Source organism: Pecten maximus, chromosome 12, assembly GCF_902652985.1.
Source record: "Pecten maximus chromosome 12, xPecMax1.1, whole genome shotgun sequence".
NCBI classification, from domain to species: domain Eukaryota; kingdom Metazoa; phylum Mollusca; class Bivalvia; order Pectinida; family Pectinidae; genus Pecten; species Pecten maximus.
The window spans coordinates 30250644-30316626 of record NC_047026.1 but is presented as its reverse complement, the minus strand read 5'-3'; the positions used below and the strand labels follow the sequence as shown (position 1 = coordinate 30316626).

At 35.8% G+C, this 65983-nt stretch overlaps 3 protein-coding genes across 6 annotated transcripts in view; 2 read left to right on the top strand and 1 right to left on the bottom strand.

Annotated features, from left to right (window-relative positions):
* The window catches only part of LOC117339509 (glycine receptor subunit alpha-2-like), a 19925-nt gene extending 4196 nt beyond the window's left edge, over nt 1-15729 (bottom strand). For 3 of the 4 annotated variants that reach the window (XM_033901152.1, XM_033901154.1, XM_033901153.1), the window contains exons 1-8: nt 15572-15729; nt 6446-6516; nt 4752-4813; nt 3445-3680; nt 3011-3093; nt 1179-1307; nt 236-603; nt 1-4 (exon numbers count right to left, since the gene is read on the bottom strand). The exon at nt 1-4 is cut by the window's left edge. In XM_033901152.1, coding sequence (XP_033757043.1) covers nt 1-4; nt 236-603; nt 1179-1307; nt 3011-3093; nt 3445-3680; nt 4752-4813; nt 6446-6516; nt 15572-15642 — 1024 coding nt within the window. In that variant the 5' untranslated portion in view covers nt 15643-15729. The remainder of the gene's footprint in view (nt 5-235; nt 604-1178; nt 1308-3010; nt 3094-3444; nt 3681-4751; nt 4814-6445; nt 6517-15571) is intronic. The other variant, XM_033901155.1, reaches the window with a different exon arrangement.
* Nucleotides 15730-50456: 34727 nt separating this feature from the next.
* Nucleotides 50457-57134, top strand: LOC117339606. Its single transcript, XM_033901295.1, has 2 exons — nt 50457-50536; nt 56399-57134. Exon 2 carries the CDS (start codon nt 56575-56577, stop codon nt 57031-57033), a length of 459 nt encoding a protein of 152 aa, XP_033757186.1. The 5' UTR covers nt 50457-50536; nt 56399-56574; the 3' UTR covers nt 57034-57134.
* Nucleotides 57135-61714: 4580 nt separating this feature from the next.
* Nucleotides 61715-65203, top strand: LOC117339605. Its single transcript, XM_033901293.1, has 2 exons — nt 61715-61845; nt 64721-65203. The coding sequence occupies exon 2, from the start codon at nt 64736-64738 to the stop codon at nt 65117-65119; it is 384 nt and encodes a 127-aa protein (XP_033757184.1). The 5' UTR covers nt 61715-61845; nt 64721-64735; the 3' UTR covers nt 65120-65203.
* Nucleotides 65204-65983: the final 780 nt, after the last annotated feature.

Below are 65983 nucleotides of genomic sequence, written 5' to 3'. Positions count from 1 at the left end.
CCACCTAAAACAAGTGATATTGCATAATTGTTACGAGTAAGGTATGACTTTGTGTCATCAATGATAATATAAAATAAGGAAATAGAAATCAAAACTTTAATTCAATAATATAGTTAAATTAAATATATTATATTTCCGTCTTTAGTTTGAAAATGATTTGTTATTTAGATGATAATAGTTATTGAAATTTGATACGTTAAACATGTATCGAAGGTAGTTATATTAACAAGAATACCTGATGATATCTTACATTCAGTTTAGCGACTTTCTGTGCTCGCCTCTGAATGACACTGTCTTGGTAATGTGCTACAATAAACGTCATTAGGGCCCAGACTGTGTACAAAAGACAGACCAGCATCCAGGCGTCCACCGCCAAAACGTCCCCGTTATCATCCGATACTACCATCAAACCAACGGTCTGCGTCATCAGCGAGAGCACACACACGACGCATAGCCCCGTACGTGCTGGCACCTGGCGGACATCTATCCAAAGACTTATCCAGGACAAAAACACAACAATGGCACTCGGCAGGTAGATGCGGATCAGGTATACATCAAAATTTTTCGCCAGGAACAAACTCAGCTCAATACAAGGCTGTTCATCTGAAATGTGGAATATCGTGTGCTTACTTCGCTCACATAACAGGTACAAGTCCGGTTTGGAGCTTTAGAGCATACTATCAACAATTTTAGCGAAAACCATAATAATTCCTTCTGAAAAGTTTAGGCATAATACATTCATTCTGCAAGCTATCTTTCAAAATTCATTAATCAAGACAATGCGAGTTATAAACGAATATAACGGCCACATAATACAGATTGGTTGAAAGTGTAACTGGATGTATAAATGAGAATGTTTGTCTCTATTCATGTATTTTGTATCTGTCATGTTTTGTTAATTAATTTGAAAATGAATAAAAAACAAAAACAAAAACAAGAACAAAACAATGCGAGTTAAAGGTGCATTTATGTAAGATTAACCTAGAGGGAAACGGGCAAAATTGACCAATCACGACAGTTTCCATTTAGACCGGAATATCCTTCTTGAAGTGAAAAGAACGATAACTGAAGATATACCATCAATGATAAATGTACCAGCTATTCCTTACAATATTACCCCCCTTGTATTAGCGTCCTTGTATAAATGCGTTACTAATTAACCGGGTAATTCAACATACCTAAAAACAAAGTGTGTGCACATGTGTCGATCGTAATCTCTTCTACCTTGACGTTCGATGAAAATTCTTCCAGCTTTGTGTAACCCTCATCTAGCCAGCTCAGAGATACTTCGTCCTTCGTGAAGGAATCTAAAACAAGACGTAGCTGTACATGAAAGATTTCTGTCTGTATAATTCAAATTTTACGAAGTTGTTCTCGTATATATTTTTGTTGCGCAGGAAATGCACTACAATGGCATTTTTCTTGCATTGGTCAAGACACCTGTAAGAAACGAATAGCTGTTATAAAACTGGTCAATTAACATTTTGATGTAACCCCAAGGAGTTTTTTTAAAGATGAAAGTTACAGTTTCAAAAATCGGGAGTTGTTGTTGGTTTCCCTAATTGAAACGTATATACGTACAGTATACGCTTTCTAGTAATCTCAGTGGATCCAGTAAATACTTTTGCATTTTAATTTAAAAGGTTAATTGATACAGACTTAATTGCTACATATATTAACATAAAATAAAATCAAGCCTGTGGAAATAAAATTATTTTCTTTATCCCAGATATCTAGTCACTTTGGAGCATTGATACCTCATTCTCGTTTTTAAGATCACATACATATGTTTTTGTTATATCATGACGTCTAGACCCGTATACAATGATTATAAAACAAATCGGTAACCATAACAACATTAAAAGATGCAAACAGTGTTTTAAAGCATTTTACCCGTATCAACGGTTATATGTTAACATTCTGGATTGCATTTGCCTATATGTCGTGGATTTTACAGTGATTTGAGCAGTGTAGGAATACAGCTCAAAGTGTTGTCTATTAAAACAATGGCCGTCAGTTACTTTCGGCCTAGATAGCTTTCGAATGCAAGCATTTATTTGCACCACAAAAAATAAAGCAACGTCCCAATTTAAGAGAGTAAAATTTTATAATAAAAAAGATGGACTCAACACAAAATTAATATAAGCGCTATTCTTGATCTATACGAAATTATCAAAGTGTCAATATCGTCACACTCATAGGTGCTCGTTTCCGAATTTTCAGAAATGCTAGACACGACGACGACATTGAAAAGCGTGAGTATCGACATGGTTTCCGGCTGCATATGTATACTGGATTTTAGTTTTTTGGTTATTCACTGATGTTAAAGGCCTACCTTACTTCAAAATCGAGCCCCTGTGAAGTTTAAGATCGTCTGCTAAGTTAGCGACACTGAAGTGACCGATTAGACTGGAATCTATTTCGAAGGAAATATCCTTGGAATCGCTTTCACCTACTGTCAACACGACTTTCATTTAGAATTTAAGAGCTGATATTCTTCTGAAAATAACGTAAATCTAGTCGATAAAAACATAAGTGTTTCCGAGGAGTCAAGTTTATCCAGTGATACCGGTACCCGTTCAACGTCGCATCACTTCCAAAAGATAACCGTATATCCTTGCGCAGAAATTATGCAATTGTGAACAATTTGTGAACATATGAAATACAAAATAAAGCCAAATTTATGCAAAAACCATTTTATGTGTTTGTTTTTAATAACGACATGAAGGACTATTATTCCTTCTGGAAATTTCGGCTGTTCCGGTATTTGAACTTGATGACGTCAGTGATAAGCAAATTTAAACGCGTCTGTAAAATTCTTGATGAACATTGATATAATGATTGAGCTGTTACCAGCTACAGTCGATATGAATACAGTTTGTGTGACAAATAAATATTTCACATTCTATTTATCTGTCACGAAGTGTGTATTCATATCGACTGTATACTACCCTTTGGTAACAGTTCAGTGCTTAAATGTACTACAAATCTGAACTAATTGATATCTTACAGCTTTTGAATCGTACATCACAGCGTTGGTTGCCATGTGGAAACTTGGAGTCAGACGTCGGACATTGAATCTGGACAGTTAATCTGAAAATATCATTCACAGTATGTCAGATAACAATGTCCATCCCATCACTGCCATGAACAGTATAAATATTGGGCTTAGAATCAAATGACCATCGTAAGCAGCATATCAGCGCTTGCTATCACAAGTTGCCATACATAAAAGCAGGTATTGGTTGAACATTATAAAAAAAAAAAAAAAGAGATTTGAAAATGTGTGATACTATTGATAATATACTGTCGTGCCGCCAGAAGACAGAAACAAGATTAAGATTATATACAAAAATGCACAAATCAATGGGGAGAACACGGGTCAGTTATTTCATCATATGTATCAGTATCACGATAACAAATTTCAAATAATACTTCAAGTACCTGTTACTTTTGAGAACCGTTCCGTTAGGTTGAATCCTCACAAAAACATTAGGTAGAACGATGTCATGCTGTGTTGACGACACAGCGCCCTCTGGATACACATCCGGGCTCCACAAAAATCCATGGTTTCGATAGGTCAAGGCTGCCGTGGCCTGTCCCGAGGGTAATGATGACTCATTAAAACACAACCGAGAGTCATCCCACATTTGTAGAAGGTGGATAGTTAACATAATATCCTGCAAATAATAAACGAAATCATCGCTTAATGTGAACACACATACTCTCATACATTCATACATAGGTAATAAGGTTTTTTTTAAGTACATGCAATAAATTATGTTGAGAAAAGTGTGGATGGGGATGTCAGTGTTGTTATAACCTTAGGAAAGGGGAGGGTCATAACTGTGATTCATGGGTAATATAATTACATGTAAGAGGGGGTTTTCAGTTCTGATTTACACTGAAGAAAGGAGGGGGGGGGGGGGGGGGGGGGGGGGGGGTGATGTACGGGTAATAAGAGTGGATTTCATACTGTACAGGTGTATTACAAAGGGGAATGGTGATTTTCAATACGCTGTCATACCTGTTTAGGCAAAGAAGTTTTCAGTTCTCGGTGAAAAGGGGAGGGGGTTCAATGTGGTAATACGCGGGTAATAAGAAGTGTTTTCATCAGTACTGTATAACGGTGGGTGGGTAATACGACGAGTTTTAATAGTGTGTGATACGTCTGAAATACGAGGGGTTTTAGTACCGTGTGATAGTCTGAAATACGAGGGGTTTTAGTACTGTGTGATACAGTACGTCCAAAATACGAGGGGTTTTAGTACCATGTGATACGTCTGAAATACGACGGGTTTTAGTACTGTGTGATACGTCTGAAATACGAGGGGGTTTTAGTACTGTGTGATACGTCCAAAATACGAGGGGTTTTAGTACTGTGTGATACGTCTGAAATACGACGGGGTTTAGTAATGTGTGATACGTCTGAAATACGAGGGTTTTTCGTACTGTGTGATACGTCTGAAATACGAGGGGTTTAGTACTGTGTGATACGTCTGAAATACGACGGGGTTTTAGTACTGCGTGATACGTCTGAAATACGAGGGGGTTTAGTACTATGTGATACGTCTGAAATACGACGGGTTTTAGTACTGTGTGATACGTCTGAAATACGAGGGGTTTTAGGACTGTGTGATACGTCTGAAATACGAGGGGTGTCCAGTTTTGCTTGTATACATATACACTTCAATGACTTCTGCAACTTGCGCTCTGACTGTGATGAGATATAAGTCATTAGGTTTACTCACGGACACACCTATACTTTTCACTTGTGAAATTCCGACTTTGAGACTGACATCTATGCTTTGGCCTGCAATGAAGAAAACAGAGAAACTGGCTTCATGTTAGTTCACATACATGTATACTAGCAGAAAAAAGATACTAAAGTTCGGTTTTTCTAATATAAGTTTGAGTTTTTTTCGAAGCAACTGTACAGGAAAATGCTGCGATTGGGTAGGGCGATATTGCTCTGATGATGCTGGGGCACTCGCAACGTCATAACACCAAGCAATATAGTGTACATAAGACATCAATATCCTATTGAGTTGGACGTCTCAGAACCACAAGACGATTGGGTGACCGCCCCAGTGACGCCCTCGCATTATGTCGCGAGATCAATATAGAGGCATATGTCTCTCGCCCTCCTGAACCGATTTCAGACCACGACTGAGAGCGCACGTTACGCTGTCGGCGGTCATTGCCAGCCAGTGTGTCCAAGGAATCGGTTGCGGGTGTTTCATTTAAGGCCATGATGTCCCTATATAGGTCCGTCACTTACGCAGAGGCGACGTCAACGTCAAATACAGTGGTTGCTTGCACATGCACCTAATTGGTTTCGTTTGACCCATTAGACACGCGTGTTGTTCACTGACGAGCCGCGCTTTACACTTTATATCGATGTCGTGATGAGCGATATTCTGACGATCAATTAACGGAAAGCGACAAATTTGGGAGGGGTGTGTGTGTCTGTTATGGCATGTGCAGGGATATCTCAAGGCGTGAAAACACTTCTCGTGGTTTTCAAAGGAAATCTTAGAGGTAAGATCAGGTCTTGCGACCACACGTTCTTCCCATCATTTATCAAGTAACCTTAAGATGAAACAGGACAACGTGATGTCCCATGTTTCTAGGGATTGTAGTGACTTTCTAGCTCAAAACAACGTTCCAGTTCTTGATTGGTCACCATTTAGTCTAGATATGTCCTCAGTCGAGCATTTGTGGTGGGGCGAGCTAGACAGGAGAGATTTGGGCGTGGAATATTATCATCAAAGGACAATAAACATCATAATGGGGTCACATTTAAGGAGAGTAAGAGCTTCGACTGATGCCAGGGGTGGCACACTTACTACTGATATCGATCAGGAAACAGCATAAGATACCCTTGTTTGAACGGTATACACGCAGACACCGTCTGTGATAGGACAACAAAAATCCTCAAAATGCATTAAGTAATGACGAAATAATCGAGAACGAACACCATGGACACATCATCATAGAATCTTGTAAAAACAGTTACTATCGAAAATAAACTTGTAGTAATAGTAAATAGAAATAGTAAATATGGATGTCATTTAATTGTACTCTTTTCTGTAGGTATATACATACACGATTTGACGTTACTGATCATGTTACTAATGTAATCAGACGAAAGACGCGTTGTAAAATGGGAAAAAAATCGAAAAAAAATTTTGATGATAAAACGGCTAATGGACTTTGGTGCAATCCATGTATGGTTTTATGAACAAAAGATAAACACATTCTGGCGTACTAAAGCCAGGTGAATAGAATGTACACCGTCAAACGATATATTGATCGAAAGTAGACTGTCAATTGTATAGAAACTTACATGAATTTTCCTGTAATGAAATGAACCCTAGACATTTTTATTTGTGCGAGCTTGGCGAGCTAAACATAAATCTTCGAGACGAGTTCTTGCGCTTACCTGTTGCAGACCATGGCGGGTTGTAGAAGCTGTACGACTGCTGGGCAATCCGCTCGTTCAGTGTGTCCCAACTAAAAAAATCAAACCAAACCAATCTTAGTAGGATGTGAAATTGTTTTATATTAAGCATGTTGTATCTAACATATCAACATGAAATATGTCACATGACTCTCACATGACAAAGTCTTTGATGATCTTTTGGACATGCACATTTGTTTGCTTCAATTCCGACGATAACCCCCGCAAAGCTGGGCATACGGCAAGTTGACCATAGTACATTATTATACCATCTGCATAGGTCAGTCCCAGGTTTGCGAGTGACATGGAAAAGACATGTAACATTTATGCTCGCACACTCACACCTTCAACCAATCAAAATTCATTCGCGATAAGGACAAATATACAACTATACCTAATTATCACCGTTTCCTGGAACCACATCACACCAAAGATATGACAGTGCAACAAGACTGCGGACACTGTACACGTACATATAGATATATAGACACGGGTCACTTAATACAACACTTACCCTACATGCGTATTCTATATGTAATATACACACAAGTACCACACACAGTGTTCATCATACGAAACAACTTGGTTATACATAACTTCTCAAATCTAATTATATCTACATGTATAATCACGGAATATATAAGGATGACGCTAAGATAATTATCAAATTAAAGTTTCTAATTAACATTTATCACATATTCTACGTACATGTAGAGAAACATGTATAGCTAATACGTATTAAAGCGAGATGTCGTTCCTATCGAAAACGAAAGTTGTAATCAATTAGATAACTCATCCAGCATCTCTTCAAACAATGTTTTGTCCCATGCGTTGGGGGCCGCGGTGGCCGAGTGGTTTAGGTGTCCTGACACATTATCACTTTCCCTGCACCTCTGGGTTGCGAGTAATAACACCGTAGGTCGGTGGTTTTTCTCTCGGTACTCCGGCTTTCCTCCACCACCAAAACCAGGCACGTCCTTAACATGACCCTGGCTGCTAATAGGACGTTCAACGAAATAAACCAAACGTTCAAAAGGCGTCTAAATTTTGGATCTTTTCTTTTCATTCTTAACAACTTTCTCTTCGTAATGGCTACTGATCCTAATGACAATGCCTCAATTTTGGCCTTTAGTTGAGCGTTCGCCCCTGTGAGGAAAGCATTGCGTTCCATCTTCTGACAGAGAAATGCCAGAGCCTACAATAATGGTAGCTGCTACTCTCAAAAGGTGTCCTGCTTAGTGTCTTCGGCAGTATGCTTCAGTGAGGTAGCACTATAAAGTCGGCTTCAGGTTCGCGCTATCACAAGGAGACACACATAAATACATGTAAACCAAAGCCCCTCAAAATACACACATGCATTAAACGCATGCATCTAACGTTCAGATGAGGCCATTCGTAAATGATTATAGGTGCTGAAAGGACATTAAACAAACAAAACTTGTTATCAATATTACCGGACTACAAACTGTGCATTTGAACTTTCACAAACGTTTCCTTTGTCAGGCAAAGAGAAATGATCGATATATTTTTGACGACCGTGAAGTTGTAGGGCGACATGACGATTGTTTATAGTGTCGAACGGTATCATTCAAACTGTTTATTTCACATTTATTGGTGTCTTTTTTCGAACCATATTCATATTAAACTGATAAATCACATGTTACGAGATTGTTTCACAAGTATAGACTTCACTCAATTACCCCATCAAACCACGTTTTTACAAAAATATATACTTTTCCTGTCTTCAGAGGGTCATCATAATTATAACAGTAGGTTATTTGTGAAAAAAAAAACAACTTTGAATCGCCTGTACTCCTTCTCCATACAAGTCGATGTCTGTTACACGACCTCGCACATGATATGAAAAGTAAATATTGAACTCTCCAACATTTACTTACTCCATAAAATCGACAGACTACCAGTAAGTGATCTAACACGTGTAACGTTTATTATTATTAAAGTCACAGGATGAAACATATATTTACATATGTATATATGTCTAGTTTTAAGGAAAACTATCAACAAGCTGAATAAATCATTTTGAAAATATTTTATCTTGTTTGTTTTCACTTTCATAATTCTACTTAAGGAGATATTAACGATTGCATTCCGTCAACAGTTTATCATTGTATCGATGTTAATAACCTATTGAATTTCAACATACAGATATACTGTATGTATGAAAATTGCATTTCTCGCGTAATATGCCAAGTAAAAGAAAGTTGTATAGTTATGAGATTATTACACATTATATCAATTAAAACCCGACTATTTGTTGTGAAGAAATATCGAATACGATTTATTCTTACACTGAACCTTCACATATGCATATGACTTTTATTGCCAAGAAAACATTTTTCTGTAACGGTTTGTCTCAACACTCGCCGGTGTGTACAGATCGTACCGCACACTGTGGATGCTATCTTCAGATGCTCCTTCTTCGTTAGAGATAATATCAGGAAATTGTACTCGCGGCAGAGGCTTAATTTTTTTGCAAACGTTTCAACTTGGAAACACTTTTACCTTGCAAATTTAATCGCCTGCCCAGCGGCTAACAATTGTCCGCCCATGGACGCACCTAACAACAAATTATATCTCTTATGAATAAATTATCAGCAAAACTACGCCAGCGTCGACATATCTATCTATAATGCTGTTGATATCTACATATTGTATCTTGGTTTATTGGGAAGGTAATACTTGTTACTCATTGTTCTATATGATATGTATGGTGGCATATTTCTGCCATCGAGTTGCCGAGTTACGACATAAAGATGTCGACATATTTCCGAGAAGATGTCGACATCATAAAGAAATATGTCGACATAAACCGAAAAATATGTCGACTTATTAGCTTAATTGCTGAGATAATAACGTCGTGATAATTATCTAGGAAGTCGAAAACTCGGCTTTATATCGCACGGTGGCATATTTCTGCCAGCCACTTCCTAGATAATTATCACGTCAATATTATCTCGGTAAGTACACTATTAAGTCGACATATTTTTCGGTTTATGTCGACATATTTCTTTATGATGTCGACATCTAGTCTGAAATATGTCGACATATTTAAGTCGTAACTCGGCAACTCGATGGTAGAAATATGCCACCATAGATATGCAGTAAAGTCCAGGATAACAGATACTATTCCTCCGCATCATATTCCGTCGTTATATGACATGCTTGACAACCCAACGTGTGCCCATCAATGTTATAGCTTTGATCTTTAAGTAGATTGATCATGATACACACATTGTCGCATGTTACAAATGTTTGCAATATTGATTTCCCAGTTAACAGCTTATTAGTAAATATGTCAGGGAGGATAATTGATTTGTTAACGGTTGTAACCTGCATGTACAATAAAGTGCAAGTACTCATATGGGAAAAGCATGTCAATTAGCTTCACAGAAATGGAAGCGAATAATTTGTATCTGGAGGCTTGACACGAAGTTTAAAGCAGTAGTGCCAATAACATGTCGACATCTCTATTTATCATTAATTAACACAGGACAATAACAACGTAAACCCATGGGTCTCGTTAACATAGATATATGAGTGGGAATTTGCTCTGTTAAATTTCTGTGAAATAGATAGTTTTCAATAAAAATGTATCCGTCTGAATCATACCTAGTTCAGTGCTTGGTAAACTAAGTGTTACATGTTTGGTAATCCGATGTTTAATGTTTTGAAATCTATTTTATTATGGGTCTTTCGCACATTCCTTTCCTGGTAATATAATATCAAAATGAATAAGATTTAAAGTAATGCAAAATACCAGCCACACCGTAACAACATGGAAGGAAAATATGTTCTCAAACGAAATCAGTGTTCTATCATATGGGATATGTTATTTGTTTGTCATTGTTTCACTTCACTGGAACGTGTTTGAACAATCGATTCACACCTCATGTCCAACAAACAAAATCGACATGGAACTAAATTTTCGAACAGTAAAGATCAAAAGGTCTGTGTGTAAACAGTCGATGAGTAAAGTTAATGTACCTTAAATTGACGTGTTACCAAGCACTGTCTCTTTCCGTATACACAATACTGTACGTGAAGATGGGAGTTAACAATGAACACAATTTCCCGAAATGTATTGCTAATAAGCGACACATATACAACGTGTATTAAATCACTTGAACTCTTAGGGTCTGCAGTCTCTTTTAACATTGGCCGTTTATTTCTATTATCACTTACAGCATGACAGGACACGAGGATTACGACCGAGTTGTACTAAATTGTATGACATTTCCCCTACCATTAATGTTCCTTTATCGATAGCTATCCCCCTGTCTCCTCTACCTGTTATATTTACATGACCCACGTGGTCGTGGCCCTATCCGGATATTACCTTTATGTGTATTGCTGATGTCGTTGTACGTTTCCAAGGGTCTCTATGTGAATCTTTACTTTTGTTTATTTTTTCCCCTCGTTTTATCGATTTTCAGTTGGAATTATGATAATAATTATGCAATCCTTTCTGTCCACTGCTGACTAGAAATTTTCAAGACACTTCACCAATTCCATAAATTAATTTCCATCTAAACCTAGAGGTGTCATGTGTATAATGTATATCGCTTCTACTATCATAACGGAAACACAGAGAATACCGACATAATAACGGGCCTGTAATTCTAACTCATAAAACGAGGGCACAATCCGAACAAAAATAGATAAATGAATAAGATTATTGCATTTTTGCCAGTGAAATATAGACATTGATCAAACTAATAAATTTTTTAGTGAAAATATAAGTCATTGTTTTTGACCAATCAGAGCGAACGTTTGTATTCGCCTTATTGAAACTTGCCGATTTTTCCAATCGAAACGAAGATAGATAAATAGGGTATTTTGCTGTATTTCTGAAATATTCAGATTCGATTTTGGCAAAATACTCACTTGCCGTTCGCTATTAATGCACAGATTCTATGATAACAGCAGAACACGCTTGAATTGCGTTGATAATTCCTTTCAAAATGGCGCCGTCAACTTGACGTGAAGTAACGTAATACGATGACGTCATGAATGATGTAACTGATTCCCACACTTTTTGACACTATTAATTTTTCGATGTTTTAATTTTGTTTTTAAGTATATGCAGATGATGAAGAATTCAATAAAAAGAAAATTGAATGGTTTCCAGTTTAACATATATTTCACTCGTATGACAGAATGTTTCGATCTTTTCCACTCGTGCTTCGCAAACCATTCAATATCCTCTGTATATAGATTATATCTTAGTTCGCGTATAAAACCATAATTAATTTTGTAGAATTTTTAGACAATGACACAAGCGTTCAATCAGAAATGCTTCGGTATAACGTCCACTTTTTTCTAATTTGTTTATCCATACATCTACGGCTTGTTGAACGCCTCCACCTAAATAGCATTCACATAGTTCACAGTTAATCGTTAGGGACAGTAATACAAGGTACGTCAGTCACACAATGTTTTCATCATGATTCGCATGTATTCATACCATGGGGTGGTAAGCACTTTAGTAGTGAGCCCATCATTTTGTGATATATCCATAGTGCTCCTGACAAAATATACCAAACAAAATGTTCTGGCAGACATAACTGACTGTAATGTCCATGTCTGATATATTCGTATAGGTTTTTCAACCTCACCTCTTTACATACGTGGTTTCTTACGCCATCTTACTCGACCTGATGCCTCTTCAGCGTCCCGACGACGTTTTCGGCAGTGCCCCTTAGATGTGCATAATGTAGGTTTCATTAAGGTCAATCTTACTATATTGTTACGTCCTGGTTTTCGTTTTAGGGTTATTGTATATATTTGTAACTCCCACTGAAACATTCTTACAATTGTCAACTCGCCTCTTCGTCAGAAAGGGCGTTGCTATGGTTATACATTTATATATATGTTATCTAGTAACGCATGTGCCCGTTTTCCTCCCGATCATACCACTAACTTAGCTGAGCCGCTAATAAATCGTATATGATGAAGGTGAAGGTAGTTGATATTTTGAATATTTAAGAAACCTATCGAACAGTTAGATATTAGTAATTGGTATATTTTATACGGACGTAAATCACCAGAAAGTATCTGAGATAAAATTCTACAGGTCACAGACAAGGTATTTAATTACTAATTCTAATCAACACATAACGATAATTGTGTAGGAGTAGCCGTCTCAGGGAAACGTTATCATTAATTCTATATCAGATGCTTTATCAACTATCCCGCTCGGATCAGGCCCGCATCTTGTGATTTTACCACACTTCTACAACACTTTCTACCATTCCATTCTAACATAAGTTTATTAAATTAGGCAGAAGGATGTACATGTGACTTATGCATGCATTGTTATGTCATTACGTAACGCAACAACGTACATTATGTACATGTAGACAGTTTTCTGCAAACGCAAGTGCTGGCAATTAACCCAGCTCGCCACTTTCATCTCTCCTACAGAATACCTCTGGGAGTGAATAATATCTCGCAGTTTTTTTTTATCTATTCTTATCCTTGGTCAATATGATACCTAGCCTCTGCTCCTCGATCCATCAGATATCATAATGATCGCTAGGTCATGTAAAGAAAAGCCGAACCCCCCCCCCCCCCCCCCCCTTTATATCCGAAAATGCAGACAATAATAGTCCCGAAATGCAGACAATAATAGTCCCTGGGCTTTCTTCGGTGTTTTTAGCGCGACAACGTGTCCTTCAATGAGGTTATGGAACCACAGTAATACCCAAACATGTCCGCATTTAAAATTTTAATTAAAAAATCAAGGAAAATCATCTGAAACTTTGAAAAGAATCATGAATTGTTTCTTTTTCTGCTTCAATTTTCATTTTTAAAACGCTGATGGTAATACTTATATATACTGTTTTTTTTAAACAGCAATACCCTTGTAATAAAATGTTTCAAAATGAAAGCTTTCCGATTCCCTTTAACTGAAATGTTCAGCCTCCACAAATAATGATAACAGAACGATTTCAATGGCATCAAACTAGCTCATTTACTTGATGAATCTAATTTAAGCCATCCTTGCAATGAGAGTTTGAAAGAGTGGCTTCAATGGCTTACTTAGACTCATTGTCAGCTATTGCAACTAGCATTCGGTTACCGAAAGTATTGATGGACGTTTTATGTTCTTTTGATGTTTTAGATATAGCATATCCACGGGCAGGCCTTTGAGCACTACCGAACATTTAAACCGTTCGATAACCCAATCAAGTTCAGTATTGTTTATAACTAGGAGGAGACTGAGTTTCTAAAAGGTTTCTGGGGTGGCCTTCCTAAACTGACATAGTACATGTACCTTTCTAATTCTATTATTTTATTGTATAAAACATTTATATTTCATGAAGCATATTGAACGAATTAATATACGAGATAAGTAATAATCTGACCAAATCTAAACTTGTGGTATTATCAATATCAACTGCAATATCAATTTACACTCGTCTGTATTCAGGTAGACAACACCAGACATAAATGTTCGCCGACCAAATTTGCAGAAATTTGAAAATAGTTACTGAAGTTTACGGATCTATTAAACATATAGATGCACGGGACTAACAGTGAGGTACATATATAAAACACAAGTTAAAACAGGGTAAATATTTTCTGTTTTATTCATAACACCACGGATACAGTCACAGTCAGATGCACGGAATTTCATATCTTGACGATCGTAACCATGTTATAATGTAAACACAAGTCATACTAATGAGACTAATTATCTAAAAAGTCAATCATGGGAAATCAATTATATATAACAATCAAGTAACGGTATTTCAATGGGAGCTTTGGAATTGGCAGTTTTTACCTACCACACGTTATCGGGTATGTCTATCAGCAGCCGACATATATCATAGAGAGGGGTAATCCAGGCAATGGCGTGTACATTAAACCAACTGTGACATGTAAACACGGTTTGTGGAAGAGGCAGATATTTACTCTGAAGGTTAAAGTTAATGACTTGGATAATGAAATCACTAGTTATTATTATCTGTCAAGCAAGATGCGATGTATACATTAGTCGGCATATACTGTTCCAATGATATGATTAATGTTTAACGGTGGCTTTCGGTTGTGTGTCTCTTGCTAAATCATGAGACGTCCTTGTTGTGTGTTTGACATGGTGTATAGCCTGCTTTTCAAACATGATACATAGCTGATGTATCTGACAATAAGAAGGATGGTTTGCATGGTCATTGTATCCTACACTAAGCTACATGCTGAAAAAAAGTGTCATCCAATATTTTAAGAGTAGTGTCTGTATCTTATGACAATGGATATGATAGTAACATTACAAAGTTTGAACAATCAAAACAGTAGTGACACTTCTGGGCATTATAAACAAGTAACAACCCTTACCCTAGCGTCCCATTGATGCCAGTAGTGATCAATCGACCTAGATGCTCCATATATACATTTGATATGAATATGTACATCCCTAAATACCTGTATATAATAACTCACAATCTAAATATCCTATTTTACTAGACATACTAGAAAATAAGTTGTATATAATAACTCGCAATCTAAATATCCTATTTTACTAGATATATTCGGAAATAAGCTATAAAGCATATGGACTTTATGGGCATCATCCTCAAGAAAATCAATTTATGTTTGTTATTGACGGTTTCATAGGGTTGAAGCATTATAAAAGCATGTAGACACGTATTTTAGTTTGAAATCCTCCAGAAAACTCTTGCGATCGATATGCACACATCTCCGCATATTATCCAAATCATATCGATACAGGTCTTAACAAGAGAATATATATAGCTTACAGTATATACGAAAACGTGTATATAGGAAAAAAGTAATAGATATAAATAGAAAGTGATATTATAATTTGAACCCGAAGTTAAAAAAGAGCAATAAGTCAGCAGGGTATTAAAAGATTGTAAACAACACGTGACGACTACAGCTGGTCCTGATATTTACACAAAATGATAGTTGAATTGGGTTTGAGTGCCAAACATAATTTTACAATTTAGGCATACTATATATATTCTTGTCCAGTGTGCCTGTCAGATATTTGTATTTTCTGATGGTAGGTGAATTATTAGGAACATCTGTGTATGTTTTACGAGCCTTGGTGCTGTGTAGACTTACCTGGTATTACAGACAGCTTGAGCTGTGTACGGGACTAGTAAAAGACACAGTAAAAGCCAGGAATCCACCATCCTAACGTAATCCGTGACGACGACTGTTCTAAAATAGCACCACTACTGTCGAGCATCCGGTAAAATCAGTGAACCTGACTCGCTCTGTCGCTAGCGTATTACGAATTTATTGTGTACATACAAATGTAGACAATCCATGACCGTTTATTTTCACATAGATATGTATGGAAGCATATTGCTGCAATTTACTTTAGGCATGTGTGTTGCATATATGTTCATTAAGCTTATCGTACATTGTATGTGTTGTATACTGGTCTGTTTATCGTAGTAATAGTAAGTTATCAATACCCGTTTTATTTTGTATATTTATAGATGCCTTAGAGGTTTCCATCCGTAGAAAAGTCTTTTCAAATGATTGTGTTTCTACTGCACTGTACTTCACTTTGATATTAACTCAAAGCTCATAAAACTTAAATAAAAATGACAAAATATTACATATTTTCACTGGGAACAAAGATTGAGTGAAAATACGTGATAACTCATCTCCATGATCTATAAAGTGATCCTGCTTAAGGTTTATGACCGCACTTTCAATAAATGCTACTTGCTATTGAAATGGGTTGTACAAACACCAGGGAAATTAGCTTTTGTTTAACATGTGTTTCTTTTGGAAATGGAACACTCTTGTATTCACAAAGGCTTACAAACTCTTCCTGATAAACCGAACTGGTTGGTTCCTTTGCAGCAGGAATATGTAGAAACTTTTCAAAAATGTATCTCAGAACAAGAAACAGGTACGAAATTATACTTTTTTATGTGTAACCATATGACATTTGAAAAGGTACTCCTATACTTAGATTTAAAAAAAAATACGTTTTAGATTTTAACTTTCAGTGTTGCAAATTCACCTATCTTATATAACAACAGACAGTTTCAGAGGGGGTAGGTACATGCGTCAATGATTGCTTGGTATTTATAATCAATACTCAGGTAAAATATTGATAGCAGTACCTTTTAAAGGAAATAAATTTTGTGATTGGATTTGCTGATATTGGACAATGAATAGGTGAAATACACAGATAATATGTCCATGGGTTGTAAAACGGCAAGGTAACATGGGGTCCATTACTACATTATAACGGTTTTCAGTTTGGTTAAATACCCAATACAGTACCTCGCCAGCAAAACCTGTTTGGAAGCCAGCATAGTGTCTACGGTCAAGCATTACGGTGTTACAATAGGAATGTTTCAGTACCCTGGGCATAGTAGCTTCGTAAGAAGCCCTGGATTTACAGGTAAAATAAATCTGAACGGAGATTTAATGTCAGAAATGTGGTCATTAACTTTAACTGTAGCCATACCGCAGTCATAACACATGACTTTAATTGAAAAGAAAGAAATCAATATAAAAGTCTCGTATGCTTTAAGAAGTGCCGCTTCGGTTATATGAACGGGCCTATTCAGTCAGTTGCGCTCCATTTTAGTCAGATACGCACCGCACACGTAGGGAAAAAAATCAGTTACGCACATTTCAATTTTCAGGTACAGTACCAGACAGACAGACAGACAGACAGACAGACATTCTTTATTTCCTCTTGAGAGATTACATTATCATGTCATTTTGTGTGTAACGATTTAAACAAAAACGGTACAGTGGCGTAGGGATGATTGTGTTGTTCGGGATGGTATTCCAATTGTTATTCATGTTGTAATTAACCAATTACGTCAGTATTTATTGTATACATGCAACGCATTACTTGTATACTGAGTTAATACTCTTAAGAGAACCAGTTATATACGCACGTGCTGTCAATTCAGTAAGGAATGAGTGGTTTCGTAGAAATAAGTGGGCTCATAAGAAAAAACTTCGAGTTATCCCGAGTATTTGAAGTAATCGGTTCTTGAAATCAAGAGTGCATAACCACAACATACACTTAAGTGAATATCATTCACGTCCTTACGATATACGATTAACAATAATATAACAACTCATAACAAATATGAAATTATTTCGTTCGACATGCTGCCTACTTACAACAGCGTTTCAATTGATGGAGACATGATTAGAACGAGTACTCAGATCATGGTGGACATTTTAAAGATCCGCTGCCTTCTGACCAGGGACCAGTTGTTCAAACGCTGATTAGGTTAACCACAGTTTAACAACAATTTCAAAATCATGATTAAATCCTTTCTGGTAAAACTAACTTGACAAAATTTTTATGAAATTATAACACTCCTCAGTCTCTGTCTACCTGCCTATTTGAAAGAATAAACACACCCAGATTTTAAAGTAAAAAAAAAGATAGCTTATCAACTGGGACATGATTGCTTAATATAAGCCTACAGCACACTGTTTGAACATCTCGCATGTCGAAATACAGTGTAATGTCCATAGGAATTAATAGATAACGCACCACCTTAATATTAATCAATGCTTATAGGATTTTACTGAGTACTTATAAATGAATTGTGTTTTACGACCATAGAGTGTAAGGGTTCCTAGCTGTCACTTTCAAGCCCTGTGACAACGTCAGCCTTATTCATTCTAAATGTTGCTTTATTTTAGATAAGTCCTGTGGCTCTATTCTGAAATTTATAGCGTTACCATAGCTAAACCATAAACTCTCTAGAGCGAGATATACTGTAGGTTCCTTATCAGATCAATCGAACGTCCACCTGACAAATTAGCATATACACATGGGAGAAGAGGGAGCAGTGTATTGGCATTTCCTCATCTCGTTTTTCGTTTTTTTTTAGGTTGCCAGTCGATGGTGATTTGAATGTTTTCTATATAATTATCAGGAACTACAGAAGACCAACGATATCCGTTATGTTTCTGGTCTTACTTACACTGTCGCCAACATCTTTTGTTTGATCATGCTTAATCTTTCATCGCTAAATCGATCTTCCGTATCTTCCGATCTTGTAGTCATTCTCAAAGGAATTCTGTGCTATTGTTATCCTGACGTCTCTGAAATTGGTCTGAAAGCAACGGAACTAGACTCATACAGAGGACCGGAGTGGAAATATACCTATTTTTAGAAGTGATGTCAGTCGGTTCATTTTACCAACGGCATGAAGAAGTTGTATAGTCAGTTGATGTTAAGTGCGATTAAGTGACAATGTTATTATTCAATAACGGGAGTTTGTATAATAGGGCATATAGCGATACGAAACAAATGACAGTATAATATGTTACAATGTTACCGTGACATTCAATCTGGCTTGGAGGTTTATTTCAATACAAACTTAAATGTTAAACACGTCATTACAACACTTATCATGAAAAGGCAACCACACTACGTTTATCATCCATGGAAGACATTTTGATTTATTTCTAAACATGTTCATTTGCAAGTTGTTTAAATGTTATGTGTACTGTTGGCTAAATAATCTTCTGTAACATTTCCCTCAACTTTTGTCGATTGAAACACGTCCAGTGAGTACGTATTATTGATTGTACTTCTGACTCTACTATACTCAATGTTTATAGCAAATTATCGTAATGTCTAACGAATACATAGCATATATACCACATTGATGTGTCCTTTATTTGATCACGTGTATTACAGTGGAGTGTTGTGATGTGAGATTATCTATAGCGAGTCAGTATGATAATTCTTAATGACCCGCCAAGATATAAGACATTTCCTTCCTACTACCCTGTTCTAATCTACCTGATGTTGGGCTTGAGTTGGCTTACTTCTGACAGTGGTTGTTGTCAACTAAAACAAACATGATTATCCTTCTTGGATATTGGATGTTATTGACCTTGTAATTGATCCACAGAGTCTCTGTAAATATTGTCATATTTGTCATCAATTCATCATTTTGAGATGAAATGACCGTTTCGTATACGTGTCGTTTTCTTTCAGTGACAAAACAAACGCGTATTTGATATTCTTGTTAAAGATCAAATGTAAAGTCGACCAATATGTTTTATTTCACGTTGGGTTTCCGTACTTTTGATCCTTCGCCTCGCCGATGAGTCTTAGAAGGACGAAACAGCTGTATTACGTAGCTCTATATCAATAATTTGGTATGTGCTGTGTCTACCATTAGATACATAACTAACTGGGATATGTACAATCATTTGTTAATTATTCTGTTAATTGTATCTATGACCTTACAATATATACTTTTCATGCATAGGCATATATATATACACATTAATTGGTCCAATTTATAAATGACAATCTGTCGTTGATTTAAACTTTCGATATTTTTATTGCTATTGATTTCGAAATAAAGATCGAGGTAATTTGGAGATTTGTGCCAATTAACTTAATGTGTCTTTTCCTCTTATCGATACCTTTTGTACTTACATTTCCTGTGTATAAAGGTTTACGAAACCCAGAGCAGATTAAAATCGAAAAATAGTAAACAGAAATGGGTACATAATAAATTATATCAAATTAAATTATTTATTTAAATTATGCTTGAACATTTGATATATTTATAAGAGATATATAAACGAACACGAAACCCATTCGAATAGTTAAAACATTATCAGTCACCCGTTAGTGACATATATAGTTGATTATTTCAAAATCAACTCATTAGCTGCAGACACTTATAACGATATTAATCCGCTAATCAATTTACATTTAATAAGGCGGAGTCTCGATAAATCACTTATAATTTAACGAGAATATTATTATATTATCATAGTACGGGCTTCAAGAAAAGAATAACAGCATATTGTCTTATTTTACGACATATATATATATTGCAAACTAACCATAATTTCATTTAGATTAAAAAGTTTTCGCAAGATGCGTGGCTTTGCATTACTGCAAAATCATTGAGGATGGAAAAGCAAAAGCATTTAAAGATTGGATTAGACAAGGACATCAGAAACTTCGGTAAAAGTGGGCGAGCTCTAACAAACAACATTTTGAACATTGGTGCTAATGATTACACTTTCAACGCCAGTTGCATCAGTCGTTCTTACCTCATAGACTACAGATACAGACGTGTTAACGTTATCGACCCATGCATATTTCTGATGACAGTTAAAAATCTATATTTTCACTTGTTCTCAAACATCTAAACCGATGGGTTTTCAAAGAACGCCCTTGAACGTAATCCAAATGACATATGAATAAGTAATAGCAGTAGGTTTTAACAAGGAAATGGTGTATTGATTCTGGATGCGTGTTCGCCATGATTCAAAACAATCAATATAAATATTCAGGTAACGACACGTACATGAAGATGACAATAACACTTTATATATAGGTTTAATGAAGTGACATGGTCCCTTGCATACGTACGTGTATAGGACCAAATGGGGTGGTAGTGTTGTGGATCAATACGGCTTATTGATCAGGTAATATATACATAATAGACTCAGTGTCAAATACAGAAAAATAGGTGGCTGGCGAGGTGCTGTGTATTGAACACACGTGTCCAGCTGATGTTATCGAACATTTTAGAGATTTGTTTTTAGGTTCGGTGATACCAGCTAGATACTTTGGCATGAATTAGGTGTCAAGTTTCACAATGACAACACTTATTTTCTGTATCATTTTACTGGTGTGAGATGTCTTTGGCCCACTACTCTGGACAGACGTATTCACATGTTTACAGGTATCACATTCACATTTTTACCTGTTTGAGAGTTCCTTGTTCTGCCATGTACTTCACAGTATGATCCCATGGTTACTATGGATATGGGATTAATATAAACTTTCATCCCCTTAGGGGAGAAGCTTCTTAAGTTCCCAAACACGAGGCCTGTATTAATCACTGGCATGGGAGTAAATTATTATTTTTCTCTTACCTATTTTTACCTTTTTATGTTACTTATATGAACGTTACATCAATGCAAGGAAATGCTGATATGACTGAATTGTGGACGTGACGTCATTTAATTGTCGCCGTGACGCCATGGTATTGTTGACGTGACGAAATGCAATTGTTAAGAACGTGCAAAAAAAAAGCATAACTTGTCTTTTCCTAAGGTGAATTAAGGAAATCACCCCGCGGTAGAACTGCAGATATCCCTGTCTAGGATAACAGAAAAATCGATCTACACCGGATATGAAAACAGTTAACACAGTATCGTAAAGTTATCATTTTATGCATGATGGCCCAATGACAAAGATTCACTACACCTTATGATTTGTAACTGTTTTAAAGAACATTAATACGAATATTATGTGAGGAAAATAATCAAATATATATGGGCCTCTACCGTGGACAGGATATATCAACCCTCCCGTAAGAATGTGTCTGACCAGCACTCAGCAAGTCTCGTGCTACTAGCCTAACTCTTAGGTTCGGGTTTAGATAATTCTGTCCACGGAACAGGCTCGTGTCAGATTCTATTATTCTCACATTCTCCACAAGGTTGTTGGGGAAAGATAAATTGATCTCACACAGGGGGTAAAGATAGATGGCACGCGCTATATGACGCTGCTAACAATAACTTAACATCATCATTTTACATTGAGTAAACATGTCGGTTAAATGATGACGTCATTAATTTTGACGCACATTCCAAGATGCATTACAGATGTTGTGATGAATTTTTTTTCATATAAGCTAACATTTGCTTGCAAGTATGTGAAAACAATAATCAAACATGGGTCTATCCCGCGAACAAGGATATCTCAACCCTCGTGTTTGAGTTTGGCTTACTAGCACTCGTGCTGACTGACCAAACTCTGACTGACCTGACTCAAACCTCGTGTAAGAGTTTGGCTGGCCATGGCCAGCACTCGGCAAGCCTCGTGCTGACTGGCCAAACTCTTACACTCGGGTTGAGATATCCCTGTCCACGGAACAGACCCATGATAGATTCTATTTATCTTGTATTTTGTCCTTTTAAAAAAAATGTTACTAATGTCTCACAACATACTAATACTATCACATTTCGCGTTAAATTGAGCATTCGCATCTGTGAGGAAGTCTTTGTTATCTGTCCTATGGACGAGATATTCCAGAGGTTTAACAAATGGTAGTTACTACCCCTATTAACGCTTAATCTTTTTTTATTAGGACGACTGGTTCAACTATTGGAAGTATAATGTGACCGGGTCTGGTTTCCAGCTGGGTGCCTTCGGAAGTATATATATATGCTTCTTTTAGGTAGCACTATAAAGTCCGCATCGGATTTGTGCTATCGCAAGAAGTCCACAGTCTTGGAAAACACACACATTCACCAAACGCATGCATCTAGAACACAAAGTAGTCCTTTAGGACGTTAAATAGTGGGATACCAAACCTGGGCATTGTCTGTCGATCCCATTTCCACAGATTTTTTTAACTCGATTACGATTTTGAAGTATATTTTGGTTTTCCAATCAGCAACATCTGACATTAAGCAACAGACACGTGCTGGTAATTGAATCGTGAAATAATGTATTGATGTACGTACATTGTATATGCGGTAAACAAAAGAATATGAAATGGTCATTATGGTAAAATAAGATAGTCGTCTAGGCAGTATACACCGATATATTAACGATACTCACTTACATCAAGCCAACAGGTAGAAGGAATTACAAAGTGGTTTTGTCATTGTCTTGTGTGATTAAAAATGATATTGAATTATGATATTTAAGCAATGAACAGTGATTTTATGTTGTTTATAGTCGGTATGACAGCAAGATGTATGGGGGACAAATGCCATGGGAACCAGTTACCTGTTAAGGTTCCCATGCTGCATTTGTCCACTATACATCTTGTACATCTTGCTGTCATATCGACTATAACAACAATAAAACCAGTGTTCATTACCTATATGCACATTGTCTTAAAAATAAACTGAACCAACAAAAAAGTTCCCATATTTTTTATGTCACATGACCCACTGTGTGTTATAGCCTGAGGCAATTGATGTTATAGGTGTATGGTGGCAACTGCCTCTAAGCATTGTGTCGGTTGGAAATTTGGGAGCAAATGTAAATACACTGTATGTTCAAATGAAGTTGACATGTTGGTCATCATTTCAAATGCCACACAGCCTACACTAGCTCGTGCCTGATGGATAATTGAAACTCGTGATTGGCCTTGTTTGCGGTCTGCAACATCAATATTACCGGAGCAAATAGGGTTTCAAAAACAAATAGATCAGGATACATGTTAAACGTGTCATGTCATCAAAGGCTGCCTGTCTGGTATATATTGGGTTTATCACTGTAGCTATTTGCGGCTGCAAAATATATCGCCTGGCCACAACATCCTGATCAGTACCAACGACGTAATGCAAAGGCTAGCATGTTTGTCGAGTGTTAACATATTTACTGTTTTATTTATTCTGTCAACACATGTACTCTTTTCACGGTTTCTAAATTATAATGGATGACTAGCATCATGCAATATTTTTTTGATTTCGTGCATGCATTTATCAATACATATCAAATATTAGTCGTTAATTTCATTGGTGTTTTTGCTATTCTGCTTTCGTATCCTGTATAGACCATGCAGCTTTTCTGTAGGTACATGTAGCAGCTCGGGACAGAATTATGACTATTCACCTATGCTAGCGAAACTGGATTGCTGAAACACACCACAGTAAACGTCTTCACTTTTTGTGTTGACATGAATAAAACGCCTTCATTAATCTTCTTATCTGTACGTGAAGTCTTTTCACATTCAATTTACACATTTGATTGTCATTCAAGACTTTCCGGTTCCATCAAGGTAATATTTTATTAATGGGAGTTCAGAACTTATGCCAGAAAAGAAATAATGTATCATTTTGGGGTTGTATCATTTTGCGGTTTCCGCAAAATACCTATAAATACTAACATTCCTCTAACAATGTACGAATGATAGAACATTCCTATCGAAAAGATGAGTTCAAAATGCTGAACAGCCGACAGTTTTTATTCTGTTTCTCGCCAAATACATCGTACATAAAATGGCAGCCACGGTATAGAAATAAAACAACAGCGACCTTAATGCTCGCTTATAAGACGAAAAATTACATAAAAAATATCTACTATTTTTCCACTTTTACTTTAAAAGATAAAATTAAATGACCTACTTTTGGAGAGTGGTTATAGCGTAAAGTAGGTAGGTTTTGCTATAAGTGTATAAACATGTACAACAGCCAATTCTTGATTTCAACTGAACATAATTGCCGTAAGTATCATTAAGTGACGTTGATGAAACCAGGGAAAGAAAACAAAACATTTCTGGAAACACATGGAAGTCAAGTAAAATGTTATTAATAATTATCTGCTGTTTGAGAAAAGGCGGAATTGAAAACGCTGTCATGTAAAGTTGATAGTTATCTTCACGTTTAAGCTCCGGTTTGTTTGAAATAGTAACTACATGTAGCTGGTACAGCATATAACGGGATTGGAAGCGTAACAACAATAACAGCTGGGTAGTATTAACAGTAAGTGGTTAATTAGTGTTTCCATTGAAAACACCAGGAAATGATTTTGTGTGAGAAGGGAAATAACTCGTACAATGTGACGTGCGGGGAAGACAGAACCACTGTCGTTTCAGATCGTTGACAAAAAAAGCATTTGTAACTGAGACTATACTCCATATAACGGGACCATCAGTATTTTAAAAGAACTGTTTTCAGCAAGAATGCCATAACAGTTTCAACATTTTGACAACTACCCTGCACTCTCCCTAGTAAACGAATGTACAGAGTTTTCTCTCCAAACATTGTAAGTAAAATACACCTGACAAAAGAGTTATTGCGAAATTCAACATAACATACTAACAAAACAAGTTTTTATCTGTTCTGATGTGTTTGGTAGAGAGATAATGTAACGAACGTATATTAGTTTGTAAAGTACTACAGATGTGGATAGATATAGATCTAGAGTCAAGAAAACAATACAAATTGACATCTTTATGTACCAAGCTGTCACACACTGACATATAGCACTTCAACAGCACTTGTCTGAAAATTAATGTGATAATTATCGACACGTGTTCTGGCTTTTGACGTAGCTCTTTCAAATCAACAGGTAACGCCTTAAACTCGTGCGTTAAGAAGTTGAGTATACTACGTGTCGAATTTATACTTTCAAGAAACCAACATATTTGATATACCCAAGGGTTTAGCTTCCCGAAATTAAACACTATTGGGATAAATTATACCTCATTTGGAAGCTCGTGATTTGCCATTACTCTGGCTTCAGCAAAAAAAAACCAAATCAATCGCCAGACTCATGCACAGCTCTGTCATTTGAATTTTAAAAGAGTTGTACGCAAACCAAAGTTGTCATATTCCCCTTAGTGTTTTATTGTATCATTTACGTGCTTCCTTAATATAGATTCCAGACCAAGTATATCGTAGCATTCAGAAGTTGATACGTATATATAGGGACCTTCGATGTTTCGTCATGATATAGCCTAAGGGAACAGCTAGGGGAGATATAATGTATATTAAAAAAACTTAAAAACTTAAAATAAAACGCATATTTTATTGCCTTGTCAGGACTGTCCATAAGGACTTGACACGTTCCTATGACCCAGAATGAAATATCAACTGCAGGTTCCGACCCTTAAATCTAAACATGAAATTATTAGTGTTGTGGGGGTCGAAAGCTGGGGTACATTGTAATATAACATTTGCGTGGTATAATCATTATTTTTGTAAGAGTTATGCCCCTTTTATCAATACAATTTTTGATCAGACAAAATAAGCACTGCATGTGCTCTTAACACTTCATATGGCAAATGCATAACATTTCATTGTCAAATCAAATCAAATGGTATCTTTTGAATTTAAAGCCCCACCTGGTTCTAGAAAAAATAAATTGTGAAAAAATGAAAGTTTCTGAAAGGTGATTTTACCCGATTGCTAGAATTATAAACTTTACCTTAACTACATCCATGGAGTCGAGGGGTTTAAAAAATGAAATTAGTTAATTAATTTACGAAACGCCCCGCCTTACCGGGCATGCGCAATGGCATTTGGAGTTTCACCAGTGGCGGAAAGATGTCGGAACGTGAAACTCCCGCGAGGAAAAGTTTGAAACGCGAAAGTTTGCAAACAGACTCGGCGAAAATGCGGGCAAAACGGGAAAGGGACGCTGTTTATCATAAAATTAGAAGTGGGGTTAAGAATTCGAACTTTGACCCGAGCTGCAATTGTTATTGACGTCATCAATAATCGAATGACGTCACATCCCCGGGTCCCGACCGTCACATGTACACCTTATTTGCATACGCGAAATATGACTTGGCCACGAGTCCCTTTGAAATAGGTCACACGACTCTTGATTTTTGGATATGGAATTTATTTCACACTCGTAAGATATTTTTTTAAAGCTGCAAATGACACGAGCTTCCATATCCAACAACTACTAAAATACTAAATTTCTTAGTAATACTATTTCAAATGAATAGGCCAATACCGAGGGATCTAGAAATGAAAGAAGAAGTGTTTTGGTCTAAAATATTTGAGATAGGGATGCTTTTAATAGGTACGTAAGACGATGACATAAACAATATTTTGTTTTTAGGCATTATCGCCAGTAATAAAATATGTGTTGTTTCATCTACCACTCTCACGGCTGTGAAATGTAAACTTTTAGTTGCATATGCCTTCTGATGAGTATTGGGAAATTCTGAATACGCTTCAGTCCCAAAATACACACATACACAGACTACAGACGATTCGGTCATTTTTTCATGTAAATAAAATCCCCGTCGGGGGCCTCTCCCCACGGTTGCATTCGGAGCAGGAATAATGCGATATTATATATTTAAAGCATCTGTTAATATCGACATTGTTATCTTTGTTCTTAGTAACACATCGATGTCACAAAGAAAACTCGCTAAGTACTGGAATTCCAACAAACTCACAACAATCAACCTACCTCGCTTTCCATGATGATGTTGTTCCCGGAAGTGGATGTTATTACGTGATATGCAAATATCCATCAAAGGTGAAACCTGAGAATATTCAAGACAGCTTTCATCCTCTCTTGATTTTCGGATGTTTTAAGCAGAAAAACGATTTTTTTTGTCTGTTTAATCATGATTGATATTTTTCAACGCTGTTTTAAATTAAGTTAACGGGTTTGGTCTTTCTTTATTTTTCAGCTCTCTACTTTCGGAGACGGAATGCTCCTTTAAAGTGGATAAGTGGAACACATTTTAAGTGGATTATAATAAATAATTAATTGCATCACGATGAAATTCTATTGTGCTCGGCCTCTACCAACCTGTAGCGTTAATTTTTGCGTGCGATGCGATAACATTTTTGCAAGGTATCGCGGCATGTAGTACATGTACATCACGTACATAATTGTACATGTACATCGTGTGTCTGGTATCCACCAACTTATTAACATCGTACCGAACGCGTGAGTTTAAGGCGTTAACTGTTGGTCTTAAGTTCCGCTCCATTGTTTACAATAAAATTGCTACGTCAATTAATACCCAGAACACGTGTCGGTAATTATCACGTTAATGTAGGAACAAGTGTTATTAAAGTTCTATATGTCAGTGTGTGTCAGCTTGGTACATAGGAAAGTCAGTTTATATTGTTGTCTTTATCTATTCACATCTGTAATAATCTACAAAATTATATACTGCGTTACATTATATCCAACACACAAGCACTGACAAAAAGTTGTTTTGTTAGTATGCTATGTTCAGTTTCAAAATTACCCTTTTGTCAGGTGTATTTCACAACGTGGATATGCCACGTAACCTGATGGGGTGCGTGGATAGACTATGGACACTTGTCTTTGGTAATTATAACCCAGAGTTAAAATACAATATCCTCGATATGTACTATACACAGAAAGATTTCAGTTTTCGTTCGAGATCCTCGGAAAACCGTTCGAAAGCCCTCGAAAAAATAGAAAATTCAATATTTATTACTTACTTTTTGTCGAATTTTTAAATTACAGTTTTATCTTTAACATCCTCAACTAATCTTTAGCTAACGTCCCAAATACAAGTCACATGTGCTGTGATATAATTTATCCTTGTATATTTCTGAAGCAGAGACCGTCTGTTCTGTGAAAGGAAAGTGATTTTCAAACCAGTTTCTGCAAGGAGCTGCCTGTTTGGCTTACCAATTTTGCCGAAGCGATCAGACAGATCCTTGCAAAAACAGGTTTTTTTTTTAAAAGGCACTTCCGTCTCATAGAACAGACTATCTATATGAGGATATATTATGTCTTTAACGGGCAATACACACGTGGCACGTGTTACACCTTGTTGATATAGTAATAGGGGCTAATATATATACATGTACATGTATATATATATTATAGATACGAACTACATGCAGACGCCTGTGGTCATAGCGGGATATCTGTAAACTCTCGACACAATTTCTACAAGATTGGAATTAGATGAAATGCACAATTAGCTAGTGTGGATGTTTAAAGTAGACTTTATAAGGGAACGAAAGTACCTGTTCTGGTGCAAGAAAGAAAGTGTTGCAGTTGTTTGAAAATTGGCGTCCCATTAGGCCAGGAAGTTACCTTCGTCACCTTTGTAAGGGTATACTTTGTTTATACATATGTACGACCCATCTCATGTACAGTAGTAATTGATACTATATACGTCGACTTCAGACGGATGACGATCTTCATTCTATAATAACGACTCATTACGCCACGCACATGTATTAAATGAATCCCTATGGTAATATATGAGCTAACAAAAGCTAATTATACATACCTTGATTATGTTATTGTGCAGTTAAAATGACATAGCTAACTCAATATATCACACCGCTGCGATATAATGGACATCAAATTAATTTAGCCACTTCCCTATGCAATACCGACAAGGATGTGAATCAGAATCAAGAGGGCGCCGGATGATAATACACTAATGCATTTCCTGAACAATTAGGAGAGATATTCGTGACGATACATAGATACCCGGTCTGATAGAAACTGCTGATCTGAATCCAAACGTACGTGTTTATTGCTATTTATAGAACGGAGCACGGATTAGATTATATCTTAGTCATATTGTCACATTTTAGTAGCCAGACGATCCTGACGCACGTAATGTATCTTTATTCGTCATATCGTGTAAACGTCATATGTTAGGATAGGCAATCTGCCGGTACCTGCATATCATGCATCTTTAACGCATCCTCTTATATCGATGTGAAATCTATCTAATCTCAACAATTATACATGTACGTCAATATCGGATTATACTAACCATTGTTTAGCATCCCCTACGACTAATATTTCATTTTTTTTTCTTTCTAAATTTTCTAAATAGCTCAATTCAATTAGATCAATTTTCATAGAGAAACATAATGTGATATCGGGGTGGGGGAGGCAGACAGGCGGCAGCCACAGATCAATAGACTGGTAGAAAAAAATCCATTTCAGAATAATTGATTTATTGATAGAAACAATCACTCAAGAACAATGTTAACGGTGAAAAATTAGCCATGTTTTTGATACTACACTTCGAAATTGTGCGTTTATATCCGTCGCTAAACCTCTAACCAAACTTGGTATATGATTTGAATGCTTTAATTGGCTTAAAGTAGATTTGATATCTGTTTTTATTCTGTATGTATATGATGTATATTGAATCATGTACCAATTAAGGAAAAATCACCTGTCTGTTAAAGCATTCCAAGCGATATATCTTAGATGGTTTATCGGCAATCAAAATAGATATATTGAAAATCCGAAAAGTCATAAAGCATAGCAACAGGTACTCATTCATTTGGTTGTGTTAATTATTTTTTTTTTGTAATCTTGTGGGATAGCTCAAAACTCCGAACTCAGATTTCTATGTCTTAAGAATGTTTCTTCCAGACTAGAGCCTCGTTGGCTTTGACCTCTTATCATGGATAATTTGAATCACCAGCGTACAATTCTATATCATGCTGGTGTCGTAATATATCAGACGTCCTTGCTTCACGTGTACAATTTACATTAACTTGACCGATAGCTATAGCTGAACATACGCATTGAGTAATGCGAGCTTGCACTTCATTAATAAGAATTTAGTGCTTTTGTAAAGTATTTCAATAAGGGGGTGGCAGCTGTGTTATCCGCGCATCTGTCGTCTGCTGTAATAACCTACACAAACAGACTCTTTAAGTTGCTAACAGCAAATGCTCTGCCACACAGGGACGCATGTATTTAATCAAGCGTCTGGTTGAACAAGACAAGGGATCAGGATCTACAGATTGCGAGTTAATGCAGCTAATTCGTCATCAATAAAATTACAATTCTGTTGATCAGAATACACATATTATATAACCTTGCGATTTGTAGATAGCATAACGTTACATATTTCAAGATATATTTCATAATACACATAATATTTCTTATTTAGCGATAACGACGACATGTTGATGGCGCATAAGTATTGAAAAGGTGGTGCATTTTGCCACCTGTACTGGGTAACAATAGGATAGTTAGGTTCAAAAGCTAATCAACCCAAACATCAGATATGATGCCATGACATTTCTTGTTTCTTTCGGAAATGTTATGATGTCACCTTTCGGACAACGTGGGTTTCTCCGGGTACGCCAGATTCCATCCACAGAAAGATCAAGTCGTACGCTTCCATCTTGGCTAACAAGAGTTAGTACAGGTTTGTTAAAGTTATTCCACAATTGTTGTAAAATATATCAAGGTAATATTTCATATCTATAATATATACTTGAGGAAATGTATATACACAATGCATTCATGATAATTTAAAGAAATAGTGAATACACCCACTTCATAGTGATGACATACGTCATCGATATCAGAAAAAAATAATGGAAAACTAATAGGTTGAAAAAATGGCGACATTTGAAAAAAGCACGATGATCATCTACAAATAACAGAATTACATGAAAGCTATACATTTAAATACAAAATATGATTGAAAATTGGATTTGGGCTGCTTGACAAAGCTGCGAAATACCTTAAACTACGGTCTATATTTTACAATATAGACTATAATCATACCTGCCATCAGATAAGGACGCTACAACATTACACAGACTAATAGTACGATATAAAAAAAACGTGACTAATCTAAGTCTTTTCATCTGATGGGGGAAAACCCGTGTTATGGAACTGATTAGTAAATCTAAAAAAAGGACCATAGAAACTCTATCGGGATTCACAATGAATTCACGTATGCAAGCACAGCTCATTTATTTTGATTCGGAAAGCATTTCAAGGTTTATTTCACCCTTGAGAAAAACACTAACTTGTATACTACTGACGCCACCTCACATCAACGGTCAAGTTTATGTAATCCCCAATCGTGTCCTAAGTTTATCTAAACACTGATTCAATATCAGACATATACAGTAATTATATTGAACTCTAAAGAAGTTCGATTATAAACCCTGTAATGATTTTCGATTAAACCTCGCGCGCGAGAATTTTTTATTTTTTTTGCAGTGATGCTCCTCGAGTTGAATACAAATCAGGTATTTCCAATGTTTATTGTAGCCATACGTGCTTTATAGAGTGCTGCCCTGCAATTAGATAGTGTTTTATCATGTGAACGTTATGTGATTACAACGTTTGTACAGTGCTCCCGTATCCTCGCTCGATGCTCTTATATAACATTAGACTACCTGTTTTAGTAGCGATAACATACTGTTACTTCAACAGTTTAAAATGTTCTATGATCTGTCCTTTGTCTTTTTACAAAGTTCTCTGATTTGTTTCTTTGATTTTTCCAAGCCTCGATGATTTGCTCCTTTGAATTTTTTAAACCTTTGATGATATGCTCCCTTGACTTTTTCAAAGTTTCGATGATTTTCTCCTTTTGATTTTTTTTTAAACCTTTGATGATTTTTTGTTCTTTTTACTTTTTCAAAAGCTCGATGACACGCTGTTCAATTCGCTTTTTTTCAAGGTTCCTCTCACCTTTTGTAATGTCTATGATTTGAGCATTTGTTTTAAGGTTCTATGATTTGATGATTTGTTCCGTTAACTTTCCCCTAGGTTGAATGATTTGCTTTTTTGACTTTTACCAAGGTTCTATGATTTGCTTCTTTGACTTTTTCCAAGGTTCGATAATCTGTTCTTTTTTTCCCCAATTTTTTTCCAATTTTTTTCCCGAGGTTCGATGATTAATGTCTATAACTTTATCAACTGTTCTATGATTTGCTCCGATTAGTTTTTCCAAAAGTTGAATTGTCAGTTCCTTTATCTAAGTTCTTGATTTGCTTATTCATATATATATATATATATCTATTTAACATTTGTTCACTGTGGTTCTATGATTACTCCTTTAAATTTCGTTTCTCAACAATTATGACTATTTCATTTGTCTTTTCCCCAAGTTCCAGGATTGATTTCTGTGACTTACCTACATGTTTCTATACGTGTTGTATAATACATTGGTAACGCCTTTTGACAACATTGTAGTATGTATTCTTCACACAAAACCAACATATTATTTTAACACGGGCTACTTTTTACAAGGTTCAGGTTCATTCTTTTGCATTTAGATTCGCAAAAATTCTACAATTTTCCCATAATCTTTTATTTCTCTACGATTTGAATATCATTTCCTTTAACTGATAATGTGTAGTGTTGTTTTCGAGATTGTATTTTGCTTATAAGAAGACCAATGGTTGGGCAGATCGTTAACAGCTCTCACTAATGTTGTTTACATTGTTGTTCACAAAGGAATCAAATTGCTAGAATTAGGTATGATGTTATTTGTAGATATATATTGATAGGGACATCACATGAAATATATCTTTATTCTTTGTTTCCAACTTTCATATTCCATCTGATGATGCCATTGCTGATTAATCTTCTGTATCCTTTCGGCCGAAGTGTTCATCGCATATTCGTGAGTACGTTTTGTCAATGTTGTTCTATATATTATGTGAATTAGTTGGATGTTGTAGGTCATAGATGCAACAATATTTTTATTTCGATAAAAAGGCAGTCAAAACATTAAATGATGTGGAGCAAGCGCTGCAGTAGCAGCCTCATATATTTCTGCCGAGGCAATTTGGTGCCGAAGATCGCGGCCCGGTCAGGGCGCGAGCAACAAATTGTCACCCCTCGTCTTTATTCTTGTTTGTCACCCCTCGTCTTTATTCTTGTTTGTCACCCCTCGTCTTTATTCTTGTTTGTTACCCCTCGTCTTTATTCTTGTTTGTCACCCCATTGTCTTTATTCTTGTTTGTCACCCCATTGTCTTTATTCTTGTTGTCACCCCTCGTCTTTATTCTTGTTTGTCACCCCTCGTCTTTATTCTTGTTTGTCACCCCTCGTCTTTATTCTTGTTTTGTCATCCCTCGTCTTTATTCTTGTTTGTCACCCCTCGTCTTTATTTTTGTTTGTCACCCCTCGGCTTTATTCTTGTTTGTCACCCCTCGTCTTTATTCTTTTTTGTCACCCCTCGTCTTTATTCTTGTTTGTCACCCCTCGTCTTTATTCTTGTTTGTCACCCCTCGTCTTTATTCTTGTTTGTTACCCCTCGTCTTTATTCTTGTTTGTCACCCCATTGTCTTTATTCTTGTTTGTCACCCCATTGTCTTTATTCTTGTTGTCACCCCTCGTCTTTATTCTTGTTTGTCACCCCTCGTCTTTATTCTTGTTTGTCACCCCTCGTCTTTATTCTTGTTTTGTCATCCCTCGTCTTTATTCTTGTTTGTCACCCCTCGTCTTTATTCTTGTTTGTCACCCCATTGTCTTTATTCTTGTTTGTCATCCCTCGTCTTTATTCTTGTTTGTCACCTCATTGTCTTTATTCTTGCTGTCACCCCTCGTCTTTATTCTTGTTTGTCACCCCTCGTCTTTATTCTTGTTTGTCACCCCTCGTCTTTATTCTTGTTTGTTACCCCTCGTCTTTATTCTTGTTTGTCACCCCTCGTCTTTATTCTTGTTTGTCACCCCATTGTCTTTATTCTTGTTTGTCACCCCTCGTCTTTATTTTTGTTTGTCACCCCATTGTCTTTATTCTTGTTTGTCATCCCTCGTCTTTATTCTTGTTTGTCATCCCTCGTCTTTATTCTTGTTTGTCACCTCATTGTCATTATTCTTGTTGTCACCCCTCGTCTTTATTCTTGTTTTTATGTACATGTTTGGTGGAGATCGATAGTTTGATGATTCTATAAATGGCAGTGCCGCTATATCTGGCAATGGCTATGGTAATACTTGGTATTAGCCTAATGGATGATACTACACATAACGTGTTAAGGACTATTGAGGAATCTCGCATATTTACATATGAATGATGTCAGCTTCATTGAGGCCTTCGAAACATTTTCCTTGGAGTAGTTTTATGTTTTACGGTATTTATTTATTCCAGCGTTGAAATAACAGTCAGAGTCAATGCAGTATGTTTGGTTTGTGAATTCATGCAGTGAATATAGGGAAGTGGAAAGTTTAAAACATATATGTGTGAATGTGGTTCCCTTTATATATCTCATTTTGTTTGTTTGGTGTTTTGATATTCTGCCTAGCCTCAGTATTAACCCAGCACTAGCACACACTGTAGACATCTATCTTCGGAAGGCCCGTACATTAACTTTACTGTGCCATTAAGGCATATTTATATATAGCATCAATTGCTGTAAATGACAAATCGTATACCGACTTCTGAACAAAAGAAAGCCTTGGAGACTACGCTCTTTGGTCTCTGTTAGACTGTGGTATAGATCACAATCATCAACAGCTCGACTTGTCGGCGTATATTACATCAACACATTGCCCGGTCCACAAGTTATACTCAGTCTCGTACATACTTAGATTCCTGTCAATGCTATGCTACAGTTTTTGCGATGAATAAATAAATAAATCAATAAATCAATCAATCAATCAATCAATCAATCAATCAATCAATCAATATCATCACTCAACAAAACCAATTAGGATATATCTTCAGCATGCCTATTCTATGCATAAGTCAATATGTTGTATGTCACACGGCACATGATCAATGCTACTTATTTCAAAAATGTCATATTTGTTTTCTCCTACAGCAAGTCATTAGTATCATCGTGAATTTGGAAACAATCCCTTAAAAATCGTTAATTAAGGAAGCAGGGATGAAAAACAAATGTACAAGCAGGGAGTGTTGAGTCATTTGAAAATTCAAATGCAAACAAGATGTTTGTTTGTTTTAATGCTAAATGCTGGGAAAATACATTTTTTCTAGTCGTATGATTTGCGCTTAGTGACACAGATAGGCAGTGCTATTTCAGACGTATTGTCAGTCACTGGATGGTTACAATTTTGATGTTATCGTTAAACTTTAGCGATTAAAGTTAAACTGTGAAGCGAGCAGACTTTGTTAAAGCTGACAACGCACCGTTTCCTAGGAATTGGCAGACATTTTAGCTGAAGTCTGCTTAGATACGAGACTGGGAACCAGTGCCTATAAAAGCGCGATACTCTAACATTGAACGCTTGACGTGCAACTACATGCTCTGAGTATCGTGAACACACGTGAGCCGTTGACCCTCTTCTTAAAAAAAAGAGTGCACTCACCTGAGAACGTTACAGTGGTGTGAAGATGGTCAGTACTTATCAGCTAACATCCCAAATTATGTACACAATAAAATAAAAGACAAAACAAGTATAATACAGCAGTTTGCATTACACACATTTCGTTCCTTTTCATTTCACGTGGCCATGTTGATTTCTATTCGGATGCTGAGTGAAGTGTTACGAATGCCACGTAATATTACATGTCAGATATGCACGTGCTAAATATATGTATATTATTGTGCGTTGAAGGGATATTTTTCTACTGGAATTGACTGGAAATGTAATAGCCTATAACACAGGAATGTATTCCATCCCTGTATAAACCAAGGTTAGGTTTATATTATTTTGAATGTGTTGACACGACTTTTTATCCATGAGCACTTGGTTACACTATCCATAGAGAACGTACATACTGTGTAAGTGAATTTTTAATTATTCTTGAAAATATTTACACCCATTTAATATATTTACCTCTTTAAAGTCCGTGTCCATGGTCTCTGCTATTCAGAAGAAAACAAAAAAGGCAAGCGTGTGTTTCGTAAAGTTTTTTTTGGGTCGTGTTGTGCTAACATTGACATAATGATAGCAAGTCTCACGTGCACGCGCGCTTTTATAGGCACATATCCCCAGTCTCGTATCCAAGCAGACACTAGCTAAAATGTCCGCCACTTCCTTTGAAACGGTGACCGGAAGATTTATATCTATCACAGGGAGCATCTCCAAACCGTTTCATTTTTTTTTTATTTCAAAACGAAAGCTTTTGAACTTACGTTGTCAGCTCCAAGATCCTCACAACACAATACAACATCATAATGATTCTAATTTCTTATTTTATTGATGTATCAGCACACACGCATAGGATATTTTACTTTTATTTTATATATATCTATGCCGTTCACAGTCATATTAGCGTAAACTCCCTAAGTGTATCTGTCGCACAGCGTTCACACGGTAAGAATATATTATACATATGTCACATACAGACTTCAGTATCCGTCTCATTAACTTATACCACGCGCTCATTATTAATTTCCTGTAACAGACGTCCATTGTCAATTTTAAAACTTAAGTGCCAATTATCAAATGAAATTTTAATCGATTTTCTTAGTTTGATCGATAATAGGATTAATACTAATACGATAATTCAGGTGCACTATGTAATTACGTTCTTTTTAAAGGTAGTCATATGTTAGGTAATAACAAACCAATAAATAATATCGAAATTCACACATAGACAAATTAACACTAGTGTCTATCTTGACCAAGAGATATTTTCCTATACATATCTACGTTTAAAGGCTACATTTGACCGTCTGAAAAATTGTAAGCCGGTCCCAGGCAAGATTCTAGTACCCGGACTGTGAGCTTTATTTCCATTTCATCAAAGACTTTATCAAAGTTTAGTTTTGATAATATAGTTTTCCACCAAAGATATCTTGGAAATCTTGTCTGTGTCCAATTCGTTTTCCCTCATTGCTGTCGAACTGCATTATTGGATTGGGGAGCCTTATATGGGAGCAACATTTGCATGTTACATCGTCCCCTTGACAATTTAGACCAGTCAGGGACTTCCCAATTTATTTATGCAATTATATATTATTCGGACCTAGCTTTATGTAGAATTTAGTTTAAACAATATTTAATTCTACCCAAAATGCGTATAGATATTTGGTATGGGATTGGAAAATAATCATTATTTTATTAGAGCTCATATTGCAATTTTGAATTTGAACTTTCTTGCATTTAATCAGAAACTTTGATTTAATTTAGTTAGTAAGTAACTACATTTAACATATCAACATAAATGTTTACAGCTTGTTTCATACATGTATAGGTAGTATTGTATTAGAATATACATAATGTACATCAAACAGTATAATCAACAATACATTTCGTCAAAAAGGAAACAAATCATCTTCAAAAGTCGCTTCAATTCCATTAAGTTAATATAAGAGAAAACTTAATGCAAGTGAAATAATACAAATTTCTTTAAATTGTGATATGTATTAATATAAATCACTATAAAATGTATATTATGTGACATGCTTTAAAACAAAAATCCAATTGAGTACGAGGTCAATCTCGTGTACGAACAATTTACGGATTACTTCATATTATTTATGATCTTATTAACGGAACAAAATAATAGGTGGATAATTAGTTTTACGGGTTTTTAACAATAATATCGTTCCAAACGTCAGACACAGACATTTAGTATGATTTACTTTAAAATTCATTGAAAATACCATGCTTTTTACCATGCAATACTTTTAACGTCAAGTTTATTCATGCACAAAACTTCGTCGATTCAACAAAAGGAAAAGGACTCGCTCGTTTCAATAATTTCTTTCACACCAAATCAATATTGTATTTATTGCAACAACTTGACAGTAGCCGTAATATCTGTTAGTGTTATTGCACCTGATCAAAGTATGTATGACTTTAATGAAATGCTAAATATATAGCTACGGTTGTTACAAGTAGGTAACATTTAGACAATTTCTTTGGCATACATTCCATGCATAATCAAAATTTAACATATCAGCGCAATGTTGTTTGTGGGCACAACAATTTAATGTGATGTTAAATGTTACATTCCTGCCCAAAATGAGATTAAAAACTAAAATACAAACGTTTGCAATCTATATAACAATGGCATGGTATATAATATTTAATGATGGATTCTCATGTATCATTGGTGTTTTGTTTCTCGATATCGTAGCGTTAATATAATTTTCGTAAAAACGGAAACAGCCACAATTACGATACAAATAAAATCGGACACCGTATGGCGACTTTTAGATAATTTTACAAGCATATTAGTATGTAATCATCGAAATTAATAGCATGGCATACATAGCATGACATTATACAATACAAATAAAACAAAATATACACAATTTTAAACAAATATCTTAAAGTACAGAAGCCCTTGTGTGGTTGGCCGAATTCCATTACTAAACCAAGTACTACTACTAAACGTGAAATGCTACATTAACAGCCATAGTGAATATTACAAATAACATGGATATGATCACCGTATGGTGATTTATGGTATATCCTACAAGCATATTTATTCAAAATCATGAAAATTAATAGCAAGGAAAACACAACATGCCATTGTCCATATTAACTAAATACAAGTAGAACAAAATAAACAATTTTCTGCAAATCCCTAAAAGTACAGAAACCCGTGTTGGGGTCACCAATTTTCACTACTTAACAATCAAAGTAAACGTTACAGGTTCCCGCACTCCTGACATTCAAAGACATATATCTGATTACAAAGTGATACTCGTCCACGAGGAACTTCACCTATATATAGTACTTACATTTGAACTAAGATGTGTTGTGTTCTACCCAGAGTTCCGACAAATATGACAATATTAGGTGACCGAATCGAAAAGGAATAGTAATTAGGAGGAAAACACGAAGACAGAGGGTGAGGGATAGGCGAAAAAATATTATTTTAGATGGAGGGACGGTATAGGTGGCGAATTGCGTTGATGATTCATACGTTATGTTGCCATTACAAAGACATAAAAATGACGTGGCAGCAGGTGCGATTTTATCTACTCTCTGAAGGCTATATAGTATCGACTCACATTTATATCTAAACGTTAACACTGTTCGAGAGATTTTAAAGATATTCTATCCTTAAAATGGCTGAAAAATATCCAATATTTTAAAATATGATGTTAAATATAGTTACATACTTATAATACTGTTCAATGTTTCTCCATAGTCAACATCGACAAAATCATAATGTTATACATTAAGACAGGTCAATTGTTCATATCAGACCTGTTGGACGAGTCATTCGATAAAATTAATGCTTTGATTTAAGAAATAGAATACGTTACGATCACTGGAATACACTGGTGTTAGTTTTCACGTATCCGGGGTAAGCTGATCATTTTATCGCTAAGGTGCACTTTTAAGGGATACATACAAACGCAAGGGGATTAATTAGTTTTGTGTGTGTTTAAGCATTTGATAGTTCTCTTCATTCGAGGGGGCCGCGGTGGCCGAGTGGTTAAGGTGTCCCGGTAATTAATACTAGCCCTCCACCTCTGGGTTGCGAGTTCGAAACCTACGTGAGGCAGTTGCCAGGTACTGACTGTAGGCCGGTGGTTTTTCTCCGGGTACTCCGGCTTTCCTCCACCTCCAAACCTGGCACAACCTTAAATGACCCTGGCTGTTAATAGGACGTTAAACAAAAACAAAAACAAAACAAACAAACCAAACAAACCAAACTCTTCATTAGACCAGATATCAAGGTCTCTCGACTAATATTTTCAAAATGACAAACTCATGAGAAACTATTATCGCGACCCTTTCTGTTGCTTCAGTTAAACCTTGAATATTTGGTTTCAGTGAATACAAAATATGTTTGATTTATGATGTACGTGTCAGTATGCTTACTTCGCTAGGTATTGGCCAATAAATTCCAAGCACATGTTTTCCTCTATAACTTTTTTTAAGACATCACATTATTGATACCTAATCACACACAGACGACCTGGATTTGGTTCCTCTGTTCTTGAGGTAAGTATCTATATATCTTAGTTGCTAAAGTAGGTATAATATTTTACCTCATTTGCTAAGGTATATAATAGTTTTCTGGTGGTTTTTGTTGTTGTTTTTTTTGTCCAGTTAGGGTAGAGCGTTCTATTCACTGCCTTGAAATCTGCTGGTTGTTTGTAAAGCTGGAAACGACATCGGGGTAATACGTCAGAGATTATGCTACTGGATCCTGCGCTTTCTCGACGCATACATATATTACTTTTGTTTGTGTCTTTAAAAGAACGAAATGAATATGAAATGAACGATTTCTTTCACATGTATGACATGATATATATTCTGTCATACTCGTAATATATATTTTATACTTAACGGGAAACTACCTAAGATCGTCTTTATCTCAGGTGTATATTTTCTTTTTTGGAAACAAATTGCATTATTTACACTAAGAAAAGCTGATTTTGTAATTTCTACTTTCTGCATAGGGCGTTATAAATCTGTTTCATGTATATGTATTTGTCTAGATACAAAGCACATTTAATATCTAGAATCACTGAGGGATAAATATAGAATACACTGTGCATGCGGGTTTTTAAGTTATGTCTATCCTAACTCTAACTATGTTATCTCCTTCTGAAGCATTAGGGGGAAATGTCAAAACCATGTAGCATTTATAGGCCTTTTCCACGAGTATTAAGGTTACGGGGTGTTATTGGGTACACAGGGAGTCACCTGTTATACTCGGAATAACACACTATAAGTGTGATTACACCGTGGTTCACCTGTATTTTCTCGGGATGTAATTACAATGTGGTTCATCTGTTATCCTCAGGAAACCGTTTTTGAAAAAATAGACATAAAGGATAATGGTTGTTTATTGTCGTATTGCAGACAGGTGAAGTTACTACGAACACCTATTTCCTCCATGTATTGTTTGCTGCCTATGTAGTAATGTAGTAGCTGTGTCCGCCAATGGTGATAAGATACTCCCCATCGTGGCCATTGAAATTGAGTTGGCAGATTTAACAAAACACGCCCATGTTGAAATGAGAGATGACCAGGAATTGCAACTATCCAAAACACGCAAGCATCGCCCGCGCCAAATGTTTAAGGATGACGATTACCTCCAAACTGACGACGTACACACGAACATAATGTCCGAGGATAGCACTGACATCAAAACTGACGACGTACACCCGGGCGTAATGTCCGGCGATCAAAACTGACGACGTACATCCGGGCGTAATGTCCGACGATCAAGACTGACCACGTACACTCGGGCGTAATGTCCGACGATCAAAACTGACGACGTACACCCGGGCGTAATGTCCGACAATCAAAACTGAGGACGTACACCCGGGCGTAATGTCCGACGATCAAAACTGACGATGTACACCCGGGCGTACTGTCCGACGGTGATGCTGACTTCAAGACTGGAAACAAAGAATCGATGGAAGACTTTGAACAATGAAACTCGTTTTGTTTTACTTGTTCAATATGTAACATGAAATAAAAAAAACTACTGAAATTCGGTTTTCATTCTGTTATGCAATTACATGCATGAGTATTGTTACTACATATTATTGGTGGGGGTAAATTACAGTCGTTATATGATCTGATTTTGTAGCTTTTGTAACAAATGCGATACTGGACTTCCCCTATAAATTTGGCTGTCTTTGTCTTAAATGTCCTTATATTGATAAGATAATAAAACATCAGGTCAATAAATAAACATAACCTTGGTCCAGGTAACCGCCTGGGTATCTTTGTGGATTGGAACATGTAATCCTGAACCGAGAAAAGATATGCACTCTGATTATCCGAGGACACCTGAACAATGTTATTTAAAATAAATAGTTTATTTTAGTCTAGCCATGAGAAAAATAACTTAAAGATCGTGAGATTGCCATATCAAAAGGAACAGTGTATAAGAGACAACAAAGCAGCATAGAATATTAATGAAAAAAAAATAGAAATATAAATAAGCAAAAGATAAATAGCCGTATACATCTACATGGCCCCAATTAGTCAAAATGTGATCAGGCTATACACCAATTTTAAAATCATGACTCATTTATAGTACAAAGTTACATTTTCATACCACATGCAGTAAATTAGAAATTTAATTCACAAACATGTAAATAACTGAGTTGAGCTCACTGCGTAATACATGCCACAAAGTGTAGCTTAATGGCACACGCTGTAAATTTTATATGAAACTACAGGAATCAGGTCTCATGCCGTTGCCCTGGCAATTCTTACAGTTTTGATACAGTCATCAAGAGCTGTTTTGTGCCCGAACTTATTTGTTTTATCTACTCATCTCTATTGAAGATATGCCATGTTAACAAATGATTGTAGTTCTCTTGTCCAGGAACTGTTACTTTGTAGCTACTCTTTATGCATTCACATAAGCAACCAAAATACATTTTAAAACACTGAATATGGTCACCGTTGTTTATATTAATATAATTTGCAAACATATTTATGTTTAATCATGGACATTAATAGCAAAGAATACCCAGCATGACATAATCCAAAATAATTAACCAAAGTACAATTTTCTAAATATTTTGAAGTACAGAGGTCCGTGTTTGGGTCGCCAAATTTCACTACTAAACCAACAATGAGAAACGTGAAAGGTTCTATCACTTCTGAGTTTTAAATATATATCTATCGAAATGCAAAATGATACTCATCTGCGAGGAACTTTACCCAAATATGTTACATATCTTTGAACTAAGATGTTTTTTGTTCTACTCAGAGTTCCGACTAGTAAGATGATATAAGGTGACCGAACGGAAAAGGAATGGTGTTTTAGAGAAAAATACAAAGAACAAAGATGAGAGCTAGGCGCAAACTTATCATTTAAGATGGAGGGGCGGTAAAGGTAGCGAGCTACGTTGATGATTCATACTCTATGTTGTCATTACAGAGGCATTAACATCCAATGGGAACAGTTTTACCTACTCTCTGGATTCTTATTTCGATTCACATATATGATGTATATCTAAAATTTAACACTGTTTGAGATGTTTTATAGATATTCTGTCCTTTAAATGGCAGTAAAGTAGTACGATGAACCATCTAATATATGCATAACGGATATACTATTAATCTTCATTTTTTTACCACAATACGCTGTGTTATTCTACTCTCAGGTCATTATATAAATGCGCTGACTGTTGGATACATATATGTGATATACCTTCCGGTCTTTCGTGGAGAAGTTTAACTTTCACTGGAACTGCTTTTTTGCTCACGTGCTTTTTTCATCATGCAGGTTTCACGTGCGTTGTTTACGTCGTCTAATGCATTGTCAACATGGTTACAGTTGACGAAGATATGGTAACTATTGGCGACAGTCAGATTATGTGATGGGGGAATGAGTTATCAAGGCCATCTCAAAAACAAATGGCAATTTTAGTTTTGATCGGTTTCAGATCAGACTAGACTCAGGTACAATAGCAGCAGTGGCCCGGTATCGTTTCTGTATCATTACAGCAGCTGATAATATCGAAACAAAAACAAAAGTAAGCCTCTCTCCCCCTTTTCCGGAGCTAGCCTGCCGCCTGCAGCTGCGTCACATAAGTATATCTTGTGCTATGACGTAAATGCAAACAGAATAGGTCAAGGTCAGTCCGTTGTTTACGTTTGTGCACAGGGTTTTGTATACAATCAAATGATGGAAGAAGACATAACGTGAAATAGAGTTGAGATCTGTACTCTACAGTACTGCTGTTATTTTCAATTCTACCATGTTTGCTATGCAACGCCAGTTTTGATTGGTTTAAAACCATGTATTATTTTCCAATAACCCACGCTCGTGCCAATAATACACGGTCGGGAGTCACGGCTGTAACAATTTTATATATCTAATATTCATCCGGTTTATAAAAGGTTACTATAGCCGAGTGGGTCAATGGGTTGGTCTTTCAATAAATTTTTATCACGACGCGAGTTCGAATCCTACGGAGCCCCCCCCCCCCCCCCCCCCCCTTTTTTTTCTTTACTTTTTTTTTTAATTTTCAAAATCAATGCCATATAATAGATGCTCTTGATCGTAGTACTGTGTTGCCTGTATATTTCATCAACAAATAATGCAATAAATTACAAGGTTTTCTCGGGGTTTCTTTGCTGTTTTTCTATTAGAAAGAGGTCGATCTCAGAACTAAACAGTGCATGGTAGAATAGAAATAATCAACTTTGACTCGTGTATTGTTGCAGGATATACAACTCGGACTCGGATATTTTGCAATTTTAATTAATAACTCAGGCCTGCGGCCTTCGTTTTTAATTCAATTGCAAAATATCCTCGTCCTCGTTGTATATCCTGCAATAATACACGAATCATCGTTAATTATTTCTTAAACAACTGACTGGTTTATATATCAGTACTATAGTTGGGCACAACCTAGTATATTTATCAATGAATGTGTGATAGCGTGAATAGGTTTACTAAATGATAAATTCTGCTAGCAGGTCTAACAAACAAGGCGGGGGTTAGCGGGAAACGCTTCACAAATCAAAGCGCCAGAAAATATCTTGACTGAATCACTAAATATAAAGCCAAGTAAGTATAGCTAAGCACAAACATATTTTACACTCACATTTTATTGCGATCAACGTCCGGTCAGCCGATATGACACTTCATCACCTAAAGTAATGACAATATTGCCTAACGATACAAACATGCTGCTTGTAATCCTTTTCGTTCTTTTTAGATTTCTGGACACAAAAAACATACAGCGTATTAAAAACCTCCATAATCAACACCAATCAAAAGAAGATGATCTCAAGAGCACTAGCGAATCCAGAGTAAGTTGTCAGACCTGTCCATAACCCACCGATAGGTTGGATAGATCATCATTGAACCATGTTCCAGGAGCAAGTGGTCTGACGATGAGAAGAACATCATCAGAGACACAGAACGTTTTTTCCGTCATTATTTGCATGTCCAATTCACGGTAGTTCCAGTGCAATAAACATTAACAAAACGTCAGGCTGTAAGAAACATCCCAGATCAAGGTGTTGAACTCCGATAGTTACAGTGGCTAGTGCGTACGTTCCTGGCGGGAAGCTGACGTCATCGCCGCAAAGATAATAGTTTGCGCGCATGTTGTCCGGATTTTATTTGCAATGGACTAAACAAAAATGACAAATCCAGGGTATAAAGACTTCCAAATATCATTATTATGTCAAACACAGCTATGAACTATTAAATGAATTGGAAAGTGATAAGAGGAAATGTGAAATATCATTTTTTGAATACTTATTAGCTTCTTTTTCATTTGGGTCATAACACTTCGCCTTTTTTGGTTTAAACTTTCTTTTATTCAGGCATTTCAAAACATGTATAGTTACAAAATTGAATGTACAGAATAGGAAATAGAAACAAGTGTCTCAGACACTTATGTAAATCTATCACCTTATCATAGACAGCAAATATATTGAGGATGGACAACATATAGACCATATATTAACAATGAATAACAAAAGTTTAAGCAAGGAGAAGAAAAGGAAAATGGTGAACACTTAGTGTAGAGTTCAGATTGTTGAGACGGACAACTTGACTTTAAGTACAAACACATGCTTTTGGGATAAATAAAATTTTATGAAAACCTGTTTGTTTTAAGTATATAATCTTGAACAGCTAAGACGATGAATTTATTTTCTTGTGGTGAAAGTGTTTGGTTCCCAAATAGCGAAATATCGGTTGTAATATTAAAAGGTAAGGAATATAAATACTGCCTTCTTATGTCGTCGTACCTGGCACATTCTAAAAGGAAATAAGTAGCGTTTTCAACTTGGCCGCACAGACAAAGCGGAGATTGAAGAATGTGTTTATTATATAAATAACCTTTTAGGGAACTACATTCCATTCGTAGACGAGCATGATAAATTTGGCCCTTTCGGGTTCCAAATGTGTAGTGGATAGGTATTTTCCTGCTTAACTGTTGATCGAGGTAAGCTTTTAGAGCAGAAACAGATGGGTTTGATCGAACCTGAGGTAGAAGTTTATTCCATTGATCTATTGTAGAGGGTAAAAACGCTTGTTTATAAAAAGCAGTTTTGCACAATATTGGAGTGACAAATGTTTGGTCCGGGTTTCTTGTATCGTAGTTATGTCCCTCCGAACATTTTATGAAATTGAAGAATTTTTCGATTTTGTCTATGATCAAATAAACTAGTCCATCCTACCTCATTGAACAATTTATCAGTACTGGTTAGCTTTGTAGCGCCAGTTACTATACGTGCAGCTTCAATATCAAAATGTTTCCAAATATTTAGAAATTTTCCCCATACAATATCGGCATATTCAGGGAGTGTTCTTAGAGAAATACATAGTTTGCAAAGTTTTTCGGTCTAACTGAAATTTCAACGATCTCATTATATTGATTTTAGATGAAGTTTTGGCAACAAAGTAATTTACTTGATCTATCCAACGACCATCTCCTAAGAAAAACACACCCAGGTGCTTATGAGGAGATACATTATTTATAGGAGTAACGTTCATATATATATAGGGATGGTTAATGGGATTTCTTTTTCGACTTATTACCATAGTTTTAGTTTTTTGGGGATTGAAGTCTACAAGCCACTGACGGGACCATATATGAATTTTGTTGATACCTGACTCTAGAATGGCATGTGCCGTGATGGGATTTTCATCTACTATGTACAGAATTATTTAAAATCACCCTTCCATTGGGATAATTTTCAAACCAGTTAATTAAGCTACCAGAAATACCAAATTTGGAAAGTTTGAAAAGGAGACCTCGATGCCAGACTCGATCGGAAGGTTTACTTACGTCGCAGAAGATAACTAGAATTTCTTTGCCTGTATCTAAGGCTTTACCAATATCATCAGCTATACTAGCAAGTTGGTTTATAGTTGAATATCCAGGGGTAAACACTTATTGACGACTAGTTATTAGATTGTTGTCACAGAAGAAGTTATGTATATATTTAAAAACACAGCGTTCAAAAACCTTCCCAATAACACTCAATAAAGATAGTGGACGATAATTTTTAACATCAGCACGATTTTCTTTCTTGTGAATTGGCATTACATTCGCTTCCTTCCATTGCGATGGTATTTTTGAAAAGTGATTTGTTAAACAAGAAGGCAAGAGGAACACATAAGGATGACGCCGTCTCTTTAAGAATTCTAGGAATAACCATGGCCTAAGAAACATCAAGGTTTACCAATACATCTTTTACGTCATTGATTGTTAAAGTTATTTCATTAAGGTTGTTCGGTGTTATGCTGGAATTATCTTCTGGAAGAAGTGAAGCAGAATCGTCCACTGACGATTGACTAGAAAAGTAGGTATTGAACACGTTAGCTTTGTTAGTGTCATCATCTTAATATCTCCCATCAAACACTACAGGAGGAATTTGATGATTTTCAGGGTCTGGTTTAATGAAATTATGAACAACTTTCCACCATGACTTATTTCTATTATTTTCCGTTAATTGGGAAGTAAGTTTATTGAAATACCTATCTTTCGCTTGCCTTATCATGTCAACACATTTATTACGTACACGTTTAAATTCTAACCAATCTATTTCTCTATTACTTAGTTTTGTCCTATTTTACATTTTTTTTACGTTTAGTAATTTTCTTTCTAATATCATAACACATCCACGGAATATCTCTACTTTTAACTGTAACAGATTTATTTGGAATGCAGATATTCCTTATTTCTGACATGACCAGCCGGTCTCTTATAACAATGTTCTAAACCGCTCAAAATTGGAGTATCTATACATCCATATTTTACGTGTAAATGACTTTGATAGAACTTTTGGATTATTGAAAATGCCATATACAGGACAATGGTATCTCATTGGTTGATCCAGGAAGGATTCTCCAACGTATTTCCGATTCAATATTGAATTATTACTTACAAAATTTAGGTCCAACAACGACGAGCTATTTTCTGTGTACATTCGTCTACTAATTGGGTAAGGTTATACGTTGTTATTATATTAGATAGGTGACCTTGATGGGGATGATTTTGTAAAACATTTACATTGAAGTCACCCGTTATTATTATATCGCGGATATTTGTGTTAAAGGCTTGACAATCGATAGTTCAATTCTATTCCAGAGTTGACCATTTGAATTCGAGGGTCTATAAAAAGTACCAAATACATATCTTGACTGTTTTGAAGCTATTTCAACCCACACACTTTCTACGTCCTCCACTTCAAGATCATTTCGTCTATTTACAATTAATTTGTCTGAAACATACACAGAAATTCCGACCCCTATTCGATTATCCCGGAAGAAACAGAAAGGGTTATGAAAGCCAGGAAGGTTTAAAGACGCATTATCATCTGAATCACTGAGCCAGGTCTCCGTGAAGGACAGGATACTACATTCCCTTAACTCTGTATGTAATATATCTATTTTCTGTTTCAGACTTTGAACATTCAAATGGACAAAAGACAAATTACTTTGATTCGAAAAACTTTTCGATGTTTTTGAAGAAGAAGTTGAAGTGTCTATATCTGCAGTTGGCCCAGGGTTTAATTCAACATCGCCGCACTGGAAAAGGAGCCAGAGAGTAGCTATTAGTGACAATAAAACAATGAAAATATATAGATAATAAGATCCGGCTTGCTGGTGACTATGTATGTTAGGGTCGTTGTTTTTTACCTTTGGAATCTTGTCTAGAAATATAAGACATGCAAGGATAGGGAGAACATTGACACTGTAATAAAAGTACAACATAATTATCAATGCCTCGTCATAGCTAGATAGTGCAGTTGTGTACATGCACATTTCTACCTCTGTTAGCAATATCATAGAACAGACCCACTTTCATTCTATGTGATATGGTATTTAATAGCATTTAAGTAATACTAGGATGATATACATAGGCTTGCTGAACGAGAGTATGTCTATTGCAGATTACTTTGAAACAGGTTTGCAAAAAGTATGAAAGTATCAATGAAACGTGTGTTTGTACATTTGTAAAACTCATATTGCATTTAGAAGAAATGCTACAAAATACACCAATTCAACACAAAACTCTAACATCGGCAGAAAAAAAGGAAAAAAATGAAGTGGATGTATATAGGACAGAAGGGATGGGTGAAAAAAGGGAAAGAAAAAGGGAAAAAAGAAAAAAAAGAGGAAAAGTGGTCGGGTGCGGGGAAATCCAATGGTCAAATGGATGGGGAATATAGCGATATTGTAGAGTCGAACTGTATCGACAACTTACATATCATCAGGTGAAAAAGGTTTGTGAACTGAGGTTTGCATACTTCGCCTTCTTTGCGTATGTTGTAAGTGTATTCAATTACCCTCGGTAATTATCGTTTTAAAGTTACACAAGATACTTGCTAAAGCTATAAGTAACTCGAGAGTGAATTGAATTCCATATCCGACAGCCCCTTGTTGTGTAAACTCTATATATTCAACATTTAGAGATTCAGAATGTTATATATTACGACAGGTCATTTGTTCATATCAATTCTGTGGAAAGAAAGTCATTCGATACAATAAATGCCTTAATATCTGGAATAACATACGTTACTATCACTGGAATATACTGGTGTTAGTTTGCACATATCCGGAATAAGCTTATACTTATATCAGTATGATGAACGTTAAAGGAATGCATGCATACGCATACGGATTATGATTTTCTTGTTGAAGCATTCGGTATTTCTCTTAATTACCAGATACCAACGTCTCTAGCGCAATATTTTCAAAATTACAAACTGCTTAGCAGCTGTTATCGCGACCCGTTCTGTTACATCATTTTAAATTTGAACATTTTGTTTTAGTTAATATAAAATAGCAATTAAGACTTTTATAAAAAATGATTTACTAATTACATGATTCATATATGTGATGTAATATACGTGGCATTATGCTTACTGGGCTAACCGATTACCAATGAAATTTGAACAGGTATCTTGTCCTCTATAAATAGCGTGTTTCTTTGATCGCATCACGTCATTGATACCTAATCACACACAGAAGACCTTAATTAATTTCCTCAGTTGTTGAGGTAAGTATATATTTATCTCGGTTGCTAAAGTAAGTATAATATTTTACCTCAGTTTCTAAGGTAATTATTGTATTTTATTACATATTTATCCGTGAAATATCATAAATTATCAATTTGTTAACAACTTTCATTATGACTACTTTTGTTTTGACCAATCGGAAATGAGCGTTTTATTTAATGCATTTGCAGCCTTCTTGTTTTTGTTCCGATCTCGCAATGTAAATTGTAATTTCTTTAGTAACATATTCATTTGACAACAGTTATTGAATTTAAACTTACTAAGAAAAGACGAAAAAAGTCTGAATTGTGTAAAGAAGCCCATTCAAAATCGCGCTGTCGTTTTGTAAATCGATGTCCCATTTGGGGGTAGCACGTCAAGAAGTATGCGACTGATTCCCAGTCTTTTTGACACATCTCTGTTTCGTCTTTAAGAAAACGAAATCAATAGAAGCGAAATTAAATCATTTTTATTAAACTATAAAATACATTTCACTTGTTTAAATTTATATACTGATATTCTCCTTTTCATTTCTATTGTACAGACCCGTGTACGTTCGCTGTTCCGTCTTAAACGCAAACGCTACGGAAGTGCTACGGAAATGGTACGGTAATGCTACGGAAGTGCTACGGAAATGCTACGGTAATGCTACGGAAATGGTACGGAAATGGTACGGTAATGCTACGGAAGTGCTACGGTAATGCTACGGTAATGCTACGGTAATGCTACGGTTGACGCTCACAAATAATCGACCGTTTCTGAATAAATTATCTGGTTCTTATAAAAAAGCGGATCCTAGACGAAGCGAACACGTAAAAACGACAGTGCAATGGTGTTTGATGGAGTGAATGTTGTATCGGGAAGTGGAAGAACGTTTTATCAAATTGTACTACTATAGAAAACCTCCGTATGAAAAAAAAATTGTACAACTTTTAGAAATCGGAAATATTAAGGTCATATAAGGATCTTTCAAATTTAGGAAAATTTATTATTCTCGGCAACAAAAGACGATAGCATTTAATTTTAAAATAAAATCACTCTCTACACTAGCGCTGCGGTCGCGTATGTGTTGTCTCTGTGTGTCCGAACTTTATTGTTGTGTTTTTATGTATTTATCTTTATTTTCACTGCATTTATTCACTGCATTTGTACTGATAAACCGTAAGGTTTAAGAAATCAACTAATTGAATTGAAAACCTTGTATCAAAGTGTTAATTTAGGTACAGGTAAACATATCAAGATTTCTGAACACAGATTGACCAGGCTATGAATAGACCCCCTATAGGGCTAATTGTAAAAAGGAGAAACTGACCAGGTGTGGTGATGACTTATACACCTGAGCCCGATGACTCCTAATCAAGTGTATATCCATGGCCATCAGGTGAAGTTGATGGTGGTGGGGAGGGGGATTAGTACCCATGGCAACAAGTTAGGGGGACAATTAAGTCAAGTACAAGTACATGTCTGGCAAGTCTATATATAACAATCACTGGTACATATTACTGGTGTGTATGCATTGACGATTTGTTTAAAAGTCTGATGTCGGATCAGAGGAAACTCTGGCATGGGGAGGGATAAAAACTAAAAACAAGATATCAATAGTTATATACTTAAGAATATACAATGTACATGTGCAATCACATACGTGTATATCACACGTCTGCAATGGAGCGGACTATGTGTGTTTACGTGATAATGGATAACACTCTGAAAATCTGTATTAATGGACTTGTTTTGTGATCTAACCTTCAGTTGAGAGACAATCAGTTAACCTTTGCACCCAAGGAGAAGTGAGGGATGCACGATAATTAGTTCACAACTGTTTTTTTTAACTGATTGTCACAAAGGACATAACCAGGTAATACATTGTTTCAATATATAAAGACTTCAACAGTGTAGAGTGAAGAATCTACCCTTGAAATTAATTTTGATGTTGTTTGCAATCATTTTAATCATTTACATGCTTCTATTACAACACACCTGTTTGTGTCAGAGGCCTAATAATGGCTGACTCAGGTGTACATGTACTTCATGTAAATATTTTGTCGGACAAAATATTCATATTTTAAATTTTTATTGAATGTTACTTCACTAAAGTTTTGGCTTTTACATTGTTATTCTAAACTTGAATGTTTCTTTTACAGTACATGTCATCTATATGATTTATACATTGTATGTTCTGTCGACAGATCTTGAGACATGTACAAATAAATGTACATGTCCAGACTACATGTACATTACATTGAAGCCAAACATCTAGGAAAGGCCTGTTGCCAATGGCCAACTGGGCGCAATATGCAACCCTACAGCCTTGAGGACATGCATCCTATCACACCTTACCTGTAAGATGCTGATCAGGCTAGCTCTTTTGTTTCTGGCACATGGTATACCTGGCCAGGTGACCTGTCCCCAATTAACCCCCCGGGGTCCAATTATTGCTCATTCTCACTGAGCCAACATATAGAAATTTACCTGTATTACCAGGCCAACATGTCAAATTTTACACCTGAGTGAGTTTAAACTATAGCAGTAGCCTGTTCTTACTTTCATGAGGGAAAATATAAAAATGTCAAGTTGAATATGACTTACAAAATGATGACTCAAATGATTCACCCTCTCTTTTACATTTTTTTTTCAAAACTTTCCTTTTTGCCGATGATGGTAAATTTTGTAAAGCAGCACGTTATATTTAAGACTCCTATCCGATATTGACAGAGTCTACGACTGGTGTAAAACTTTAAAATGTACGTTTTATATAAAAAATATATTGTTATATAACGTTTAGCAACAAAATATATACAGCTGAGTATCCCGACAGCTTGGGTGAGGAATTTCTAAAGAAAGAAACACATGCTAAAGACTTGGGTGTATGGGTCACTCCGAATCTTAACTTTTTATTTCATGTTAGATAAGTGGTTGGTAAGGTCATGCCAATCTACATGTACATATTTGGATTTTCAAAATGTTATTCGCTCTCTGTACATTAGTGCAGTCAGTTAGATTACTGGTCTGAAATATGGTCACCATAGCAAGCAATACTCGTACACCAGATTGAAGTTGTACAGGTTTTCTTTTCTTTTCTTTTTCTTTTTATTTCTATGTTTTAAATCAAAATTAAACGATAATAGTCTATATTACATGTAAATTTGCACACAATTCAACTTACCTAGTCTGGTATGAAGGCATTAATACATATAGTTTTATTCAAATCTGTACATAGCCTGCTTGATCGAACTTTTACAGGATAATTTAACTTTTTAGTTCCACATCTTTTTTTGACTAGGTCGAGTAGCTCAACCTTGCTTTATCCCTGTAAATGCTGGATTATTGTAAGAAATTGTAATGTTCTTAAAAAAGTTCTAATTAATTTTAACTACCTTCGTCATGTTCCCGACAGTTTTTTTAACGTTTCACTCGAGAGATTTATGTCGGACGAAGATTTGTTTTCAGAATTAGGTCTCTTTTTTACTGTTCATAACAAGATTTACTTGATTGTCTGGATGATTTCTATTTAGGACATCATTTCTATATCACATGTGTATGCACTTTATATACCGTATTTGCTCTTACTATGTAATTAATTTACTCTTGTTATACTTTATCAGAGACATATATATATATCACACATGTGATATATACGTCTCTGATTTTATCAATTTGTTATCAATTCTGTGATTAGACCTTTTGGTTTTAAAATTGAAATAAATAATGAATAACTCCATAGATCACGATGACATTCTCATTAAAGTTGGACGTTTTATGAATCAGTCTATAGCCTTACCTGTAGGCTATAATTATCTCTTATTGTTCTACCTTTCACACCTATATCACTTGGTCCACAAAATACCTTACCTTTAGTTTACCTGTATACAACATGCTGTGTTGTTTGTATCATTGCTGTTAATTAAGTCTAACTACCCTAGTTTACCTGTGTGATACTGTCTGGACCATTTGTACCCTATACATGTAGCCTGACCAGTGCATATGATATGTAACTGTTTTAAAGGTTAGACTATAGCACAGTAAAGGTACTATTGTTTATTTAACACGATCTTCATCTTGGTTTCCATCGTAATGCGTCGACTACTACTAGGATCCGCCATTTTTTATTACACTAAGATTGATGGACCATATGACTTGACTTGTTTTTTGTGAGAGTGTTATTTTTTCTATACAAAGATACAGACAGATTTATAGCCGTATCTATGTAATTCTCACCTCCTTATAAAATTATTTGCTGTCGCTACATTTCTTTTTTGACGTTCGGTAAGTATATTTAACTAAATTTTGTTTCGATAAAAAATACATTCCGCAAAATTTTCTACCGAACGGTTATGAGACGGTCTGTGAGTGAAAATAGGTAAACGCAAATGCTACGGTAATGCTACGGTGAGTGGACGCAAACGGTACGGAAATGGTACGGAAATGGTACGGTAATGCTACGGAAGTGCTACGGAAATGCTACGGAAATGGTACGGTTATGCTACGGTAATGCTACGGAAATGGTACGGTAATGCTACGGAAACGCTACGCTTAAATCGGAACTGCGAATGTACACGGGTCTGTATGTTTTTCCTGTCTAAAGACACAATGCATCGTATACACTAACATATGGTGATTTTGTAAAGTTTTTGTCGTACTTTAATGTAGTATTCTAGTACACAATCTGTCACTACTTGGTTCTTTATCACAACTACATCGAAACATTTCTTGTTGGGGTGTTGATTTGGCGAAATATTTTCAGTTTTATGTATTTTTCTGTTTCGGTAATTTGATTCCGTACATCTTCCGTCGGAAGCTCAGTCAAAGACGGGGTTGAGGAAAAGAATGGCATTATCAACCTAGTATATATGTGTCTATATACAATGTACCTTTAATATCTAAATTACTAAGGGGTTAAGGTGAAGTACAATACGGGTTTGCAAGTTATCTATGTCTTTTTAACGTTTTCTTGTTATCTTTCACTGTGGTTTACTTGTTTTACTCAGGATAACACACTTTATGTGTGATTGGACTGTGCTTCACCTATTATCCCTGGGATAACACAATATGTATGATTTGACTGTGGCTCACCTTTCATCCTCGGGATAACACACAATAAGTATGATTTGACTATGCTTCACCTATTATCATCTGGATAACACACACTATATATGATTCGACTGTGCTTCACCTATTATCATCGGGATAACACACTTTATGTATGATTGCACCGTGCTTCACCTATTATCATCGGGATAACACACAATATATATGATTTAACTATGATTCACCAATTATCATCGGGATAACACACTTTATGTATGATTGCACCGTGCTTCACCTATTATCATCGGGATAACACACAATATATATGATTTGACTGTGCTTCACCTATTATCATCGGGATAACACACTTTATGTATGATTGCACCGTGCTTCACCTATTATCATCGGGATAACACAAAATATGTATTATTTGACTTTGGTTCACCTATCATCATCGGGATAATACACTTTATGCATGATTGCACTGTGCTTCACCTGTTATTCCTGAGATAACACACGATATTTTGTGATTATACTGTCGTTCACCTATTATACAGGGGATAACACATTATATTTGTGATTTCATATTGGTTTTCCTGTTATAATCGGGATAACATACTACTATATGTGTGATTACACTGTGGTTCCCCACTTATTTCGGTATAATACATTATATTGGTGATTGCAATTGAGTTTTCTTGTTATAATCGGGATAACATATTATATTGGTAATTGTTATGTGCTATATGTTCTCCTCAGGAGACACACTATGATTTGTGCAAATATAAGCGAGACTCATTAAGGATAATAGTTGTTTCTCTTGATGTTTATTGCAGACACGTGCAGCTACCATGAACACCTATCTCCTCCTTGCAATGTTTGCCGCCGGTGTAGCATCCGTGTACGCCAATGGTGACGATGTAATCCCCGAAAAAGCCAATGAAAAAAAGCTGGGAGAGCAGAAACATATACCTGACGCTGACTTCCTCAGTGACGACATACACCCGGCATAATGTCCGAGGATGGCGCTGACTTACTCAGAGACGAAATACTCCCGATCATAATGTCCGAGGATGGCGCTGACTTCCACAGCGACGACATACACCCGGGCATAATGTCCAAGGATGGCGCTGACTTCCTCAGAGACGAAATAATCCCGGTCGTAATGTCCAAGGATGGCGCTGACTTCCTCAGAGACGACATACACCCGGGCATAATGTCCAAGGATGGCGCTGACTTCCTCAGAGACGAAATAATCCCGGTCGTAATGTCCAAGGATGGCGCTGACTTCCTCAGAGACGAAATAATCCCGGTCGTAATGTCCAAGGATGGCGCTGACTTACTCAGAGACGAAATAATCCCGGTCATAATGTCCAAGGATGGCGCTGACTTCCACAGCGACGACATACAACCCGGCATAATGTCCAAGGATGACGCTGTCTTCCTGCCACCCAAGCGTAATGTCCAATGATGACGCTGAATTCCAGGCTTGACCAAAGAAGAACCAATAGAACATTGAAATCCGTTTATTTGTTCTGAATGAAACATGAAATAAAAATTTGACAGCTGAAATTCGGTATTGATTTTGTTGTTCAGATGTGTACATGTGAATTGTGACTACATACTGTGGTTTAGTGTAAATACAGTAGTCAGATGTATACATGTGTATTGTGACTACATACTGTGGTTTAGTGTAAATACAGGAGTCAGATGTATACATGTGTACTGTGACTACATACTGTGGTTTAGTGTAAAAACAGTAGTCAGATGTGTACATGTGTATTGTGACTACATACTGTGGTTTAGTGTAAATACAGTAGTCAGATGTATACATGTGTATTGTGACTACATACTGTGGTTTAGTGTAAATACAGTAGTCAGATGTATACATGTGTATTGTGACTACATACTGTGGTTTGGTGTAAATACAGTAGTCAGATGTTTACATGTGTATTGTGACTACATATTGTGGTTTAGTGTAAATACAGTAGTCAGATGTGTACATGTGTATTGTGACTACATACTGTGGTTTAGTGTAATACAGTAGTCAGATGTGTACATGTGTATTGTGTACAGTAGTCAGATGTATACATGTGTATTGTGACTACATACTGTGGTTTAGTGTAAATACAGTAGTCAGATGTATACATGTGTATTGTGACTACATACTGTGGTTTAGTGTAAATTCAGTAGTCAGATGTATACATGTGTATTGTGACTACATACTGTGGTTTAGTGTAAATACAGTAGTCAGATGTGTACATGTGTATTGTGACTACATACTGTGGTTTAGTGTAAACACAGTAGTCAGATGTATAAATGTGTATTGTGACTACATACTGTGGTTTAGTGTAAATACAGTAGTCAGATGTATACATGTGTACTGTGACTACATACTGTGGTTTAGTGTAAACACAGTAGTCAGATGTTTAGATGTGTATTGTGACTACATACTGTGGTTTAGTGTAAACACAGTAGTCAGATGTTTACATGTGTATTGTGACTACATACTGTGGTTTAGTGTAAACACAGTAGTCAGATGTTTACATGTGTATTGTGACTACATACTGTGGTTTAGTGTAAATACAGTAGTCAGATGTGTACATGTGTATTGTGACTACATACTGTGGTTTAGTGTAAATACAGTAGTCAGATGTATACATGTGTATTGTGACTACATACTGTGGTTTAGTGTTAATACAGGAGTGAGATGATGGCAATTTTGTGGTTTAGTAAAAGAGGCGAAAATGGACTATCCTACAAATCCGCCTTTTAATTTTTGTCTTAAATGTCGATATATTGATAGGAAAATGAAACATGAATAAATAACAGCTATGGAAATTTAACTTACTAAGAAAAGACAGAACAATCTGAATTGCGTTAAGAAGTCCATTAAAAATCGCGCTGTCGTTTTGTTAATCGATGTCAGATTTGAGGGTACCACGTCACGGATTATGCGACTGATATCCCAGTCTTTTCGACACATATCTATGTTTCGTCTTTAAGAAAACGAAAGCAGGTATAAGAGTAATGAGTCCAAATCCCTGAGTATTTTATAATAGAGACAGTTTGTTTTCGTTGTCTTGTTTATGTGTGCATTATTGTTCGTGGTAAAGTGTGCTATCTGTCCTCTGTTTTGTTCGTGTTAAAATGTGCTATTAGTCCTTTGTTTTGTTTCAATTTTATATTCCATCATTGTCGATATCCTAACGGACACTTTGATTGCTCAAGTGTTGACATAATACATTTTCAACGAGATTATCCAACGACCAAGAATATTCGATTATTTATATGTTAATAATCAAAAATTGTAAGAGTTACTTACCTACACAAATAAACATACCTGTTTACAATTCAAAGACTATTATTAGTCTATTGATATTGTTCTTGCGACGAAAAGTTATCTGTAATAAATCTAATACTAAGAGATATTGTGTTGAGTATACGCCAGGAGTGGTCATCTTCTCTTTTAGCATGTAATTCAACAACGACCACATATACGAATACGCGCAATATATGTATCGATATTAAATACGTTGCATATACTATCATGGCATGAAAGATCGACAACGAAGACAGGTTATCATGCCGGAAAACATCCCTTTATGAAATTATGGAATTGTCTAAAATTTTGGAGCAGACAATATAAATCCGCTATAAAAGTATTTGTCTTACTTACAGCGACCAATAATTTATTTATGTATTCAAAACTATATGACCAAATCATTGTTCCATTCCGCCCTGCTTCAGAAGGAAACTTTGCCTTGTTTACATGAATGATCTATATTCAAGCAGAATACATGCTTATAATTTTCGAAAATCTATGTTTTTTAAACAATGGATATAAATGATGGATTGATTGTTGTGCGAAAGATTTATAAATATATATATATATTTCCCAAGATATGTTGACCGAATTTCACTGAAGCTTAATTGTCGTCATTAGGATTTGCATGCTTACTTACCTAGCTGATGAGTTTCCGCGATTTGCATCCCTCTTTATGGTAGTCAATGATAAGTGCACGTGAAACCAGCACCATTTAAAAAAAAAAAAAAAAAACATTTTCAAGGTATAAGATAACAAAAGCCAATACAAAAAAATTTAAACAAGCAAAAATCGAGGTTAAAACAGCGATGGAATGATATGTTTATGCAATGCCATAGGCTCTATGAAATAATCCATATATCAACCGTTTTTAATGTCTAATTTGCATAGAGATCCGAAATATTGCTTTAGTTTAAATGAGTGTTTTCTTACAACCGCATATTAACAGAAAATGTTACGGTATAGGCCTCTGTATCGCTATCTAAAATATCTAGCACTATTTATAAAAATGCATCGCCGTCAACATCTCGAAATAAATAGAGTAGTGACAACAGAGCCATTAGGCATACACTAGAATGCAGTTGTCTACATGGCACTGTTAATATTAAAGTATCGAGTATACGCTCGATAGATAGGACATCATGTATTTACATGCAAGTAGAGACATGTCTAATGAGAATTTGACAGGTACAGTTTCGAACTTTACTTCTGTAAGAAAGAGATTAATTATTAACAAGTAAGAGCAATTCTGTAAAAGGAGCATTGCAATGAGATTATGATTGCTTTATATACAGTTTTTTTTTTTTTTTTTATCGATTTCTAAAAATCGGCGTTACTGAAATAAGATGTCTTTCGGCTCTTTAAATATAGTTTACCCACAGGACATTCCAAATTTTTCAGACGACGTTTAAATCTTTCCTTCGACTTGTTGTCCTGTTTTACATTGCTGACACAATCATACACTTTGATATAATTGAAGTGGATATGTACCAACCAAACAAACTTGACCGATACTCTAAGTAAATGTGTCGTCATTTAGGAAAGATGAAATGTATCTCGCCGACAAAATCCGTACTTTACTAGGCCAGGGGACGCTACGACCAACAGCAAGCCTGATTCAGTCACTTTAACTAGGGTTAGTCACGTGACTGAATTCCACACCATATAAGTACGCAGGGCTGAAGAAGACAAACATGCACCGTGATTGCCGGCAGCTACTATAGCAGTTCATGTTGAATGTGTCTCAAGAGCACATAAAACAATAATAAACGAGTATAAAACGTTGTCTACTTATCGTTATTGGAACTATGCCCTCTTAAGAAATTATTGTAGACTTCTTATCCGGGTAACTGATACAGTTTCTATCCTATGTTTGATATATTCTTGTTCGCGGAACAGATTCATATTTGATTAATTTGCTCACATACAGTTTACTCTCGACCTATCGCAACCCGAATCTACCGCCACCCTCGCATACCGCCACCTAAATCTCTGGATAGGATTTTCCTCATCTTTAATTCCCTCGTTAAGTTCACTACCCTCGCATACCGCCATCAGCCATGTTTGTTAAAGTGCAAGACAATGTGAGTTTTAATGAAAGTTTTTCAGTTTTTCATCGCGCTATCTGCAATGCTCCCTGGCATTTGCGTCAAAATTGATGATGTCATTTCCGACTTGGTTACTCATGTAAAAAAAAAAAGACGTTATGTTATTGTGAGTAGCGTCATTTAGCGTTTATCAGCTGTCTTTACCATCCCCACACCCCTGTGTGAGAGTTCCGACTTATAGAATAAGATAAGTTGACCGATTAGAAAGGAATTGTATTGGAGAGGAACCCACAAAGAAAAAGGGTAGGGCTAGGCGCCAAAACTATTTTATATAGTGGAACATCGATAGATTCAGAATGTTTCATTATTATGACCAGGTCAATTGTTCATATTCGGCTTATTAAAAGAGTTATTCGATACAATTAATGATATGAAATTGTATACGTTACGATCACTGGAATATACTGGTGTTAGTTTCAATGTTTCCGGAGTAAAATGATCATTAAGGGACTTGGGGAATGCATGCATTCGCAACCGGATTATTCTTTTTGTGTTGACGTGTTCGGTACTTCTTTAAATGCTAGAAGTTGACGACGTCTCTCGGCAATATTTTCTGTCGAACTCCTAAGCAATTAGTATCGCGACCCCTTCTGTAACATCTGTTTAACTTTGAAACATTTGGTTTTAATGATTATAAAATATCAATTAAGAAATTCATGAAATGAATGACTAATCAAATGATTAACAGATGCGATATGATATACGTGGCAGTGCCCTTACTTGGCTAGGTGTTGGCCAATGAAATTTAAACACATGTCTTGTCCTCTATAAATTAAGTGTTTTTGTCGCACAACATCATTGATACCTGATCATACACTGAAGACCCGAATTCAATTCCTCAGCTCTTGAGGTAAGTATTATTTTTCTCGGTTCCTTAAGTAAGTATATTTTACCTCGGTTGCTAAGTTAAACAGTACATGCATTACATACAAAAGTATTTACCAGTGAAATATCATAAATTATCAACTTGATAACCACTTATCATCACTGTGATTACTTTTGTTTGAACCAATCAGAGTGGAGCTTTCCATTAATCGCATTGAAGGCTGTTGACTATTTTGTTCGGATAATTCTCAGTTGTTCATATTTTTTTTACAGCAATGCATCATATTCACTAAGATATGTTTTTTTAACTGTATGTGTCTAATATATGATATTCGTAAATTAATTGTTGATCAGTATTCTTATAGACGGTATGCCTCTACAATCATGTCAGGGAAATGGGCTGTTACAACTACATGTACAACGTTTTAAGGTGGTTCATTTGGCGAGGTGGTTTCAGTTTTATATATTTTTCTGGCTCGGAAATTCAAATCCGTGGATTTCGAGTTTGAAGCTCTGTCAATGCAGGATGTAAAAAACAGTGTGTTCCATTTTGTTTTCCTGTGTTCACTTTCTTCGTTATGAGTGTCTAGATAAAATACATTTAATGTCTAGAATTACTGAGGGACAATATAGAGTACACTGCGGGTTTTTAAGACAAGTCTATTTAATATCTTTCTATGTTATCTTCTTATGAAGCATTGGGGAAAACAGCAAAAATATGTAACGTTAAATATAAAATAATAATTACAAATGTTGAATAACATGAAGTTTATATCACATGTGGAATAGACTCTCAATGTGTTTTGATTGGTTGACACAGTGACCTTTGACCGGGGCTATTTTTTAATCAAGTGGTCCAATGCATTTTGATTGGCTAACTCCTAAAGTCCATTTCACAAGATCCTGGAAACGATAATGAAGTAGAAGTTCGCACGTAATTTTTGTCGTAAAATTATACATATAGATTTTCATCATTTTTTTTCCTTTGGAAATAATTAACTTATCATTTTTTTTTATTTGTAATCAATTGCTATATTTTCGAAGTTGTCAGTATTGCATATGAATTAGCGACATTTCATTTCAGGTCAAATTTTTACATCCAACTTAATATCTTAAAAGAACACACGTTAACACAAACTAAGGCCATTCATCATCAGAATATCTTTTTCTATTTCGATCGAAACCCTTGACACACACTCGTAGTCGTTGTATATGATATTTCGTTTTTTTCTCGTTAGCTATTTTTAAGCTACAAAAACACCCGCTTAAGCTTTTGAAGAAATGTTTTACTGATTACATTGTTGTTCGGGATAGAAAGTGTTAGTATGATTACTATGTAGTTCATCTATTATCCTCGGGATAAGAAGGGGCCGCGGTGGCCGAGTGGTTAAGGTGTCCCGACACTTTATCACTAGCCCTCCACCTCTGGGTTGCGAGTTCGAAACCTACGTGGGGCAGTTGCCAGGTACTGACTGTAGGTCGGTGATTTTTCTCCGGGTACTCCGGCTTTCCTCCACCTCCGACACCAGGCACGTCCTTAAATGACCCTGGCTGTTAATAGGACGTTAAACAAAACAAAACTAAAACCTCGGGATAACACACTATACGAGCGATTACATTGTTGGTAATTTATTATGCTAGGAATAACACACTTTAGGAGATGACACTGTCGTTGACATGTTGTTCGCGGGATGGGATTACACAGGTTTACCTGTTATCCTCGGGATAACACAATATAAGTGTAATTTCACTATTGTTAAGGGTCATCTTTATAGCAAAATAATGTTGAATTTCAAACACGAATAAATATCTAAAAAGCCGCACAAAAAAGTCATGTAATACACCAAAATGTTTGTTTGAACATGTACTTTCTTAAAATAGTCAACAATTTTTCTGTATATGCTAACATTTTTTTCTGTAGAGTTACATTATTGTAAGATGCAGATGGAAAAATTATCAGTTACAAAAATGACTTAACTGGATAAGTAGCTAAGCTGTTATGCTCACAAGTGTATATAGCACAGGATAGGAGCGTTTGTTTGACCGAATAAGATTTTATGTACGTATACTCACTTATTCTGTTTTGATCTTGAAATGCAAATGGCGGCTGTAAATAATATTACACAAATATTGCATAAAGGGAGGCATTTCAATCAATAGAAATGCTCCTATATCATACTTTAAGACATCTAATTAAAGTAAAAAGGACCTTTTTAATCAAATTGTTTATTTGGTGAGTTTGGGGCTTTTTTCAGGAATATGCATATTTTACCCCAAACTCAATGGTTGAACCTTTTTTTTTCTAAAAACAGTCTTCCTGTCATAACTAGAGATAACTGATATGAGGATTTTTGATGTTTAAAATACCTCCTTGTATGCCATATTTGTGTGATATCATTCACAACCTCAAATTGCATTTCAATGTCATAATAAAAACAATGTTTATAATATAAGAAAGTCAAATCCGGTCAAACCAATGCTCCTATTTTGTTCCTTAGACTCTTATGGACAATTTGACATGGCTATTTTGTGCAATATATGCGATACAAATGAGTTTATTATGTTACCCTGAAATATGCATTTTTTACATGTTGTGTTGAAATCTAAAAACAGCTTAACAAATTACATATCAACAGCAAGTCATAAGGTTTGCCATGATACAAGTTACTTTTGTCAAACTGCACCATAGTAGGAATGTAAAGGTTTGTAAAATATCACTGTTTTGACTTGATTTGTTTAGAGGCCCCTGGATATATTATAATCAGGCTAACACTCTATATGTTTGATTATGAAGTGATTCTACTGTAATCCTCAGAAGACACGCTAATAATGATACCTTTGTGCAAATAAAAGCGAGACCTATTAAGTATAATATGTTTTTCTATTGATGTTTATTGCAGACACGTGCAGTTACCATGAATACCTATATCCTCCTTGTATTGTTTGCCGCCGGTTTAGTAGCTGTGTCCGCCAATGGTGAAAAGGTCCCCGTCGTAGCCACTGAAAAAGAGTTGGCAGACTTTTCGGAACACGACTTGGACGAATTTCTGGAGGATATGTCTGAGGATTTCACTGACTTCGAAACCGGCGACATACACCCAGGCGTAATGTCTAAGGATGACGCTGACTTCGAAACCGGCGACATACACCCGGGAGTTATGTCTAAGGATGACGCTGACTTCCAAAGCGACGACGTACACCCAGACGTAATGTCTAAGGATGACGCTGACTTCCAAACCGACGACCTACACCCTGGGTTTATGTCTAATGATGACGCTGACTTCGAGACAGGGAATTAAGAAGAATCGAATGAAGACTTTAAATATTAAATTTCGTTTTAATTATTCAAAATAAAACATGAAATAAAAAGTTTACTGCTGCAATTCGGTATTAATTATGTTGTGTACATTCATACCTGTGTATTGTTACAACATACTGCGGGTGGGTGTAAATTACAGTCATAATATGATGATAATTGTGTAGCATTTGTATAAGAGTAAGGCGATACTGGACCTCCCTTACAAAGCCGACTGTCAGTCAGAGTCTTAAATATCGTAGTATCGATAAGATAAGAAAAAAATCGATTAATAAATGATTATCGATAAAATCTTGGTAACACTTAATTATCTATGTGGATTGGTACATGTATTCCTGAACCGAGAAATGGTATGCCCTCTGATTACCCTAGCAAACCTCTTAGTCTAGTCCTTAGCACAAAAGTTTAAAGATCGTTAAGGTTGCTGTTTACAAAGCTACAGTTTTAATAGATAAATTTTCGTCTTTATCTACATGGACCAATTTGGTCAATATTTGATCAGGCTAATAACAGTTAAACATCAATTTTAAAATCATGACTAATTCATTTAAAAACAAAACAAAACGAACCCAAGCATAGAGCTTTTTTCAATAAATAACTGTTTTGATTTTTTCTGTTATTTGAACTAGCAAGCTATTAAAAAGAACAATGGCTAATGTAGACTGTAATTTCTATGAAATTTCAATATTACCTTTCATTAATCATCATCATCATCATCATCTTAACCAAAACTATTTTTATCGCTCATCACCATCAACTGCTGGAGCAACAGCATCTTTGAATACGTCTGTCATTATTATTATATGGATCATAAAATAAGCAAGCAATTTAAACAAAATTATACAAT

Coding starts and splice junctions, on each gene's coding strand:
- LOC117339606 (XM_033901295.1), top strand. CDS start 56,575: ATGTCCGAGGATGGCGCTGACTTACTCAGAGACGAAATACTCCCGATC.
- LOC117339605 (XM_033901293.1), top strand. CDS start 64,736: ATGAATACCTATATCCTCCTTGTATTGTTTGCCGCCGGTTTAGTAGCT.